The 72,089-nt window shown below is 43.6% G+C and overlaps 3 protein-coding genes and 1 non-coding gene across 4 annotated transcripts; 1 reads left to right on the top strand and 3 right to left on the bottom strand.

Moving 5' to 3' along the window:
- Positions 1–18,841: 18,841 nt before the first annotated feature.
- Positions 18,842–26,115, top strand: LOC136517005 (homeobox protein knotted-1-like 10). The gene is made up of 5 exons (XM_066510519.1): positions 18,842–19,587; positions 19,699–19,812; positions 19,915–20,044; positions 25,231–25,481; positions 25,600–26,115. The coding sequence occupies exons 1-5, from the start codon at positions 19,369–19,371 to the stop codon at positions 25,792–25,794; spliced, it is 909 nt and encodes a 302-aa protein (XP_066366616.1). The 5' UTR covers positions 18,842–19,368; the 3' UTR covers positions 25,795–26,115.
- A 688-nt stretch (positions 26,116–26,803) lies between these two features.
- On the bottom strand, positions 26,804–26,920 carry LOC136519317 (U5 spliceosomal RNA). Its single transcript, XR_010774866.1, has one exon. It is a non-coding gene; the product is annotated as a U5 spliceosomal RNA (small nuclear RNA).
- Positions 26,921–36,812: 9,892 nt separating this feature from the next.
- LOC136515298 (uncharacterized) lies at positions 36,813–37,136 on the bottom strand. The gene has a single exon (XM_066508935.1). The coding sequence runs from the start codon at positions 37,134–37,136 to the stop codon at positions 36,813–36,815; it is 324 nt and encodes a 107-aa protein (XP_066365032.1).
- Positions 37,137–39,228: 2,092 nt separating this feature from the next.
- On the bottom strand, positions 39,229–40,679 carry LOC136516397 (ocs element-binding factor 1-like). The gene has a single exon (XM_066509784.1). The coding sequence runs from the start codon at positions 40,062–40,064 to the stop codon at positions 39,627–39,629; it is 438 nt and encodes a 145-aa protein (XP_066365881.1). The 5' UTR covers positions 40,065–40,679; the 3' UTR covers positions 39,229–39,626.
- Positions 40,680–72,089: the final 31,410 nt, after the last annotated feature.

Below are 72,089 nucleotides of genomic sequence, written 5' to 3'. Positions count from 1 at the left end.
GCGGTTTGATGCATAGCATGCGGTGTTGATAGCCTTCGCCCATAGAGCTTTGGGGGTGTTTTACTCATCAAGCATTGTTCTTGCAAGAGTGATCAATGTCTGGTTCTTTCTCTCAACTACACCATTTTGTTGAGAAGTATATGTTGCGGAGACCTCATGCTTGATCTCAACTTTATCAGAATAGGCTTCTATGTTTGTGTTGTCAAATTCTTTCCCATTGTCACTTCTTATCTTCTTAAGCTTCACTTCAAATTCATTTTGTGCTCTCTTGGCAAACTTCTTGAAACAAGATGCAACTTCGGATTTGTCATGAAGGAAGAATACCCATGTATACCTTGAATAGTCATCAACAGTCATAAGACAATAAATATTTTCTCCTAAACTCTTGTATGTTGTTGGTCCAAATAAATCCATATGAAGGAGTTCTAGCACTCTTGTGGTTGACATGAAAGCTTTTGTTGGATGGGTATTTGCAACTTGCTTGTTGGCTTGATATGCACTACAAAGCTTGTCCTTCTCAAACTTCACATCCTTCAACCCTCTCACTAAATCATTCTTCATTAGCTTCTTGAGTGAGCTCATCCCAACATGAGCAAGTCTTCTATGCCATAGCTACCCAAGTGTTGTTTTGGTGAATAGGCATGTCTTCAAGTTTGCATCTTTAGAGGTGAAGTCCACTAGATATAGGTTATTGTATCTAAATCCTTTGAATATCACATGATCATCATCCTTCTTGGATACAACAACCTCCTTCTCGATAAACAAGCATTGGAAGCCAAGATCACACAATTGTCCAACGGATAGCAAGTTGAAACTCAATGAAGTAACATATAGCACATTGGAGATGGAATGATCATTTGATATAGCCACTTTGCCTAATCCTTTGACCTTGCCCTTTCAATTATCTCCAAATGTGATTCTTTCTTGTCCATCTACTTCTTCATCTAGTGAGGTGAACATACAAGGATCACCGGTCATATGTTGTGTGCAACCACTATCAATAACCTAATGACTTCCACCGGTCATGTAGTTCACCTACACACAAGAGATCAAGCTTTAGAAACCCAAACTTGTTGAGGGCCCTTCACCTTCTTAACAAGTGACTTAGCAACCCAAATTTTTTTAGGCCTATTCTTGTTGGGAGGTCCTAAGAACATCACTTTCATCTTTCCACTAGAATCCATTCTAAGCATGTAGTGAGTATTGAAGGCAAAAGGTCTAGCATGCTTGGGCAAGGGTTGTGGTGATGGAGTTTGGCACTCATGAGCAAAGTGGCCTTCTTGTCCATACTCAAAACATGTCTTTGGCTTTGGCTTGGACTTATGTTGTTGTTGAGCTTGAGCCTTCTTTTCTTAGTTTGCAAAGTACCCAATTCCACTTCTATCCATCTTTATGATGGTGTTCATTAGTAGCTCACTTTGAAGATGCTTGCCTCTAGTAAACTTGCTCAATCCAATCTTAAGATGCTCTTTCTCCAACTTGAGCTTCTTGTTTTCTTCCTTGAGAGCATCATTATTTTTCTCTTCCTTGAGCTTCTTGTTTTCATCTTTGAGCTTCTCATTCTCAAGAATCAAACCATCATCATGAACAAAGTTTCTAGCACAATAGACTTGGTGGTTTTGAGTTCTTCAAGATCTTTCTTGAGCTTTTCATTGTCATTCTTGAGCTTGACAAACTCATCATAATCATAGGCTTCAACCACTTGCTTGCTCTTGCTACTAGAACTTTGCTCAATGCTCTCAATAATCAAGTCATCACATGATGTGGCTATATCAATCTTAACAACATCGTTAGTAGCATCATGTGGCTCATTGGATAAGAATTCTTGAGCAATAACAAGATTATCATGATTAACCTTAAGAATAGTATATTCTTCTCTTAGCTTGTTGTGGCTAGTGATGAGCTCATTATGTGTCCTCTCAAGTTTATCATGTTTTTCTTTAAGCTCTTTCTTAGAAGATTTGAGATCCTTGAGTTTGGATGATATAGCATCATTTGCTTCTTTAAACTCAACACTAGCCTTTTCCACTATATCATATTTGGCTAAAAGAGAATCATTTTTAGCTTCTAGCTTTTCATTTTTAGCTCTAGTTTTTATAATGATCTTAGTGTATTGTTTTAGTAATATAGCAAGATCATCATAAGAAGGTGATTCATATTCATCATCATCACTATCACTATCATCATCACTAGCATGCTCATCATCACTACTATCATCATTATTAGATACCTTGCGGTCACCCTTGGCCACAAGGCATAGGTGTGTAGAGGATGATGGCGGTGGTGGCAGTGAAGATGATGAAGAGTCGATAACAATTGTGGCCACCTTCTTGTTGTCACTATCATCATCGGATGAGGCACTAGATGAATCAATGTCCGTGAGCCAATCACCGACAATGTATGCCTTTCCACTCTTCTTCTTTTTGTGGAAGTCCTTCTTTCCATCTCTCTTCTTGTATGGCTTATTCTTCTTCTTCTCTTCTTCTTCATTACTCGAGTCATCTTTCTTGCCCTTGTATTTGTTCTTGAACTTGTCTTTTTTGGGCTTAGTGCATTGGTGTGCTAGATGACCAAGTTCTCCACAATTGAAGCAATCCATCTCAGAGATTGGCTTCCTTCTAGAGCTAGTGAAGAACTTCTTCTTGCCATCAAACTTGATGCCACTCTTGTTGAGCTTCTTTAGCATCTTGGTGGTCTTCTTCACCATGAGAACAAGACTTTCATCATCAACTTCATTATCACTTGAGCTCTCATACTCAAGTCTTGCTTTCCCTTCTCTTGGCTAGCTTTGAATGCTAAGTCCTTATCTTTCTTCTTGGTAGAGGATGAGCCATCTTGTGGCATGATGTGCATATACCTCTCATGAGCATTGATCTTTCCCAAGATTTGAGTCGGTGTAGCGGTAGAAAGATCACCTTGATGAAGCACGGCCACAATATGCCCATATTTATCAATGGGGAGGACACTCAAAATCTTTCTTACAACATCAGATGGTTGCATTTGAGTGAGTCCAAGCCCATTGACTTCCTCTACAAGAACATTCAAACATGAATACATCTCATTAGCATATTCTTTAGGAAGCATTTCAAAAGAGTTGAGCTTTTTCATGACAAGATGATAGCGTTCCTCACGCTCACTCTTAGTTCCCTCATGGAGCGCACAAACGTCTGACCATAGTGCATGGGCGTCTTTGTGGTTCCTCACCCGATTGAACACATCTTTGTAAAGGCCTCTAAAGATAGTGTTTTGAGCCTTTGTATTCCACTTCTTGTAATTCACCTCATCACCTTGTAGGTGAGTAGCATCCTAAGGTTTTGGGAAGCCTTGTGAGACGGCTCTAAGAATACCAACATCTAGAGCTTCTAGATACGCCTTCATGCGAATTTTCTAATAAGGAAAATCATCTCCCTCAAAGATAGGAGGAGGTTCATCCCCATGAGACATCTTGCTCTAGGTGGTTAAGCCTAAATACGTGAGCATGAAGCTCTGATACCAATTGAAAAGATCAAGATGCCCAAGAGGGGGGTGAATTGGGCTAATTACAAATTTCTTTGCAATAATCAAATTCTATGGTTAGCCCAATTAACCCCTTATGCCTAGAAAGTGTTTCTATTGATCTAACACACAAAAGTTTAGCATCCTAAGTTCCAATTCTACTCTAGCATGGCAATTCTAGGAATGTAAATGACAAGTAATGAATTGCTCAAAGTAAATGCTTAAAGTAAAGAAAGGAGAAGGAACGCGGCAATGTTTTGCCGAGGTATCAGAGAGTCGCCACTCCCCACTAGTCCTTATTAGAGCACCCATGCAAGGGTGTAGCTCCCCCTTGATCCATGTAAGGATCAAGTGCTCTCTATGGGTTGATTCTTTGACACTCTATCGCGGTGAATCACCCACAACCGCTCACAACTTGAGTTGGGTCACCCACAAGCTCCATCGGATGATCACCAAACTCCCAATCACCACCAAGCCATCTAGGTGATGGTGATCACTAAGAGTAACAAGCACAAACTCTCACTTGACCACGATAACCCTAATGAGAAGGGTAGATGCACACTTTGCTACTCTTGATCTCACTAATAAGGGCTCTCTTTGGGATTCTCAAATCTCAATCACCTCACTAGGACCTTGCTCTTCTTAGCACTCTCAAACGTGTTTCTCAGCTGTTAGAATAAGCAAAAGTACCCCCACACATGAATGGAGGTGGTATTTATAACAAGGGCTAAAAAACGAACCGTTATGTGCCTCTATAGGATGACCGGATGCTCCAGTCATGTTGACCGGACGTGCCGGTCAATTCACCCCGAACTCTAGTGTTTACAGTGTGATCAGACACTAGCCAATGTCCATTCAGCACTGACCAGACATGTCCAGTCGAGATTTTTCCTCTCTAGAACCTTACTAGAGTCGACCGAACACTGGACCTCAGTGTCCGGTCCTCTCAGCGTCCGGTCACTTCCAGACGACTTCACCATGATCAAATGAACTGACCGGACTCTGAGCCAGCGTCCGGTCACACCGAAGCCAGCGTCCGGTCAGTATTTGACCCTTCATTCACTTCCAACTCTCAATCATATGTGAATGAAGTTTGCTTCATTGGATCTAAGGACTATTTTGGAGCTACCTAGCGCTAGTTTTAGCAAGTGTGCACCACACCTAACCCACTAGACTCACCTAGGTCAAGCTACCCATCCATACCCCCCTTAATAATATGGTCAAAGGAAAAACAAAGTCCTAAACTACTCTAAGTGTCACTCCAACTTCAATTGACACTTAGAACTAGTCCATCCTTAACCTTGTCGTCCATCCTTTAAAAACCAAAACGATTTCCATCATAGGGGCATTACCATCATGATAGCCCAATCGATCTCCATTACCATGACCTGACTTAATTGCCTTTGCAAAATACACGTTAGTCACAGTAATCACGTATTGTCATTAATCACCGAAACCCAATAAGGGGCCTAGATGCTTTCACCTATTATGGTATGCAATGCGATGTAGAGGTGATACAACAGTTAATTAACAAGGCCACAACAACTCTTAAAACAGGGTACATACTACGAACTAACAAGCTAGTTCTAATGACTAACGTACTAATCTATGCATCAACATTGTCAAGAAATGTGTCATTTTCCAATAAGTGTTTTAGTTATAAAATTCCATGGTGTTTCGTTATTCCGCTGTATTGATTTAATCTTTATTTGAAATATGACATCATTATCTATCTAGCAAACTAATTATTCTAGAGCTACAAAAATTATAGTGAGCAGCTAATAATATTAGTAATTTACTGTAAAAATTTTAGGTTCAGCACTATCCCCATTTTCTCACAAAAATTCCTACAAGCTTAGGTCTTATTAAAACTAAGCAATTTAAATTAATCATGACAACCCTAAAAACAGTACCAACTAGATGAACCAATTATGCTAATAGATAGATCATGATTTTAGAAACTCAACGAAATTGATTTCATAATTTTTGGAAAACTACACAAATTTATATTGATTTCATAAGTTTCAGCCATTTTAAACAAAAACTAGAAAAAGAAAAGGGCACCTAGGCCGGCTTTGGCTAGCACAGCCCATGTGTGCGGCCAAGAGGCCCAGGCACACGTGGTCTAGCCAGCCAGGCGGGTGGCCCATCGGCGAGTACGCGGCAGCGGCCCACGTGGCCAAGGCCCAGAGGGGCATGGCACCAGGCACAGGCGAGGGGCCAAGTAGGCCACGGCCACGGAGGTGTAGGGCGAGCAGCCCAACAGGCCGTCCCACGCAGCATGGCCCAGACATGGGCGCACAATTATGCAAAAAGGACCCTATGCTTCTATCTATTAGTATGCTACCATTTCTACTATTCCTTTGAGTCAATATTAACGCACCTAGGCCCTTACTTTTATCTCTATTTACACTTGAGTCCACCTGCTACCTTGAAACAGAGCAGCCCAGGGCAGAGGAACTGGCCAGCGGCGATGAAGGTGGTGCACAGGGGCAGCGAGGCCGGCCATGGAGATGGAACGGTGCAGGGAGGGGCACGGACGACGCCTAAACCCAAACCTGGCCATGGCATAGACCGAGGCGGGGCACCGAACGGTGACCACATGTGACCACGATAGGGAAGGTGGCGTGCTGGAATCTGGCCAAGAAGGAGGGCTGACCAAGGCAGGGCTTGATGGCCTAGCCATGGACGATAGCGGGGCATCGCGTGGGATGTCGGTGGCTTTGGACGCATGCGTGGGTGGCAATGGCTTGACCGGCATGTGGGCATCGATGGCGCGGTCATGATGGAGACACAGTGTGGAACCCGAGCGCACTTGCGCGTGTGATGGCCGACAACGGGAATGGCCGACGACGGGAACTGCCACGGTGCTCTTGGGCTCAGTGGCTGCACAGCGCCGGAGGAGCATGGAGGGCAGCACTGTGGGCCATACGTGCGCTCACACGAGAGAAAGGGGAATGAGCCGGTGACGGCGAGCAGGAGCTAGGGCGCCTCCTCCTCGGCAGCAGAAAAAAGAGGGAGGGGAAAGCAACATGAGGGTTCGGCCAACTTTCATTAACGTAGGGGCAGTGCGGCAGCAACAAGGATGGCACATGTTCCATGCACTACGACACGACACATGGCGCCCCTACGCATGGCCTATGTGTGAAGCTGCAATGGCACAGCCCCTTCTCAACAACACGCGCCAAAGTACGTACGTGAGGGAGCATGCTGTGCGCCAGAGTACGTACGTGAGGGCGTCACGTGGCTCTGTTGGCTGTGTGCCCACGCAAGAGATGACGCGACGTGGATGTTAATAGCGACACTATGTCGGCAACTTAAAAGGATTTAAATCCTATTGACTTTCACCCATAAACATTTCACACGATAGCTCATACTCCATACCAAGCCATGGAATAAAACATTAGATGTTATGTTATTATTTTGCACAACACAAATTGCCACACAACGCTTTTAAATATAATTTTAGATTTCTACCATGGATGCGAGAAACTGGCTTTTAAATTTTTAAATTTGATTTTTGAGCTGGCAACAACCCTAGATAACACTATTTGTCCTCCAAAACCAAAGTTGCATTTTCCTCAACACAACATGTACTTAAATTTTTATTTAAGTAGCAATCACAAGTTATATTTTATTTTTATTTATAAATATTATTTTTCATGCTTAATCAAATAAACAAGCCATTCGCTATTTATTTGCCATCAGGCATTTTTAAGCACTAGTCCATACATCATACTGACTAGTAGAAACAAAACATCTAGGAACTAATTAACCTGTTGTTCAATATAATTCAAAAAAATGACACTTTTAAACATAAGTTAGATTTTAAAATCTGAGAAAAATCGTTTCGGTAAATCCTCTTATGTCTAAATCTCGGTGCTAAGCAAGCTCGTAATACTAGAGGTGTTACACCTGTTCCTATCAAGACTTTTTAGGGACACACCCACCCACATTCACACCGACTGCTGAACCTCTAGACGTAGAGCATTGGCTTTGTATTCTGGAGCAGAAGTTTCAGCTACTCAATGTGACTGACGAGCAAAAGGTATGTTTTGCCGCACAGCAGCTTATAGGATCTGCCAGTGCTTGGTGGGACACTTTAACGCCATGCAGCTTGTGAACAACCATGTGACTTGGCAGGAGTTTACCACTGCTTTCTATCAGTACTATGTTCTTGCTAGTTTGCTGAATAGGAAATTGTCTGAGTTTCTGGAGCTAAAGCAAGGAAATATGACTGTGATGGAGTATGTGAACAAGTTCAACCATCTTGCACAGTATGCAGGGACTCATGTGGATACTGATGAGAAGAAGATGGACCATTTCAATTGTGGTCTCTCTTGCATCTTGCAAGAGAAGTTATGTACAGGGGGCTATCAGACCTTTGATGCTTTGATGAATGTTGCCATTGCTATGGAGGGACTTCAACGTGACTCTCAGGCTAGGTAGAAGCGCAAGAGGGTGATCACTAGGTCTTCTAATCACTTGCAGTCTCAGAAGGTACAGGTTGTGAGGAGGGTGTCCTATCACTCTCCGGGTGGACAGTCATCTCACCAGACTCAGCAAACTCCCCAGGCACCTCCCACTTAGTACCGTGCACCTACTCAGTAGGTGCAGTAGCCTCAGGGACAGCAGGTTCTGCCTTGTTAGGGACAGCAGAACAAGCCGGGTGCTTGTTTCTAGTGTGGCAAGGAAGACCACTATGCTCGTGAGTGCCCTCAGAACCAGCTTGCTCAGTCTTCTCAGCCTTCAGCCAACTTCCATTTGGTCAAGAGGACTATCATCAGGAAGAAGGTGCCCATGAGCCGCTTGGGACAGGTTAACTTCACTGAGGCTGAGGAGATTCCACAAGGAGAGCCTATGATGGCTGATATGTTCAACATTGATTCCCACCTAGCATATGTATTATTTGATTCTGGTGCATCATATTCATTCATGAGTATAGGGTTTGCACAAAGGTATAATATATATACTATGGCTATTCCTATTGCCTATAAAATCAAAACCACAGGTGCGCAGTTGTGCGCTAAAACTCAGACGGACACAGTGAGACTAGTACTAGCAACTCATTCTTATCATCTCTAGTTCATGGTGTTGCCTAGGCAAGGCATAGATAAAATTCTAGGAATGAACTGGTTAAGAAACTATGGGGTAGTATTGAACCTTAGGCAAAGAATTGTTGAGTTGAAGCTTCCTTCTTCTAAGGATAGAATGTCTCTCCTTATGTCTTCAGTTTCCACCCTACCAGTTATTGCTCATACTGAATCCTCTCCTGACCTTGCCTCTATTCCTATGGTATGTGAGTTTTTTCTCGAAGATCTACCTAGGTTACCACCGGACTAGGATGTGGAGTTTGCCATTGAGTTAGAACCTAGTACTGATCCTATTTCGTGATGTCCTTACCACATGGCTCCAAAGGAATTGGTTGAGATGAAGAAACAGTTAGAGGAATTGTTGGAGAAGGGATTCATCCATCCAAGTTCTTCACCATGGGATTGTCCAGCTATTTTTGTGAAGAAGAAGGATGTCACTCTTCGGATGTGTGTGGATTATTTCCCTCTTAATGCGGTAACCATTAAGAACAAGTATCCTTTACCTCGTATTGATACTTTGTTCGATCAGTTCAATGGTGCCAAGGTGTTTTCAAAGATTGATCTTCATTCTAGGTATCACCAAATTAAGATCCGGCCACAAGATATACTAAAGATAGCTTTCTCTACTAGGTATGGGCTCTATGAATACCCAGTCATGTCTTTTGGCCTTACCAATGCTCCTGCATTCTTCATATATCTCATGAATTTAGTCTTCATGCCGGAGTTAGACAAGTTTGTAGTGGTGTTCATTGATGACATATTGATATATTCTAAGAACAATGAGGAGCATGAACAACATCTTCGCATAATCCTGACCTGATTGCGGGAACACAAGTTGTATGCCAAATTCAACAAGTATGAGTTTTGGTTGGATCGAGTGTAGTTTTTGGGACATGTCCTAACACCTAAAGGCATCTCTGTGGATCCTAGCAAGGTGCTGGATGTGTTAAATTAGAAATCTCCAAAGTCAGTGCATCAGATTCATCAGTTCCTTGGTCTTGCAGGTTATTATCGACGCTTCATCCATGAGTTCTCCAAAATAGCTCAACCGATGACCAATTTGGTCCAGAAGGATGTTAAGTTTGCATGGAGTCCGGCTTGTGAAGAAGGTTTCTAAGCCTTGAAGAAGTTTCTTACCTCTGCTCCTGCTCTTGCTCAACTAGATATTGATAGGCTGTTTGATGTGTATTGTGATGCCTCTAGGATGAGACTAGGATGTGTGCTTATGCAAGGCGGACGTGTGATCGCTTATGCTCCATGTTAGCTAAAAAAGCATGAGTTGAATTATTCCACCCATGATTTAGAGCTGGCTACAGTTGTGCGGCTCTAAAAATTTGGAGACATTACCTATTGGGAAATAAAGTATACATTTTTATGGATAACAAGGCCTCAAATATATTTTTACTCAATCTGAGTTGAATATGAGGCAATGGAGGTGGTTTGAGTTAATCAAAGAATATAACTTATAAGTTCATTATCACTCTAGAAAAGCTAATGTGGTGGCTGATGCCTTAAGTCGGAAGTCGCATCAAGTTGAAGAAGAATCTTTGTCTCTCAACCATTCTGAGGTGTTAGCCCATATTGCTCTAGACTTGGATTTACTTGAGCAAATTATTATAGAGCAAAGGCAAGATACTTTGGAAATTCCACATATCAAGAAGTTAATTGTCGAAGGGTGTGGTCCTCATTTTAGTATTGATGATCGAGGTGTGGTGAAGTTTAAGAACCAATTGGTGGTTCCCTCAAGTGATGAGCTTAGGAGAAAAAATTTGGATGAAGCCCACAACTCCAAATTATCCATTCATCTAGGAAGTAATAAGATGTATCATGATTTGCGTCACTTGTATTGGTGGCCAAATATAAAACAAGATATTACCAAATACATCTTAGAATGTGACATTTGTGAAAGGGTTAAGGCGAACCATATGCGTATGTCTAGATTTCTACAACCCTTGCCTATCCCTGTTTGAAAATAGGAAGATATTTCCATGGACTTTGTTATGGGTTGGCCCCGTATGGCAAAGGGGTATGACTCTATTTGAGTCATTGTGGATTGCCTTACCAAGTCTACTCATTTCTTTCCGGTGGATACAAGGTATTCAGCCAAGAAGTATGCCAAGTTGTATTTTGATCGGGTTATGAACCTACATGGAGTTCCTCTTACCATTATTTCCGATAGAGGGTCAGCCTTTGTCTCTCGCTTCTGGGAGCAACTCCAAAAATGTTTTGGTACTCGTCTCCTCAGAAGTTTGGCTTATCACCCACAAACTGATGGTCCGATAGAAAGGGTCAATCCAGTACTTGAAGACATGTTGAGAGCTTATGCCATTTCTTATCTAGAAAAATGGGATAAATGCTTGACTTTAGCTAAGTTTTTCTATAACAATAGCTATCAAGAGAGCATTCGAATGGCACCGTTCGAGGCCCTATATGGTAAGAAATGTAGAACACCTCTTAACTGGGTTGAAATGGGTGACCATGGGTACTTTGGACCTGATTTTATCAAAGAGGCAAGAGAACATGTTAGTGTTATTCAGAGTCATTTGAAAGTGGCTCAGAACCGTCAGAAAGCTTATGCGGACAAGAGAAGGCCCTTTCAATTTGAAGTTGGTGACCATGTGTACCTAAAGGTATCCCTGATGAGATGTGTGCATCGGTTTGGAGTCCGTGGAAAGTTAGCTCCTCGTTATGTTGGACCTTATAAAATTTTGGAGTGGTGTAGTTCTGTTTCTTATTGTCTCCAACTCCCGGATATTTTATCAACAGTCCATAATGCTTCCCATGTCTCCCAGTTGAAAAAGTGTTTACGAGTTCCTGATGAAGTGGTGGAAATTGAAGGACTCTCTCTCCAACCCAATTTTTCTTATATTGTGCATCCCATCAAAATCTTGGATGAAAAAGAGAGTCACTAGGAACAAAGTGGTAAAATTTTATAAAGTCCAATGGCAAAATCATTCAAAGGATGAAGCAACTTGGGAACATGAGAGTTATATTCTAGAGCATTATCCTCATCTTCTCCCCGAAGTATCGAAGTAATGGGTTAAGTAAAAAATTATTTCTTATCCCTTTTCCCACACTAGGCACACATGAATCTCGTGATGAGATTCTGTTTAAGGGGGGGAGCTGTAACACCCTCGGTGTTACGCCATAAACAAATTACCAAACCATGTCGTGAGCATCATGTTTATGTGATAATGCATATGGTGGAAGGTGTAGATAACATTTTTGTAACTTCAGATGATCAATAAAAATATTAAATGATAAGCTATTCCATAACTCATATGTATCAAGTAGGGTTTAAAACAAATTTTTATTGAACAAAAATACTATAGAATATATATATATGGCGCTTAAATAAAGTTTGGAATATGAACTTTGTAGATGACAATGAAAAACTTGCTGTAGAAAAATAACATTATCTAGAAATGCAACTTGGAATCAAATTCAGCTCATAGATTTAGAAGATTTTTAAGTATATAGACACCTAGACAATGCCATGTTTGGCAATTTATTTTGCGAAATCAGGTTAAGAATAGGTGTTATGTTTTAGCTCTGTTTGGTAGCCTCATATGCCATCTTGAGCATTGTGAAGATGGTTTAGGTCTAGAAGCAATCGTTTAGTTGTTATAGGTGCTTTAAAATGCGTGCACGACACATTCTTGGGTTGGCCAGGTGGACATGGTCACCATGCTCAGGCGCATGCTGTCGCCGCGCTGGTCGCTCGCGCATACGCGCGCTGCCGTGCGTGGCTGGCTGCTGCTGCCTCTAGCCTCTACCGCGTGGAGCTGCTGCTACTGCTTGCATGGTCGTGCGGTGCTATGGGCTATCCCACCACGCTGCCACACTATCGACCTGCCCCGCACCACGACACAGTCGATGGCGGTGCCATCGCCTCACCGTCACGTCCTGAGCAGCCACTGCTGACCATTGTCACCGATCCCTGGTAGCTAGAATCGACCAGCGCAGCCTCCCCCTCTCCTATGTTCCCCGACCCCTAGTAGCTCCTTCCCCTACACTAGCGTCCTCCTCCCCCACCCTGGCGGTGCTCCTCCCCCACACTGACATCCTCCCCTACCGAGAGCCCCCAATGCCCACAGATCCGGTAGCCATGGCGCTCCCCATGCTAAGCTCTCTCTCCTATGTTGCAATTATATGTTTCAATAGTTTTAGACATTTCAGAGGTATGTTGCAGTTGAATCATATAAATGTTGCAAAAGTAGATCAGGGATGTTGCACATGTTGCATATGTTGTAATTGTTTTTAGAGGCATGTTGCAATAGTATGTTTTGAGTGTTTCATATGTTTTTAGAGGTATGTTTCATCTGTGTTTTCTGAATGCATGTTGCAATTGTGTTTATCTGGATGTTTCATATGTTTCACACATATGTTGCATGTATTTTATTCGGATGTTGCGTATGGTTGCAATGGTTTTTAAGTGTGTTTCATATGTTTCACACATATGTGGCCGTGCTCGCCATCGCCATACCATTTATGGCGCTACGCCGCGCGGGCCATGGTCGATCGAGGACACGCATGCTTGTCCTTTGTGTCTGCGTGCATGCCTTCCCGGTCGCGCTGAGCACGTCCCGCCAAGGCGAGGCCATGCTATGCCACCTACCGACCTCTCTCTCTCTTTGTTGCCACCGTCGGAGTTGTGCCCCATGCAATTGATCAGCGAGTGGTCATCTCCTTTCAATTTCACGCACCCATGTCTCTACCATCAAGTCCTCTGGCTGCCCGACCCCACCCCACCTTGAATGACGCCCAGTCGAGCTCTAATTTGGCATTTTAACTACCACCGTGCTAATAAGGCCATGTCCGGGCATGGACGAGGGCAGCCCTCCTACAGTCCCTCCTGAGCTAATTCACTTGCACCACTAGTTTTGCCTTGCCTCTATCTCCACCTTGCCCACGCTAGTGGAACCACTACCGCCTCCCCATCACCGCTAACACTACAGCGCCATCGCGGTGCGTCGCCGCCCGGCTCGACCGCACGTGGCCACACCTCCTTCACCATCCACCACCCTAACCGTCACCTTGGCTAGGTCCACGATAGTCTACTAATGCTTCCTCACTAGCCAGTTAGGTTCTTAGGTGCTCTGGATCATCAGGGTAGTTACGTGAACGCTGCGGACGGCCACGCATCGCTACAGCTCGCTCCAGCGCGTCCCACCGCCCCGCTTTGCTGCTTCGTGTAGGCGGTTGGACTATAGTTGAAGGTTGGCCCGATCGACAGGCCAGTGCGAGCCTCTAGTGGCCGGCACGGTAGCGCTGTGTCATCGTCGCCGCTCGCCGTGCGTTGAGTCACTAAGGGTGCGCGTAGGCGAATTAGGGAAAAGTCAAGGGGTTAAGTGAGAAGGTCTGAGAGAGGAGAAAATAGTGTTAGTACTTAGTTGTAAATTGAGAGGAGTTGAAAGTCTTTACAAAATCGCCAAGGCGTGTGGGACTCCCACGCCATGGGCCGCGCCAGCGGGCCGCTAAGCGCGCTATGTCGCGCGGGCCGCACGTGTGGGCTACGCGACAGATTTAGTTTTCTTTTTTTCATAAGGAATTAGCAATGGTTTTCTAATTTAACTTTTTAACCGATCTTTGGTAAATCATATAAAATCATTTAGGTGTTCAAAAATTGTGAAGCAAATTTTCCTAGGTTCCTAAAATTGTGCTATATCAGTTGGTGTATTTAGTTCATGTTTATACTTATTGACATTAGGAGCTATTAAATCATTTGAGAATGCTTAATAATATTAAGTTAATCATTGTAGGATTTTTTGTGGTAAATTGGTGATAGCTTTAGTCCTAAAAATTTTATAATAGCTTCATTGTATTATTATGTGCTCACTGTAATTTTTGTAGCTTTAGAATAGACTAAGCATTAGGGTAGTTAAATGCTCTTTGTTTCAATATACATTAAATCATTAGTAAAAATAAAGATGTACCCTTAAATTACAAAACTGAGTGTTTGTTAGTTGAATCCAACACCTTGCTTGATGAAGATGATAGTTAGCTTAGTATCTTAGTCATTAGAGCTAGTTTAGTAGCTTGGTATGCGCATTCTTAGTTTATGAGTTGTTGCCTGAATGCTAAGTGTTCTTAGTTTATGAGTTGGTATGCGCATTCTTAGTTAAACTTGATCTTAAGGACGTACTTCTAGTAATGTTTTTCGCAAATAAAAAGAAAATAGCAAACCCATATTGCCTATCATATCCTTGAGAGTCGAAAAACTATTCCCACTAGTTGGGTAAGTCTTGCGAGTACATTGTGTACTCAGGGTTTATTTTACCCCTGTTGCAGGTGCGGCTTGAGGAGTAACTCTTGTGTGGAGGAATCTTCTGGTGGGCACAGACGGATCCTTGTATCGTTTTCGCTAGATGTTTATTTTTATTCTGCTATTTAATTATTGCACTCTAAACTCTGGTATTGTAATAAATAATTTTCAAAAACTCTCATTGTATGAAATGGACTAAGTATTGTAAGCTCGTACTCATTATTAGATTTTGGATGTAAAACGTGGATTGTTTTGAGTTCTCTCTTTGGGTGTGCTCGACGAAACTGTCCGATGTAGCTCACTTTCGAGGTGCTTAGTGTCTAGTGGAAGACGAGCGCCTCTAAAAACGTGTTATTTTAGACAGTTCTGCCACAGCTGTTGATAACCAAGAGCTTGAAGAAGCGTTCAAGAATTTGTATCTCGATGAAGATGAAGGTGGAGTTGCTACTGCTGGTGACTGAGAGTGAGACTAAGGTTGAGAGTGGACTTGTGCTTTTGTGTGAGTTAAGAGTGGACTTGTCACTCACTGACTGTGTAACATTTGCATTTGAATAATGGTCTGTAATAACTTAATACAATCTGATGAGCTGGTTGTACTCTTTTTTCTTTTCTAGGGTTTCTCACAAAGGTGAGTTTTACCTATAAAGATTTTTAATGAGGCAGCATTGCACAAAACAACTCATTTTGTTATCTAAGTCTTTATGTGATCTAAGTCATTCTATAATCTGTTCTTACTACTTAGTTGACGAATGAAAATATGGCTGTGAATGTTGATTGAAACTGTGAGTGTTATTCTGTGAATGTTGATTAAAATTTAAAACTTTGACGGTGAGATGAGTTTTTGAGGTGTTACATGTGAACTGGGATGTGGGCTTGCACGGCCCACAAATATTGCCGTGCTTGACGGGCCGGCATGACACGAAAACCGACTCATAGTGTCATGCCTGGGCTGAAGCCCAGGCCCACGTGCCTGAGAGGCACGGCCCGCAGGGCACGGCGTGCCTTGTCGGCCCGACCCCCATTGGGCCGTGCCGGCCCATTGCCCATCTATGTCGCTACTGACCCAAGTCACTTGTAACATTTTCGTATCAGGTGCCTGCACAACTAGGTATTCGCATGTGTCACTTGTAAACAAAAAGATGCATTCTTGAGCTGCCTCATATCATACAACAAGTCCATATAGGAGTGAAAAGGTAGAGATAAGCCCTTTGGATCCTAGGAAAAAACTAGGATTCCATTCATACGGACTGGGTTAATTACTTTCTCATCTTTTGGTTAGCATAATAAGAATGTCTTGTATGAAAACATAGGAAAATTTTTTATAGGTTCAATTCTATAGGAAAAAATCATGAGAAAAAAAACATCCACTCGAACTCAAACATCATTGTTTCTTGTTTCCTGTATTTTTCCAACAATTCACCAAATACTCATTCCTCAAATTTTCATGTTTTTCATTCCTCTATTTTGCATATACATATCTATTGTTAATTCTTATATTCATTCAAACCTATGTTCCAACAGAGACCAAAAATCAAATCGAGATCGAAAAAATTGAAAGGCCACGTGCTTGGAGAGCTCATGGAGGATCATGTACTTGGAACTACGTGTAGTCCCAAGGTTTGGATAGTATGTATTCAAAACTTATATGGTAAACAATTTTTTTTGATAGTCTAAACTCGTCTTATTTGTTCTATGTATACTTTTCTTTGGTAGTATAAGAAAAGGGTACGGAGGAAGATAACGAGGAGATATTCTAGTCTTTATTGACACATGAATGCTTGAATAGCTTGTCTTCTGTTTCATTTTCCTTTCCTTAATACATTACATATACATAGTATATACTATATATAAATATCTATCTTATTATCTTTTATCAAAAATTTCCTTTCCTTAATACATTACATATACATAGTATATACTACATATAAATATCTATCTTATTATCTTTTATCAAAAAATATTAAGTCATAAATTGATTTGCCCCTATGTGGAACCCCATTGCCCATTTATGTATTCCATTTGGGTAAACAAGCATTTCTATGTGACATTTCTTTCATCTTCCCTACAAATTCCTAGGGTCTCTCATACGACTTTACTTTTTCAATAGAAGAGGCTGATACAAATAATACAATTTATATGTATATCAACTACATGTGAAAACCGATTATTATGAAACTTAGGGAATCTTCAATGATTGGTTCTAAACTAGTATTATTAGCTATACCATGTGGAGGAGAGAGACAAAAAAAAAAACTTTAAGCTAGCGTAAAGAGAAGAGCTAAGCTCTTTGCACGTCTCACCTCACGACAGACATAACCCCTTTATCTTTGAAAGGAAATATGTAAACGAAGAACACTTTACAATTTACATGTAAGACACATAGGCCTAAAAGTTGATATTAAAACTTTTACTGTTAGAACTTCCCTTATATGGACGTGTGAAATCCATTTTCCATTCCCCTAGCTCCAAAACCAAAAGAACCATGCAATATGATCATGCCTAGCATAGCAAGGGCATCTTTTGAAGTCTTATCCATTCATCAAGGTCTCCCGTGCAAAAAAGAACGACACACCTTCTCCCTCCTCACACTGGTACAGCTTCACTGAATAAAAAAAAATCAATGAAAATGGAAACATTAAAGAAAAAACTACCACCATACAAAGGGGATTTTTTACTTTTCGCTATCCTTACGGATAACACTCCTTCGTTTACCATTTTTATACGCGCTCTTACACAATTATCATCGCAAACAGTGAACCTCCTACGTTTTTGTCATTTTTGCTGACATGGCACGCCAAGTGGGCACGCCAGCATGGTAGTGAGCCTGAGAAGGCCTACAGAGCATGCGAAATGACCTATTTACCCTTGTTGCTTCTCTCCCTCTACTCGCTGACACGTGGGCCCCACACGTCGGCTTTGTCTTCAACCTCCGGGCACAGATGGGAGACAGGCACCTCCAGCTTCATCTCACACCTCCAGCACCTGGATGGGAGCCAGGCACCTCTAGCTTCTGTCATTCCTCCATGGCTGTCGCGCGCAAAGTCGATGGAGGAGTTCTTGCGGCAAAGATGGGCTGGTGGCAGCCAGCCATGGGTAGAAGCAAGGCTCTCCGACGGAGTGCTTCGGTTGAGGTGGAAGACGCCACTGCGGCCATGGATTGGCGATGAGATGTGGATAGGTGGCCGTGGCGGGTCTTTGCGGCGCCAACGAAGGAGACGGGGAGGCGAGAGTTGCTGTGTATGCGGAGATCGGTGAGCTCGACCTCGGGAAGGCAATGGCGGCGACGACGGTGGTTCATGACGATGGGGCGGGGGTTGCCAAACGACGAGTAGCGGAGTGAAGTCGTCATGCCACTGCGAACTCGCAGAGCCCGTTGGGAGTAGCAGAGACGGCTGGATGGGGGAGATCGATGGTGACGATGGAGCTCCAGTCATGGGCGTAGCTCTATGCAAGCTCCAGTCTTCTACCCCGCCTCCGTGCAAGCTGCAAACAGGAGCAAGCGCATGGAGCTTTTATGAGGCATCAGCTCTGTAGCAGCACGGCCTAGGTGCCAATGCGCCGCTCCTCCTCCCTCCACCGCCAGAGCCCGTTCGCCGTCGGGTTGCTCGGCTTCGGGTGATGGCTAGAGGTTGAAGACAAAGCTGACGTGTGGGGCCCACGCGTCAGCGAGTAGAGGGAGAGAAGCAACAGGGGTAAATAGGTCATTTCAAATGCTCTGTAGGCCTTCTCAGGCTCACTACCACGCTGGCGTGCCTACCTACGTGTCATGTCAGTAAAAATGACAAAAATGTAAGAGGTTTACTGTTTATGACGTCAATTATATAGAAGCGTGTATAAAAATAGTAAATGAACGAGCGTCCTCTGTAAAGATGACAAAAAGTTTAAAAAAAAACCCCCTTAGAGAGAGTCCCCAACAAACCCATCCATGCACATTTCTTTATAAAATGTTTCTCCCATAGAAAAAACACCTACCTACCTCCCTAGCTCCTTGCCTCTTTCCCAATCTCACTGCAGGCACTGCCTCCATCATCCTCCCAGACCCAGAGAGAGAGAGAGAGCAGCCAGAGGCACGGCAGTTCACCCCCATGTATACCGCTGCTGCAGAGATCACGCCCAGCTTCTGCGCCTGCAGCTCCAGCAGTAGCAGCAGCAGGCGCTGCAGTGCAAACGGCCGCTGCTAGTTCCCCTTCCCCCCATGATCTCTGCCCCTTCCCCTACCTTTTCTTGTTCTTGCTTGCCCCTTTTTCTTCTGCGCTAGCTGCCGCTTCTTCTTCGTCTTCCTGGAGCTTCCCGCATCCACACATGCCCCAAGAACCAGACAAATAAACTACACGCAACAATCGGAGTCTTCTTCTACTACTATTTCCAGCGATTTTATTTATTATATGGATATATGGATGTGTGCACAGGTGCATGTAGATAGGTAGAAGGTAGATTAGGCAGCAGCTTGGTTGCTGGGGCACGCGATCGAGTCGAGCTCCAGCCAAGAAGATTGCAGGGAGGCGCGCCGCGGGCATGGAGGATCTGTACAGCATCCACCCGGGGATCTCGCGCGCCGGGGCGGCGGCCGCCAGCGAGGCGTCCGGGGTCGCCGGTGGACCGGGCTCACCCCCGCCCCCGCCGCCGCAGCCCCCTCCTCCGCCGGCGGCGGATCTGACAGAGCTGGTCAAGGCGCAGATCGCCGGGCACCCGCGCTACCCCTCCCTCCTCTCCGCCTACATCGAGTGCCGCAAGGTACCTCGCCGTCGCATCGTGCGGCCGGCTAGCGACAGCGCAAGCTCGCCTTGCGGAAAGATTGCGCCTTGATGACGCGCTCGCGTGGTTTCTTGATTTGGCGTGTGGCAGGTGGGCGCGCCGCCGGAGGTGGCCACGCTGCTGGAGGAGATCGGCCGGGAGAGGTGCGCCGCCGCCTCCGCCGGCGGGGAGGTCGGCCTGGACCCCGAGCTCGACGAGTTCATGGTACGCACGCCACGGCCACGCACGCCACTCGCGCGTCGCACGCTAAACCTGTTCTGATTCTTGCGTCGTTATTACATGTGACCGTGGCGGCGCGGCGCGCAGGAGGCGTACTGCCGGGTGCTGGAGCGGTACAAGGAGGAGCTGTCGCGGCCGTTCGACGAGGCGGCGTCCTTCCTCAGCAGCGTCCGGACGCAGCTCAGCTCCCTCTGCGGCGGCGCCGCCTCGCTCTCCGGTAACTACTACTACTACGCTCACATGCATCTCTCAGGCCTTGTACGACGACGACGACCTGGCCATGCCATCGCCATTGCGGACATGCATCTGTGCGGTGCATTATTGCTGCTCTTGCGTGAACTGTGAAGCGAAGAAACCTAGCGTGTGCGTGTGCGTGTGCGAATTTAGGGGCGAGGATGGCTACCAGCTACTTTGATGAATGCGTGCGCGTGTGCGTGTGCGTGTGCGTGTGCGTGTTCTTGTGTGGTCAAATCGTGTCCATGCAAATGGGGTGCAGGAGTGTCAGACACCGGGGTCTGATGAGTAAAAGTTCTGAGCGTGTGCTAGCTTGCTCGTGTGGGGTTTTGTCCAAGGTTCCTGGGCACCATGGCTGGCAGTGCTCACCTCCTCCTCTCTCATCTCTTTCTAGGAGTAGCAGTAGATGATAGAGAGAGAAGAGCACGGAGGGACTAGCTGCTGCTACTTGTAGACTTTTGTAGGCTGCCTCGATCTGACGACTGATGGAACTTGAGGGAGCTGGGCTCTGATGGGCAGTGACACTGCTTGGATGGCTTTGGGAAAAGAGAATCTTGCTCGTGCATGCTAGAGGATTGCTAGTTACTGGTGCCAGTGGCCAGTGGTGATTTTTTTTTTCTGTGGGGGCAGCTCTAGATATTGGGCTGGATTCTGGCTTGGCTTTCCTAAAAAAAAACATAGTGTGATTTTCTAGTGAGATATATGATCAACCTCTGCCATGATTTTGTTACGGTAACCAGTGATTAAGGACAGTTAAGCTTCTTTGTGTCTGGCGATCTTCCTTGTTTTTTTTTTTTATTTTCTGTGATTCAAGATAAGGCCTTATTTTCAGACACAATTAGTAAGATAAGGCCTTATTATCATAAGAACAAGTTTGGGTGCTAATGCAGCCTAAATAAACATATCATAAGAGCAAGTTTGGGTTCGCTTCCAGCTAAGCCGATGGGATGTAGATAGACAATTTTCTTTAGCAGTTTACATTTATAAGGTTGCTTTGTGTTAGCCATTCTCATCTGCGATTGCGATTTCCATGAATATTGTGACATTTCGCCATCATGAACAGGTGAATTTGCAGTGGTGAACGCTCATGGGCTTTTTGAAACTTCACATGTTTAATAAAGTCAAAAGGACGGCGATTGGGTAACTATGGAAGTATGTGAAACCTTTAATACAGCCTAACAAACAGTAGCACAGTTCTGGGCAGAACAGTTCATGTTTTGTTTTCTTGCCATTCTAATGTAGTTAGGCAATGCCAAGTATAGTCATGCAGGTTACTGCAAAGGGGTATGGAACATGGTCATACGGATGACCACAAATGTATCTCCTGTTTTACTCAGAGGGATTGTGATTTATACGTAAACTGTGACAATTCGATCAGACCAATAGAATTATGCTCCGCATGTTTATACAAAATGTGTGTAAGGAGAGTCCAGCAATGAGCAGCATGCATATAACTAATATTGAGTGACAAGCTACCGAGATAAATTGTTATAATGATCTTAAAAATATGTTATCACTGTTTTGTACAACAATGAAGGGCGGGTCTGGTGCAAGCGGTAGAATCTTACCACCTATGACCGGAAGGTCCCGGGTTCGAGTCGCAGTCTCCTCGCATTGCACAGGCGAGGGTAAAGCTTGCCACTGACACCTTTCCCCAGACCCTGCACAGAGCGGGAACTCTCGGCACTGGGTACGCCCCCTTTTTTACTGTTTTGTACAGCAATATATTAAACGACTACTAATCCCAAAATGACAAGGCCATTCAACATCACATTAGTCATTTGTAGCTTGGCATGTTGGCAAAACTAGCGAAAGATTGTTTGTGTAAACTTTTATAATCTTTGCTCAATGCCTCATTCAATTATATGCACATTTGTAATAGATTAATTTTTTTTGCTAAATGCAGGCACAAAGTAGCTGTTATGAATGCATGCATTCATTTCATTCATTTACTTTGCTAGATGTGTTCAACAATGTGTTAAGCAAACAAGATTAAGTGGCTTAATGGAATTCATCTCGATGATTACTCCAATATTAGATACTATAAGTTATTGTTACAGCAACGAGCTAGGATTTCTTGTGATGTTTGTATGGACTTCATTTTTTAATGTATGTGTTTAACATGTGTGCCTTTTTTTTGTTTTTTTCGCCATCTTTCATTGGAAATATCCTAACCTTTTATGTTTCAAGAACAAAACATTTTTCTTCATTAGGAAAAGAACCATAGGGTTTTCTCATATCTTTTAGTTTTATAATATTCTGTGATTCCTAAGGGGGTGAAAACATAAATAATTGTGGGCAAACTTATCCTAATAACTGGATTGGTCTATGTTGCTACAAAGCTTATATGATATTATTCTTTAGGTTATTTGTTAAGATCAATGATCAAACAAGTGCTGCCTTCATGTGCCAATTATGAAATTCTTCATGCATCCCTTCGCACACAATATCTCCGGTGAGCTCTGGATGATCCAGCAAGTAATGAGTGACCCTTTGTCAGCAAGGTTGCAGTGTATGATAATACAAATGAGACTAACTCCATACTAAGGTTTGGTTATCACTGTCCTCGTAACTAATGGAGTATTAAGTAAATGAGTGTATCACCTGCTTAGGCAGCATTGGACTGGTGACTGGTGAGGAACAGAATGATGGATGCTCTTGTATAGGCAAGGAGGAACAGACGTAGACTATATGTTCACAGTTCATAATAAAAATCCTGCCTTGGCTGTGTTGGAGATGTACACATGGTTATGGCTGTCATGATCAAATTGGTTTTTGTAGTACTTTTCTCTACTGGTGCTTTAAATCCATAATAACTCTTATAAGAGGTTAGTACTGAAGGAATACTCAAGTTTAAGCAACGGTATGCTTCTACAATATGAAATGGTAACAAACGTGCAATTTTCATGCACAGTAATGCAGATGAAGACAATTGTTTTTGTATTTTTATTAGCAGACAACAATAAAAATGCAATTTGCTCTCTAGCTCAGGAAAATAACTTTTTTGTGGTCCTGGATATGGTATTATTTATGTATTACTGGCACTTTAACTTACCATAAGCAAAACCATTATTAGAACAAACATAACTTTAAATTAAATAATTGATTAATTTTCGTCTTCAAGTATTGCATTGAGTGGTTCCATTCACGCAAATAGGTACTGAAACCCATTTGACTATGCACGATTTAGCGCAGAATGTCTGCAATAAATGCTGACATGGATATCCAGTTGTGTATAATCTTTCACTGGATCAATTAATCTGCTGTTTCAGCAAAATTGTATGGATGCTGTCCACTACTTAATTTGTTTTAACTTTGATCTTTTGTTAAATTGATTTATCTAGGGTCCTGCTACAAAAGATTACCTCATTATATCATTATATGCCATGGTGGACGTTGAGTGTTCCTTCAGAATTTACATGTGGTGTTTGGGCTGATGTTGTTGCATTGAACCTTATAATGATCTAGCATAGACCTGCAGGGGTAAGACATGATATAGCATCAAACAAGGTTAGTTTCCAGGCTTCAAAATATTGTATGAGCTGATGTTTTCACATTGAATTCTAATAATCTAGCATCGATGCTTGCATAAGAATTGAATGGGAAACTCATGTGTGCCTGGCAGATATCAAGGTAAAATTACAAATCCTACCAGTTAAAGTTAAGTCTAATAGAATAGGAAAACACAGCAAAAATATTTAACTTCTACACATTTTACAGAAACAGAGGTACCACACACAGTATTAGTTGTGAGGTCTAATAGAATAATTTACAATAATTTTCTACAGTCTGGTGTCATGGAAAGGGAAAACATATATGAAGGCAGGCAGACATTTATGTTATGCATCCTATGTTTTGTTTCCCCTGATATATTAAATATTTGTTTATACTATTTTTATAGTTTTTATATGGTGTCTACTAGACTTGCTTTTTTTCATAAACAAAACCATAGAGCTCTGGTACTAACATACAATAATCAACTTGTGTTTAAAAAAATGAGAAAGATTGCATTGTTGTTTACATCATAGTACTTTTTTTGGAGGCCTCAACCACTGGCTTGCTGCATATTTAGGCTACCTCCTAACAGGGTTTATGGTAGTGCTTACCTGGGGTCGTGCAAGCAAAACTTATTAAGGGAGAAAAAAATTAAGACACCAACACTGTTTTTAATGCTTGCTAGAAATATATGCTTTGCAATACAATATACTGGAAATGTTTTATCTGAAGACTAAACACCATCTGGAGTTTGCTTCCTGAGGGCATAAGGATTATTGGAGTACACATTGTTCTAGAACAGGTGAGCTTTAGCTCCGGTGGACAAATCAGCATTATTGCATTACATTCCATCACGAGCAGACTCAAGTGCTGATGTGGCATGGATGACAGTTTAGATTGCTTTAGGAACGTGCAGAATGGTTGCTAATGCTTCTTCCGTTTCCTGGAATGTCAATTCTAAAATTGCCAGTTTTGTCTTAGATTTAACTGCAATTCTTCCATGAAATGGGGAAAAAACATGAACTACGATGATTCTTTTGTTCGCTATTGGTTATGCGATCAAACTGGTATGCTTTTGCTGTATTGATGCACTGGATGTATTTAGTAAGAACGAAAATTTTGGAGACTATATAGACTTGACAGGATATTTGAAGATACTGATCAAACATCAAGCTCTGTTGTGTTTTTCTTCGAAGCCTGAATTACATCTTGTCCATATCTTTGTAAAGTTACATTTTGAATGTTCACTACTTTTCAGTGCTGCAGTTGTTGGCTTTGTGTCTGTAAGACACATTCAAAAAAAATCGGCTTTGTGTCTGTAAGACACATTCAAAAAAAATCTGAATGCGACTGTTTTTACTTACTACAGAAGGCTTGTTCTCAGTGTCCATCTGTTTGTTATGGATATGGTTCAATTTTATTGCTGTAAAAAGGGGCTTATGGTCAGTTTTAGAGTCTTTTCCCTGTGTGCCATTAAAAAGGTTTGCAATTCCATACTCCAGTTTTTACCAGCCTGTGGACGGCATCGTCTCACTGTTTTGCATTAGTCTCATGTAATCCAATCTGCTCTCGTACTGTCCTAAATTTTTTTTTATGATGCCCATTCCACCATATTCTGCCTAGCATGTCCATTATGTTGAAAACTGCAATCTGATTTGGAATTTTTGCATCAAGATGAAATAGTAGGGTCCTCTGAGGACGAACCATGCTCAGGAGACACGGACGCGACGGACCTGGGTCAGGAGCACAGCTCGCGGCTGGCTGACCGTGAGCTCAAGGAGATGCTGCTGAAGAAGTACAGTGGCTGTCTGAGCCGGCTGCGGTCCGAGTTCCTGAAGAAGAGGAAGAAAGGGAAGCTACCAAAGGACGCTCGGTCGGCCCTGATGGACTGGTGGAACACGCATTACCGCTGGCCGTACCCTACGGTAACATCCTGACAACACACATCTTTGATCTTTCCTTGCCCAAATGTCAAATCTGTGATCAGCGTTGCTCAGATGTCAATATCTTAGGGATGGTATTTGATACGATGGCGTTTTGCAGGAAGAGGATAAGGTAAGGCTGGCTGCGATGACTGGGCTGGACCCGAAGCAGATCAACAATTGGTTCATCAACCAGAGGAAGCGGCACTGGAAGCCTTCGGAGGACATGCGGTTCGCGCTCATGGAGGGCGTCACTGGAGGCGGATCCTCCTCCGGGACGATGCTCTACTTCGACACAGGCACGATCGGGCCGTGATTGCGAAGAGCATACAATTTACTGGCAAATATTGTTTGCATTGCAGTTGAACCGCACTGCACCGCCAATGGGGTAATTGTTGGTTGATATGGAGATTAGTCACATGAACCAATAACCGCTGTCATTTTGTCGGATTTATTGTGTATATGGGCGACAACGTGTCGGTACACTGCACACAGTATGTAGTACTACAAGGGAGTTGCTGTCCAGTCCAGATGGCCCTGTAAAGATTCTGTCTGAAAGTACCATAACGATTATAACATGAATTGTTTAATTGCCTGTATGCATTTTGATCACCCAGTTTTACATCTGAAAATTACTGAGAATAATTGGGAATCAGAAGTGATAGAATATATAATTAATATACTTGCAGCAATGGATTTGGTTGCTACTTCCTGTATGCATTGAGACAGTGACGAATGCAGTGTTTTCTGTGTGCATGTATCTGATGCTGTCGCTGTCGTGCTGTTCCCAACTTCGATGCAACTGTAAGCGTTGGTGAGAAAGAAATAGCATTGTCCTCTGGCACGCTGTATATGTATGAACCAATGCATGCTAATGTTCAGTGTTTCAGTCAAACAAGCTTTACATTTCTCAATTAGTGCTCGGTCTTTCCTCTATTAATATGTGAGCTGTTGTTTCGGCATTTCAAAAAGTGTTTCAATCCTTCCTGTTAATCTAGTCTCAAGGAGAGTAACATTTACTGAGCTGAGCACGACGCCACACATTCTGCATGTCTCCTTCCAAAACTAACAGAGCAAGGAAAAATAACAATAATAAAATATGAATTCATCAACTGATATTTTTTACTAAATATGAATATAATATTATTATAATAATAAATAAATAATAAAAAGATAATTATATTATAAAAAAATACAAAAATATAATTATAATTATAAACAGAGTAAATTAAATTGTTACCTATTCAAATTATATTATATATAAAATAACAAAGATAAATATTACAATTATAAAAAAATAATATATTTAACTTAGTTTGTTGGGCACCTCCTCAAAGAGGTGGGCCCTATAAAAATTGGCGTATGCTGCTTATTGTGGCGTGCACACGCTATTCTTTAGTAAAATGTGAAAGAATAGTTCGCTTTGTGCTCACCACGCAGCTACGTGTTTCCTTTGGCTGCACCTCGCCCTCATTGGTCCTGTTCGCTTCTCTTATAATCCATCTTTTTCAGCTTGTTTTTTTAGTCGGAACAATGTTTTTCTCTCACAACAAATCAGCTGGAACAGTGTTTTTTAGCTTATTTTTTATCACCATGTTCGGCTGGTTGGATCATGGTTGATTTTGGCTGGTTGTACAGTTCAAAATTAGGTTCAGCCAACAACCAGCTGTTCGGCTGATTGGTGGAAGAAATTTGAATTCAACAGGCTCATTCAAAACCTGGCATGAACAGCCCAGGTCTCAATACACATTTGGCGCCAATGAATAGTAAACTAAACCCGCCATTTACAAGGCATACATTTCATACAAATACAAAGCTGTCCATTAACAACTACCAGGCTCTCTACTGTTCATCAGCAAGACAGACACCTAGGTCTCAATACACAGTCCATTTGTGCAACACAGTACTCTAGTATATATGGATTACTGGAGCATTATACAACACATGTAGTTGTTCCAATGACCTTAGTGCAGCTACACAAAATTTGTACCCTCCTCAGGCACATAATCACCAGCAACAGCATGGTACAAACACAAAAGTCACTTACGCATGCACTACTCCGCTTGCCACCGTCTACTCGTCATGATAGCCATCAATCCCCTTCCACCCCAACGTCCACCTCCAGCCATCACATGCAAAGAGATAATTGTCAAATTTCTGTCCATTTGCACGAGTAATCATCAACTTACCACTGGCACCATTGGCTTACCTGTACCCCAAATGTGTCAGTCCATGGGTAATCCACATCCTCACATTGTCCATGGAATCATTTGCACTTGTAGCAAGCCACTGCATCGACAATGGGCTTAGTGGATGGAGTGGTTGAGTTACTTCATTTATTTTCAAGTAGTTATGTAGGGCAAAACCGGCCTTAAGAGGGGGACGCTATTTGCTGCCGGCATTTCTGCCATTCTTCCAGGTCCAGGTGATGTAAGTGAGACGATCTTCTCTGTCATCGATGTTCTTGTACTGTTTGCGGCACCCCCTCTTCTGGAAAAGGTCACATGCCATAAGGAACAACTCTGACTTTTGGGAGACATCGTCGTCACATAGCATTTGCATGACCTCAGCCATCTCATCTGCCTTAGTGGGCATTGCACTCCTAGCCCTGATGCTGTCAGATATGTGGGCCAAGTACTCTCCAACTTCCTTCGACCTCTTTGCTTTGTTTGGGCTGTTGACTTCATTGTCCGTCGTGGCCCTTTTGGAGGAGGCTCCGGCACTGGAATGGCCAAATGGTACGAAGGCCATCCTAGGGGGAGTGTGAAAGCTCTAGTTTGATTTTGGTGAATGGATGAAACCCTAAGTGCTAACCTAGTTTATCAAGTGATCATGACATAGGTAGCATATTCCAAGTGGTAAAGCAAATGAAGATCATGACATGATGATGGTGATGCCATGGTGATGATCAAGTGCTTGGACTTGAAAAGAAGAAAGAGAAAAACAAAAGGCTCAAGGCAAAGGTATAAATGGTAGGAGCTATTTTGTTTTGGTGATCTAGACACTTAGTGAGTGTGATCACATTTAGGTTCAAGAGCCATACTATTAAGAGGGGTGAAACTCGTATCAAAATGCGGTTATCAAAGTGCCACTAGATGCTCTAACTCATTGCATATGCATTTAGGATCTAGTAGAGTACTAACACCCTTGAAAATATTTGTGAAAATATGCTAACACATGTGCACAAGGTGATACACTTGGTGGTGGCACATTTGAGCAAGGGTTAGAAACTTCACCGGCGGAGTGTCCGCACGTAGAGTGTGGACAGTCCGACGGTGCCACCGGTGCCCTAAACTCAGGTGAACATGGTCACTGTAAGTGACCAGATGCTGGTCTCTGAAGGATTGGCGTGTCTGGTTAGTAGCAGTAGAAGAAGCGTAGCGTCGGTCGTCGACCGGACGCTGGCGCTTAGCCAGCGTCCGGTCACACTGACATGGTCATGCACAGGAGAAACACTAAGTGATCAGACACTGGATGAGTCCGGTCGAGCATGACCGGATGCGTCCGGTCGTGAAAAGTCGTCTCTGGATGCTTATTGGAAACGACCGAACGTTGGGGTTCAGCGTCCGATCACTTTGAGCTGCTACGTCCGGTCATCACTTGACCGTTGAGATCGGGCGATCAACATTTAAAGAGAGGGGACACGTGGCACACATCGTGTGACCGGACGCTAAGGTCATGCGTCCGGTCAATATGACCGGAGCGTTCGGTCACCCCGTGTTGTGCCTAGTGAAGGGGGTACAACGGCTCTATTTCGTAGGGGCTTCTATTTAAACCCCATGGTCGGCTCAAGCTCACTCTCTTGGCCATTTGCATTGACATAGCAACCTTGTGAGCTTAGCCAAAGCCTTGCCACTCATCTCCATCATTGATTCTTCATCTTTGTGAGATTGGGAGTGAATCCAAGTGCATTGCATGAGTGTTTGCATCTAGAGGCACTTGGTGTTCGTGTTTCACTGTAGGATTCGCTTGTTATTCTTGGTGGTTGCCGCCACCTAGACAGCTTGGAGCAGCAAGGATCGTCGAGTGGAGGGTGGTGATTGTCTCCGGCTCTGATCGTGGTGATTGTGAGGGGGTTCTTGACCTTTCCCCAGCGGAGAGCCAAAAGGTACTCTAGTGAATTGCTCGTAGCTTGTGTGATCCTTATCTTGTGTTGGTTGTACAGCACCCTATTGAGGGTTTGGCGTGTGATGCTAATTAGCGCGTGAACCTCCAAGTGAGTGAATCACACAATGAGGAGGAGCTTGCCGGCTAGCAAGTGAACCTCGGTAAAAATCATTATGTTCATCATTTGATTTGGAGGTGATTGGTCTTCATTGGTATTCATTCTTGTGATTGATTGGCTTCTTCCTCGACACTACGGTATAAACAAATTGCTCACTCTCTTTACTTTACCACAAACTAGTTGTCAAGCTCTTTAGTGTAGCTAGTTATGAGAGCTTGTTAGTTTGGTTAGTGTCTCTTTAGTTAGCCTTTGAGAGCACATTAACTTAGTGTAGTATCATAACTTTTGTGTGGATAGAAACTATATAAACTAGAATTGTGGTAGGTGGCTTGTTATTTTAGTAGGCTAGCGCAACACTTGCTTCGCCTTATAATTATCTAACCGGTTTGTTAAGTGTTGTTGTAGAAATTCTTAATAGACTATTCACCTCCCCCTCTAGCCATTAGAACCTTTCAAGTGGTATCGAAGCCGAGGTCAGCGTGATTTGAGGCTTAACAACCTTCGGTGTAAAAATGGCTCAAATCAACAACACCAAGAAGCCACCCTAATTTGATGGCACAAATTATCCGTATTGGAAATCAAAGATGACCACATATATCAAGTCAATCAATAGAATAGCATACTTGATAGCCTGGAAATCGAATTCCATGCGAAACCGATAAAGAACTTAGTCAATTTTTGTAAGTCGGAAAATGGTTCGACGAAGCTAAGTTCGACAATTTTTGTAGGAAATTTGGGTTAAGCAATGGTAGGATTTTAGGGCTTGTTTTAGTAGTTTAACATACCCTCTTGAGTGTAGAAAAAACTAGTTTAGCAATTGGATCATCGAGTTGGGTTTTAGTACCCCTTTAAAAAGCATGCACGACACAATTTCTTTGTCTGGTCGCGGTCACCGTGCTTGGCCCTTGGCGCTGCCGCGCCGGCCACCGATGCGCACGCGCTCGTATGCCATATGTGCGCCACCGTGCTGGCCAGGCCTGCTGCTGGCTCTACGCTGTGGGCCACTATCACCCGTTGCCACGCCCTGGCTCGCGCTCACGCTCGTGCATGCATGCACTCCGCGTGGACGGGTCTGGCCACTCGACCACCACTGCCTTGGCTAACCACTACCGTTGCTTCGCCATGTCGCTGACTCCGTGCATCGTGACACCCCGCTGCTGCTGGCCGTGGCCGCTTGTGCGGGGTCGCCTGCATGCACTCTGCCACCACCGTCGCATCCGCCTGGCTATGCTGCCGCCTCATGCTCGCCTGGCAGTACCGTGCGTTCATGGCCATGCTTGGTTCTACCCACACGTTGCCTTTCTGCCTGCCCTTACCATCACATCATGCTCGATGCGATGCGACGTTGACCAGTGTCATGCCACTACAGCGTAGGGCCAAGCTGCCATCGTCGGCTTGCGGTTTATAGCCATGCGGCCCACCATCCTATGCACGCTAGCCGTTTCCCCATCGCCCGTAGCCATATGTGTTTGTGCACCGATTATTCCCCTGCTCCGCTATCGCCATGGTCACCAATCCCACACCCCTTAATTCAGCCTAGTGGAGCCACCTCAATCCAATTAACCCCATCCTTGGCTCCGTTGAGTAGCTAGCCACCCACCCAACCCCACCTTGCAGTGAGCCTCGCCGTGCCGTGCTTCAATTTGGAGCTGTCGTTCCGCTAGGTCAATAAGACCATGTAGGTCTACGTCGAAGGCAAGCTCCCTATCCAGTGCAGCTCGTGTCAATTCCTTGCACTGCTAGCTTCGCCTCCACCTGCTAATCACCCTGCGCACCTTTGCCGAATCACTACCACCACCTAGCCTCCCCTGACATAGCCTTGCCACCGCCGTGCGCCACCGTACCATCCGTGCGCACATGGCCAGACTCACTCAGTCCGTCTCCGGTCAATCCACCACATCTGGTAGGTTTAGGGTGAGTTGTTGATGCCCATCCTTGAGTTCGCTCACATTGTCTGTGCCTTGGCTCACGAGAATGTGGCCGCCATTGTAGGGAGGAGTTCACCGTCGTGGAGGGAGCTCGGGACAACATCTCCATTTGTCGCATCGCCACCCATCACTTTGGGTTTACGCCTAGGTGAGCATCGGCTCGCATTTGGGGGTGGGGAGGGACCGGTCTGGCCGGCCTAATCGCCCTGTGCCAGCGCCGCTGCATCGGTGCACGCGCGGGGGTGCCGAGGGTGTCGCCGTTGCAAAGACAGCTTATTCTGAGGGTTTATCTATGAAGTAGCTGATTGTAGGAATAGTTTCATGGGTCTTAGGGTGATTCATCGGTAGGTTAGGGTCGTTTTCGTAAAACGGCCGAAGCACGCGGGCCTCCTCGTCGCGGGCCGCGCTGGTGCATCGCGTGCGCGCACGCGTTTGCGCCGGACTGGGTCGAGCCATCGTGCTCTGGGCTACGCTGTGGAATTTAGTTTTCCATTTTCCAATGAATTAATAAATGTTTATTCAATTTAGTTTTGAGCTAAACTTTGATAAATTGTAGTAAATCTTATAGATGTCTAAAAATAGTGAAACAAAATTTGTTAGGTTCACAAAAATGCTATCTATCTGTTGGTGTAGTTAGTTTGCTATTAGCTGTGATACTGATAGGTTCATAAATTTAAATTAGAGAGCTTATTATTATATAGATTAATATTTGTAGAAATTATTGTGGCAAATGGATGATAGATTTAGTTATGAAGTTTTTACAGTAGGTTCATTAGATTATTATGTACTCACTGTAAATTTTATAGCACTAGAGTTTTATTATATATAGAGTAAATCGGCATTAAGAGTAAGAATATCTTTAGTTGCTAAGATAATATATGTCATGTTTCATACTTGTTAGTGGTAACAGTAGGTAACTTAGCACCTTAGTTGGTAGGACTAGCTTAGTAACTTGATAGATGTATTTTTATTTTAAGAGTTGTTGTTGCCGTATTACTAAGTGTTGCATCATCATTTCATACATGTAGATCACGAGTTGATAGAGTTCATGCCCATGGACGAATAGGATTATGAAGAGGTCATTGAGGAGTACGAGAAGGAGATTCTCGTGCAGGAGGGAGCCCCGAAGCCTTTTGGTGCTGACTTTGCTGACCCACCGCCTGCCCAAGGCAAGCCCCGGTGCATAACCCATATTTTTACTGATCACTGAATATATATATGATGTGCATTTATGTTACAAATATTTTATGAAAACTACATGCATAAATACATCTATCTATGAGTGCTACTAGTATAGGTCGAGTAGCTGCTATGCTTAGGTTTTCGATAGCGCGAGTAACCTGTCGTTACTCGCAATAGGTGATAATTATGAGCACTCATGATAAAATGGTGAAAAAGAAAAATGGTGATCGGGTAGGGATATGATTTGGGTATGGTGGGTGTAAGAGGTTGTGTCCTGTGGCCAACAGGGCATAGCATGGTTACACTTTTTCCGTGTCTGTGTCGGTTAAGGACCCGCCGTTGCATAAGGCTTTAGGCAAGTCACAGATTTATTATCCTGAGCACATACTTAGGTATGGACATAGGGAAGACTTGTTGCTCTCTTGTCATGGGTTCCGTCTCTTTCTGGATCGACTGATTAGAGGCAGGGATGGTGGAGGTCCTTGCACCGCACTAAGTCCAGAACTTAGAAGCGGGGGCTTGGAGTCAAAGTTTGGGCGGGGACCTGGACCCCATGACAGGAGGGTAATAGGTTGGTCCTGCTTGTGCTTGGGGTACAAGCAGAGCATGTGTTTTTGGGGTACACAACTGGGGGCATTGATTCACGAATCATCGGCGTTCTGGTATTCTAGTACGGCTTGTCTACGGTTTAGCATTGTAGTAAGAACTGAAAGCTGGAAGATGATGAAATGGATTTGATTGCTCAACTCTTGCTTGAAAGTAGAACATGTGCTTACATAGAATGGCTAGATAATAAATTAATCATGGCTACTAATAATAATATAAATAAGGACTCACTATTAGTATTACTTTCTGCAAAGAGAAAACCAGCAAACCATAAAGTCTTGCATATCCCTTAGAGTCGGGAAACTATTCCCAATAATCGGATAAGTCTTGCGAGTACGTTGTGCACTCAGGGTTTATTTACCCCTGTTGCATGTAATGCTTGAGGAGTACCATTATGTGAAGGATTCTTCTGGTGGGCACAGATGGATTCTTGTTTCTTGTTGATAGATGTTATTTATATTTCACTGTTTAATATTCCGCACTCTGACATTTGGCAATGTAATAATGAATTTCTAAGAACTCTAGATGTATGAAATGTATTAAGTATTATACCTCGTTCTCATTATTAGATCCTTGGGGAAAAATGTGAATCTTTTGGGTTCTTCATACAGAGCAGGGGTTACCGGCCGCTGTGCTTAGCACTATGCCCATGAATGGCACCCGGACACAATGCTGCCTAACTCCAATTGCTCCGAGGACAACGCGGCACGAGGAGTTAAGCTCGGGTCCCTGTAGCTTCAGAATCAGTATACGGGACCAACTGCTCCCTCCGGCCTCGGCAAACCACTTCAGGATCTCAGCAGCCTTGGGATTCATGCCCGCCAAGCCCCCCACGATGGCTCAGCCTCGGCACCAACTGAGCCTCGGCTCTTCACGTGGTCAACACACAGTGACCAGCACGTCACCCGCCAGGCCCTGCGTCAAGCTATCACTGGAGCTCCCACATCGCACAGGATCGGATGAGATCGGTGCGCTGCCCCAGCACTTCAAGGATAGGACCACTCCATCGACCACGCCGCCACAGTAACAGGCTACAGGGCTCGGACATGCCGCCTCTGTTCACACGACGCCACGTAGCTAAACCATGTATAACCTCTGTCTCCCCCCTTCAACTATAAAAGAGGGACCGGGGCCGTTTCTAGGGGGGATCCGAGCACACGAGATAGACGAACACGTATAGGAGGGCAGCCTCACTCTCACGCTCGCACACACCCAGGCATAGACGGGTTCATGAGGTAGACGAACACACGCTTGACACTCTGTAATGCGCACGCTTCCCCACTGCCTGGGATCAACATCTCAAGCAATCCACGTCGCTCCGCGCAGAGATCTGGGACTAGCTCCCTCTCTCGCCTTGCTTGTAACCCCCTACTACGAGCATTTCGGTGCAAGGAATACAAGATCGATCTCTCAGACTAGATGTAGGGCACCCATTGTCCGAACCAGTATAAACCTTATGTCTCTTTGCATCACCATCCGGGATTAGGGGCACGCAGTACATTTTTACTAGTTGGTTGAGGGCCCGCCGGTCTAAAACACCGACACGTCTGAAGGCAGATGAAACACTTGAAACATGTATCTGAAACACTTGAAAAACACTTGAAAATCATGTAAAACATACACAACATAAGACACTTGCAATATATGTGTGAAACATATATGCGACATTCAATTAAACACACCTGCAACCTACGTCTGGAAAAAATAGCTGAAATAATAGGAACAAAAGCTTGCAACATACGTGTACAACCATTGCAACATATGCAATATCCCGATCGACCTTTGCAACATCCACATGAAACACTTGCAACATTCAGATGAAACATCTAAAACACTTGAAACATACTCTTGCAACATGCGTTTTTAGCAACGCAATGTTACCTTGCTGTTTAGACGAATCACGGAGCTCGATGCTCGTGGCAGCGCATGGAACTCACCGGTGCGCCCCTAGGCGAGGACATGCTCGGTGGCCTGGGTGAGCACCTGCTCGTCGCCTTGGGCCAGTGCACCCTTGGCGAGCACGTGCTCGGTGGCTAAGCGGGCAGCGGAGGTGGCCACGGTGCAGGCAAGCGCGCGTGGTGGAGCGTGGAGTGGCGGGTGGCGCGGTGGAGTCGAACGCAAAGGTCCGATGGAGCGGTGGATAAGGCCACGACAGTGGAGGCGGCCGCAGTGCAGGCGAGCGGCGTGGTGGAGCGCGGAGTGGCGGGTGGCGCGGTGGAGTCGAACGCGGAGGTCCGATGGAGCGGTGGATAAGGGCGCGACAGTGGAGGCCAAGCCCATAGAGAGATTTTTTGAAGGGGTTGGAACGGAACGCGCGAAGAGATAAGGCAGCCAATGAAAAAGCCACGGCCATCCGTCCAAACGCACGCAAGAGAGCATTACCGTTAAAAAAACAGACACGGACTTGAAAATAACTTGCTCTCAAAGAGCAACACCAAAAACAATAGCGTCCAACCGTACACGACATGCCCATATTATTGTTACGCAGCCATGGGCGTGTTGTTTATCTTACCCTAACCTGAAATCCATGACTAAATAGAGACCGCATCATCCAATCAACACTTGAACAGAGGACGAAACTTTTCTTGCATCCCCTGGTTTAATTTAATTTGTGGTGTATACTTCTTAGAGATCAGGCCGATATCGTGGTCTACCTATATTATTATTATTTTCTTATAATGATTTAATTGTGTATGCTTCTACAGATCATTTTGCGTTACCAGCTGAAATTGACAGGATAATGACGAAGACGAAGAGTGTACAGCTGACGATGAGTTTGAGCTTGTTCGGCTCAGCAGCAAGCCGGATTGTTCGGCTTATTTTTTCAGCCGGACAGTGTTTTTCTCTTACAATAAACCAGTATAAAACAGTGTTTTTCAACTTGCATAGTTTTTTTTTTCTCGGGATACGGTTGGTAACGGTGGTGGTGGTGGTGTGCGGTGTGCGTGCGTGGAACTCTGGCTGCTGACAAACCAGAGGAGAGGAACTAAACGGTGCCGTCTGAACAGTTCTGAATTTGTTTTTTTTTTTCTTTATGCTAATGACTGTTGCGTCAGATTGGTAGCATTTGCGTGCGAGAGAAGACATGATTACTGATTCCTGGTAAACTCTTGAATGGCCGTGTGCCCCTTCCGGCTTCGTCATCACTTGAACGTTTTCCACGTGGAAAAAGTCTAACCTTTGGTACCGTGGCTACTTCACCCCTCAAATTTAAAATCAGATAACAAACACACTAAAGTTTCACAAACAGTTTAATTTACACCCTACAGTCGTTTTGGCTCCTGATTTTGTCAACGTGGCGGTCCAAGCTAGACCTTAGGGACACGCTGGACCCTGGCCCTACCTGTAAGACCTTTCGTCCCCAGATACCAGAACCGGCCGGTCCCCTCGTTCTCAGACGGCGGTGACTGGCGCAAGGAGGGCGGAGGCCTCGAAGGCCGCGCGGCACGGTGCTAACCTGGAGGACCGAGTAGCAGTCGGCGCACAGAGGTGGCGGCACGGGAGCAGCACGACGGAGGCCGAACGCAGCCGGCATGTCCGGCGCGGCCTGGCCACCGCCAGCGGTGGCTGGGCGATCTCCACTACCGTACCGGGTTTGGTGAAGCAAGATTCGGCGTCGTATGACGCGGCGGCCTCGTTTCCTTCCTCCTCGGCCTTTCCCCTCACGTGCGCTGTGGCCGCGGCCTGCTGCAGATGCGCGTGGAGAGCTGCGATCATCCATGGTCCGTAAGCGCCTTGGCCTCCAGTGCAACTCGTTCTTGTGCTCATCCCGCTACGTGGCATGCTCATCTGAGAGGAGACACGAGGACCTGGACAAATCTGCTCCAAGGCCTCGTCAAGAAGCTAAGAAGAGCTCCACGACGTGCTTGATTTTGTTGCTGCAGCAACGAAGTATGAAGTCAGGGGAATGAAATCCTCTGCATCAGGTGCCTGTAAGTCGTTCCCTCTCCTGGAGGACGGAGGCCACGTCCACGAGAACGAGCAGGAGGAGGTCCCGTGCGGGGGCGAGCTGGAGCTCCCGACGGTGGACCTGGAGTTGCTGAGGGAGGCGCTGGCGGCGGCGTGCGGGGTGCTCGGCGTGTTCTGCCTCGCCAAACACGACGTCCGAGATGTCAATTGGGTCGAGGGCTTCCACATTGCCCTCGGTGGCCATGGCCAGGGCCACCAGCAGCCCGCGCCCCCGCCGCTGCCGCCGATAGGCGACCTGTTCGACCTCGCGAGGGCGAAGTACGGGGCGCACATGGCGCGGACGCTCTTCGATGCGCTCGCTGCGCCGCTAGGCCTCGGTGCGGGCCAGGTCCAGGGGCTGGCCTACGTCGTGGCGACTCGGCTTCCTGCGGGTGTCCACCTACCTCTACTTCCACATCTTCCACGACGTCCCGCTATGCACTTCTAGCAACATCCACGAAGTTTCGGTGATCGTCGTCACCGCCGCCGCAAACGTCCAGCCACTCGTCGAGCGTCTCAAACGTCCACCTGATCTTCCCCTCTAGCCCAGTGATGGCGTCCACCCAGCCCAGCCACGGCAGCAGCTCCCTGACTGGCGCCGTCTCGATGAGCTTCTCTGGAAGTCGGCCGTGAACACCTTTCCTCTTCCGATGGCCGGAGTCGCCATCGTCAAATAGCCTGCGCGTGCTCTTGTCGCCAGGTGTGGCGCGCGACACGACAGCGTTGGCATACTCGATTGAGGAGCTGGCTGAGGTCCACGGTCGCGCCTCTGCCGCCACGGCCGGTGGCCCAGACGATGTGGCCGCCCGGCACAACGGCCTCCTGGTCCCGTACGCGGACACACCACGGTGGGCACACGGCCCAGGCGGAGCAGCAGGACCTGGCTGTGCGCGCGCTCCAGGGACCCCAACAAGCGGTGCGGCAGCGCGTCCGCATCACCTTCCCTTACTACAACACGTGGGCCCAAGCGCCAGTATGTCAATATGAGCCAGCTTGACTGCCACGTCGCCAAAACCCGAAGCCAAAACCACAAGTGGAAAAATGCCTGGTTTGGAGAAGTTTAGAGTGCTAAATACACGGGTTTATAGTTTATGGGTGAAGTAGACACAGGGAGCATAGATCAGAGGGCTACGTAGACTTTTTTTTTTCTTTTCCATGTCCTTCCCGTCGTGAGAGGATAAATCTCCGATCCCCAATTCCACCTAGGTCTGTTGTCGCCTCGCCTCCTAAAATTCATTGATTGAGCCCTTTCTATCCTGCTCTAGGACCTCCATCTCTTCGGCGCGGCTCGCCTGGCTCTCTTCGGTCCACCATTGCTTCAGTTCCGTTCGTGACTCAATTCGAATTCGATGCCCATGCAAGGCGCAAGCTGTTCGGCTGATGGTTTATGTGGCTGATAAGACAGCTGATGCTGTTTTATTATGAGAAAAAAATACTTTACCATGATTGATAAGTTGAAGCGAACGGGTCAAGCTGCTGGATGGATTGGTGCCACCCGCCCGCCGGCGACGACCGCCGGATGTGAATGTGAATGAATGTTTGACTGCCCATGATGTGCTTGCTTCTTCTACATCCCTTGCTGCTAACAGAACTCCTAGATTGCTTTTCTTGTTGCAAATATCTGGGTTATGTTGGGTAAATCCGAGTATCGAGTGTTCCGTTTCCTCTGTTCCGACCGAGCTCGATTGCATTTCATTCACCAAGCCCTCGCTTCGCTGTCCAAAATCCAAATCGAGCTTCCTGTTCTTTACATCCGTTCATGTGTGCACATGCAGCAAAGAGGGAGCTCACACATTGGATTCATTATCACAGAATTCAATCAGTCACAGATGGATAACAAATCAACAGAAAAGGTCACAGATTTGGGATGTAAGCATTTCACATACTAATACAACATATATATAGGTTCATTCAGCTTCGCATGCCAAGATATTACAACCACAAACAATGATGTTCTCCGGCACACTTACACATCCTTGAAAATGTCTCACCACCGGAGCACCAATTGCTACATTCACCACAAGTTCATAACCACACGACAAACTGATCATTACTAATAGTCTAGATTAACACTACCAAGAAGCAAACCATGATGATTAAATAGAGAACAGGTACGCAGCAACAGGCTGTTGCAGAGACACGACGACACAAACTAGCACATGGGCATGTAGGAGTAGTAGATGGCAGCAGTAGGTGACCACTGACAATGGCAACACTGTATAGGCCACGGCCATGTCTTGCTCCCCCGCCGGCGCAGGCTCAGAACCCGATGGGCTGCATCGGAGGGAACGACGACTGCCAGGGGCGGAGCATGGGGTCGTCGGTGACCATCTCGGGGATGTCGACGGCGGCGCCGGCCATCTGCAGCACCTCCAGGACGCCGCCCAGCGACTGCAGCCGCCCGGACAGCTCCCCGTGGCGGGCGCGCAGCACGGAGTTCTCGCCGTCCACCTTGGCGAACAAGGGCTCGAAGGCCGCGATGCGGGACTGCGTCGCCGCGTTCTCCGCCTGCAGCCGGGCCACCTCCGCCACCAGCTCCTCCAGCCGCTGCTGCTTCCGCGCGCGCGACCGACGCGCCGACTCCCTGTTCGACAGCATCCGCTTCCGCTTCCGCTCGTCCGCGGCGATCTCGCCGCCGCCGCCGCTCACGTCCGTGTTGTTGCTGTCGGGGCTCGAGCTCCGGCGTGACGACGACATGGTCTCGTCGGATGATTGATTCTCCTTCCTTGTTCTTGTAGGACAGCTCAGCTCAAAAAGGAACTTTTTTTGGAAGGAAGGGGAAAAAAGCCGAAATATTCAATCGAGAAGAAGCTAAGAGAGAGATCTATCTATCTAACCAAAGAAAGAAAGAAACAAGGGATCAGCAGGTGGAGTTCTTGGGAAGGAGAGGGCGAGAAGTTCATGAGAAGACGTAGAACCAGTACAGGAAGGCGACGGAGAAGGAGTGGGAACGGCGGATGCGGAGCACGCTCAGCTTCATCGGAGGACGGCGTCCGTTAGAGAAACTGGTGGGTAAACATGGGAGACGGCGGCCGGTGCTCTGCTCCCCGGTGGATGGATCTACACGGGACAGGACTAAGGAAGGACCGGGGAACAAGAATTCGAGGAAGGCAAGGGGGCTGGCTGCAATAGTTCCTTACGGAGGACTCGACTCGCAGAAGGAGAAAAGGAGCTACGAGGACCTGAATGCAAGAAAAAGAGATGGGGCAGGGACTTAGCAGAGAGAAAGATGGCAAGGGCGACCCAGGGGCTCTATTGCATATAGATAGCACCAGGAAGCTTGTGGAAACGGGGAAGGTTTAGACCGTCCCACGGAGGGCGTATTTATAGCTGGAGCGAAGGGTAGTTTGGGGATTTCGGGGATGGGGGAAGGTGGTGCCTGCGACGGCATATTCTTTCCGGATGCCAGCTTGCCCACGGGACCGCCACATGTTTATCTGCACGTTTGCAGTTTGGTACCTGGTGGTGTTTGAAATTTGTGACGGTGGCCATGGGCCACTTTTGGAATTTACTTCGTGCTTTAAGTTATGGCCCTGTTTTTTACACTATTTCAGCAGTACTTTTCAGTGATCGAACAATATATTTTCTCTCATAATAAATTAGCACAAGCTAAATTTCAGCGAAACGAACAGGGCCTATGTATTTAGCTATATAACAGTACCGTCATTGAGCCACTAAAAAAGTTTTCCTTTACTCAAAAAATAATTTAGTCCCGTGGTTATAAACTTTGGCCGGTTCATTGGAGCTTCAAGTGTTTGCAACTACAGCGTTTTTCGTTTAAATTACAGTGGTTGGCTGCGGATGAAAAGCTCGGTACCTTGAAGCTATAGTGAACGCTCCTCTTGTATCAAGTCTCTATGAACGATATTATCAGGCCTGTTTGGCAAGCTAGCTATAGTTACAGGAACAACAGCTAATCAACAAATGCAGCAACAACAAGCTAGTAGTAGATGCAGCTGCTTAAACGTGAAGCGAAGAGGCCATTAAGTATTAACATAATGAGTTAGATTTTTTTAGAGTTAGATCTCATTTTTTTAGTAGTGAGTTCACTAAATACTTTTCCAAGAGAACACAACGTCTGTATTCCAAGAGAGCAACTCCATGGGAGACAACGTTTGTATTCCATGGAAAAACGGCGTGAGTGAATAAATACGTAGCGAGGAAATTACATGTTCACGGAGGACCGAACGAGAAGAATGCAGATGAGGCGGCCCGCTGACCGAACGACGCTGACGGGGCGACGGTGACCCGCTGGCTCCCTTCAAAGCGCGGTTTCCCAGCTGGTCCAGGTCATTAAATTTTCTTTCCAAAAGTGCCCCTTTTTCTTTTCTATCGTACCGAATTTGCCCACCGTTTACATGTTTCGAATGCAAACCGTGTCTATCCACCGGATTAGTAGAAGCCGGTAGGAAGGCGCTCTCTCCCCCACAAAAACAAGAGCGGATTTATTTAAGCAGAAGCCGTGTCGCGCTTGCCAACCGCTGATTAACAAATTTTATTTGGTTTTGATTTGCCCACTGATGCTGCTGCACAAAGCAAAGGGCTCCTTTCTCTTGTCTTGTTGGGGAAAAATGATGGTGGATCAAAAAAAATTTTTGGACCAAACTAACCTCTGGTGCTCCTACTGTGGGAGCTTATCAAATCAGCTCCAAGGAAAGAAAAATAACAGCGACTTGGTTGGTGGAAGTTTGGAGAGAAATATGTTGATGGAGGTGTTGACATGGCCCTGTTTGGCTTACCCCATATTCAATTTGTTCGGTTTGTTTTTTCAGACGGAATAGTATTTTTCTTCCCAACAATTCAGGCAGAACAGTATTTTTCAGCTAGTTTCAGCCAAGATTCAGCAAGCCGAACGGGGCTATTAATATTAATTTGACTGGCGGGAGCCGGACAGAACGGTGTGATACTGATACCTTTTTGATAATATCTACTACTACGAGGATTAGGGATATTCTTCTTCTAGGTAAACTTCTCCTCTCGTGGATATCTCCTTTCCGATAAGGAAAGAAAGAAAAACTTGCCGCTGATTTATTTTTCTGGTTCCCAGAATACCATCAGGTCGGTGCCCTTGCCATGAGGGTGGAAATGGAACCCCTTGTAATAAACTACTTCATAGACTTAACATTTTGTTTGTTAACCTTCCAATTAAAGGTGGGTTCGTGAGGACCCAGGCGTAGCTCGGCGAAATCAATATACTTGAATAATAATCTCAGGACTTTCCATGTATGCTGCTTGTATATGCGGCTCATTACTTTTTAAGTGGTAGATGACATATTTAATATATTTATTATAATATAAAATATGTTTGGAAGTCCTCATAGTACTAGAATGTGTATGAATATACTCCCTCCATGTTCCCAAGAAAATTGTTTTTAGGTTGTCTTAAGTCAAATATTTTAAACTTTGACTATAAATAATTTTTTATGTTAGAGTTTGAAAATATGAAAGTGGTGTGAGTATATTCATCTCAAAATGTAGTTTTACAAAAGTATGTATTGACTATATTTTATAAATATTATATTGCAAAAAGTACCGGTTAAAGTTGTTTTTAAAACCATGTCGATGTTCAAAACGACTTTCTTTAGGGACATGGAGGGAGTACAAAGATAAATAGGATTTTTTTTTATGAAGTGGAAGAAAGTCTATTAATAGGGTACCATAAACATCCATGTTTCAAAGTCGCTGAACGCAAAGAAATACAGTATATGCTAGAATATACCCAGAGCCCTTTAATAACAATCTTCACCTTTAAACCATGCTAATGATTATCTAATTGTAACTTGTCTAAACTCAGTAACACTTAGGATAGCAAACAAAAACACATAGCCCTCCAATCATCCATAACGACATGTATCAAAACTTGAAAACACCGCATGGTCCAACGTCATGAGGGCTTCCCAACACAAATTTAACATGTTGAAAGAACATCGTCTGCCTCGTCATCAAACATGTTAAAGAGACAATAGTCTTGGCACTGAAAGTACCAGCACTGCTAGAGCTAGAAGCCCGGATACCAGCTCGGTTGTCGTGAGATCAGAATCCAGCGAGCCGGTAACACATAGATGCAAGCGGGAAACTCAGCCTGTTCGGTTGGCTGGTTTGTATCGTTGCTGGTTCGTGAAGAAGTACTGCTGGCTGATTTGTGTGAGAGAAAAAGACTATTCCGATTGAAAATTTACGATCGTTTACGACAAGCCATAGCCAAACGAGCGAGCTGTCTATTATCCCCTAGCCGCATCGACCCTGCAAAAACAAAAGTAAAATGAAGACCAGCGTATTGGATGCCTAGAGCGATAGGCACACCAAAGATCTCTTGGACAAATAAGGTATGGCGAGCAACCGACCGCCAGCCCATGGAACATATTTTATTCAATGTAATGTTAAATCCTAAAAAAACTATTAAACTTGAACGACGAAAGGAGGTCTTCACCCATCTTTATCGTGGCTCCAGAAGCCGTTTTTCGTGGCTCCACTAGGCTTCTAGTTTATATTTTAGAAAAAAAAAAAGAAAAAATCTCTATAGTGTGCCAAATTCCTAAGAAAGTTTATACCGGTACTAGTATATTTTCGAAGGACAAGCCACGCCGTACCGCTATTGGATTTTTGGAGAAGAGAAGCGTCTTTATTTTGAGTTTATTCAGATCGTCGTGAAATAATATTTTTCTCTCGTAACATTTTAGTATAAAAATCAACTTAAGCTAAATTTCAACGTGAGCAAACAGGCGAGGTATATTTTCCGCCTCTCTCTCTATTGGGTGGCAGAGTCACGAGAATCCACACAGGAGTACAGTTTGGCACTAGCTGTACCCGTGGTTTTTGTTGGTGCTACGACTGTTGGCCACAGACAGATCTGCCGTATCGCAGCTGCAGCAGTAGCATAACGTGGGCTGAGGGCGTCCTCAACAGCGTTTACAAAACGCTAGCTGACGTGGAGGCTGAATATAATTTAAAACTAAAAGATTAGATAGTGGCATGTATTGTCAGAGACTTGGAAAATTTCGGTAATCGTGCGAGCTAGGCTCTTGTGCAAGCGCTAGCTCGGTGGATTTCTGAACCCTCATTCCTTCTCATTGGCCAGACGCTGCTCCTAGCTAGTGAACAGGACACCGTTGGGGACGCCCTGAAGGATTGGGGTCCCCGCCGGCAAAAAGTCAGCAGAAACAGCCGTGGTGATTCGCATGTTGGTATGGTAGGTAGTGCAGGCGTACAGCGGCCACCGACGGGTGACGAGGCTCCGGCCGCTGGTATTGGACGACACGGCGGATGGGCCCCTCCTCAGTCCTCACTGCTCACTGCCGCGACCGAAACAGCTAGCCGCACCAACGGACCACACAAAAGCCACATGCCGTCTTGTCATGTCCTATCCTTATACGTCCAAAAAAATGAATATATACTTGCTCCATGAAAAAAAAATACAATTCTAGATTTTGGATTAAGTTAAACTTTTCTAAATTTGATCAAGTTCATAGAAAAAAATATCATCATTTATACGTCTCTAATTAGATTTACTATGAAAATACTATGTCGTATAATAAATCTAAATGTTACTTATTTGATATCATAAATGTTAGTAAATTTTTGTATAGATTTAGTTAAACTTAAGACCGTTCAACTTGCCCGAAAATCAGAATTATATATATATTTTTGGAACGGAGGGGTGATCTATGTGTCTAAATAGGTGTACTATGAAAATACTAACCTTTTAAAAAGATAGCATTAATATTTATGTACGCTACATGAAAATATATTCTATAGCTAATCTATTGATACTTACTCTCTCCTTTTCCAAGTGTAAGATGTTTTGATTTTTATAGACATATTTTTTTACTATGCATTTAGACATAGTGCATATCTAAGTCCATAACAAAAGCTACAAACCTAGAAATGTCAAGACGTCTCATAATTTAAAACCGACGAAGTATTTGGTATCATAAAATTCAGTTTTTTATAGATTTAACTAAACTTAAATTTTGTATCATAAAAGTCAGTTTTTATGAACTTAATTAAATTTAAATTTGTTTGACTTATCGAAATTAAGTTATTTCTGGGATTGAGGGAGTACGGTAGGAACTTTTGTAGCCTGTGTAGCATGCAGCAGCGAATATTGTTTTCAAATTTCCATTGCATTTTTTTGTTAGAATAGTTTCTTTTCTACGATGCTCCTTCCTTCTTTTTCTTTTTCTTTTTCTTTTCCTACGCTACTTTTCCTTGTGCAGCCTGTAGCAGCCATTTCTCCTTTTTTAACTTCAAGTCTAAAGGGTGAGCTATACCATTTTGTTACCTTTTAACAACTTATTCTAGGTCAAATATTTTTAATTAATTTTAACCCTGTTTGTTTCGCTGAAATTTAGCTGATGTTGATTTCTTGTGAGAGAAAAACACTGTGCTGAAAAGTACTGCTGAAGCAGGAGGTTTATATAGGTTCCGTTTATGTATTGCTAGCCAAAGTTACAAAGCTTGACTCGTGAACTTACATTTGTGACCAGAAGATGCACTTCTCTTCCCTGCAAATGAAATATGTATCCTCTCATCTTCCACTGTGCAAAATACCAGAAAAATGTTAGGATTGTCTCTGTTGGAGTTTCATGAGAGTTTCATCTGCATTAAATAAGTTGCCATATAGGTATTTTTAACGACATGACAACGTATTTAAGAAGAGAGAAGAAATGAGTTTCATCTCTTGGCACGATTACCAACACTTTATGAGCCACGGAATTAAATGTCTATGAAACTATAGAATAAAATTTTTATATTGACAATAGCCGTTTCATCCAAGTTTCATTTCATTGTATATGAAATGACAGTATTAGAAATAACGTCATGAAACTTCCACTGAGACTGCCCTTAGCAGCATCTATCACTTCTCCCATCACCTAACTCATCATTTATCCTCAGTATCTATAAATGCATTTGAAAAAGGAAGGAGAAATATGTCCGGTCCCTACACTCTTAGCTCTAGTATTCCCTACATTTATTTTTCAGGCAACGCACCTTTTCAATTCCGGCCTCAATTATGCTTTAAAGTAACAAGTGGGTGAGAACAAGCTTCGACCTTAAGGCACCATCATCCATAGCCCTTAAGCTACCTCAATTTCTCCATTACTTAATTTGTTTAACCTAAATCTACACCTCCCACTTGCATTTTAAAAGTGCATTTGCCCCATATGTGGATTTTGGTGTATTGATGCCATCCAAATTAGGGACTAATGTGATCTTAATGAGATATGTCGCAGCAATTAGTTCCACGAAAGATTTAAAGAGTTGATAAAGGTGAAATAGTGTCCCTCAATTCTTGAAGTTGAAAAAGACGTCGAACTCAAAGCGAACCTTCAAGTTTACATTTTTTTGCTTTTGAGTTTAGGTATGCTGTACAATAAAGAGGGATGCAAACTTAATTGATCTGAAGAAGATAGAGTACTCAAGTATAAAATTAAAATCAAAGAAAGACACTCTAGCACTTCATGAGCATGTAGAATAGTTTTTTTGTGACTTTTGGTGTCGAAAGTCCCGACATAAGCCAGAACTCCCGACCATCGGAAGTCACGACTCACGCCGGAAGTCCTAACGCCTAGTCACTTAGCCTGCATAGTGACTACGGCCGTCGGAAGTCCCGACGTGAGTCGAAACTCTTGACAGTCGAAAGTCCCGACACCTGGACTTAGCTGGTTGGCTGACTGCGCCCGTCGAAAGTCCCATGTACGTCAAGAGTCCCAACCGTCGGAAGTCCCGATTCAGGTCAAGAATCCCGACATCTGGCCACCTGGTTGCCCTGCAGACCGTGCGCGTCGGAAGTCTCAACGTACGGCGGGAGTTGTGACGTTGACGTGTTCGTAATGACTTTGACCTTGCATGAACAGTGTTCTTTATGGGTCGGAAGTCCTGAGATCTACGTCAGAACTTCTGACGTAGATCTGAACAGTTGGATTTCTCCCTTAAGTATAAATAGTTGTCTCCTCTCTTCTAACCGTTACTAACTCATTCATTGTGACCTACTCACGTCCAAAACAACTCTCAAGCATTCAAGACTCCCCTCTCCTCTCCCTTTGCTCCAATCTTCGACCCCCCTAGGGTTTTGAGTGAAAGGAGAGTGGATTGAGTGAAAGCATCACTTTGGCAAGCTTGAGCACTTAATTTCTTCATCAAGCCATTTGGATTTGCGTCTATTACTCTTGGGGCTTTGCCCATAACCAGCTAGGCGTCGCCCAAGAGGCTCCATCTTGTGGAAGAGCCTTGGGAAGTTTGTATTACCATTGACTTCCAAGTGGAAACCTCGAGTGACCTTTGTGGTTGCTTTGAGATAGGCGAGGAGGTGAAAAAGACTTCAACCTTTGTGGTCACCTCAACAACGAGGACGTAGGAGCTCCTTTGTGGGGTTGCTAAACCTCAGAATAAATCCTTGTGTCTCATGTGCTTATTGTTGTTGAGATTTGTGCTATCACTTTTATTCTTGTGTCTCTTCCTCCCTAAAGATTTTCTTAGGGTTTGGACTCGATCTATGGTGTGGTGATCTTTTGGCGTTAAAGGAGCAACCCCAACGCGTTACCTTACCACTAGGAAGTGGGGTTGTAAGTTATCAAAGTCACAAAATTCATTTTTGCACTTATAGTACATTTCTCATAGGCATCGAGACTTCTGATAGTTTGTGCCGGAACTTCTGACGACGTCGAGAGTTTTGACCCAAACTGTTGGGACTTCCGACAGTTGCTAACAAGTGACTTTGAGTTTTGTGTAGAATTTTTTAGATACGCTTATTCACCCCCCCCCTCTAAGCATTGTTTAGATCCTTTCAATTGGTACCAAAGTAAGGTCTTCTTTTAGCGCTTCACTGTGTGAGAAGAAATAATGTCAGAGTCCGACACGATGCAAGATGATGCCGCCGAGATGGCCAAGAAGATAGCTGAAGAGTTGATGGCTACTGAAAGGTCCTAATGGCTAGAGGGGGGGGGTGAATAGCCTAATAAAAATTTCTACAACAACACTTAACAAAATGGTTAGACAATTATGAGGCAAAGCAAGTATTGCGCTAGCCTACTCAAGATGCAAGCCACCTACCACAATTCTAGTTTAGATAGTGTATATTCACACAAAAGCTATGCCACTACCCTATGTTAGTGTGCTCTCAAAGGCTAACTAAAGAGCCACACCAACCAAGCAAGCAAGCTCTCACAACTAGCTACACTAAAGAGCTTGTCAACTAGTTTGCGGTAAAGTAAAAAGAGTGATCAAGAAGGTTATACCACCGTGTAGATGAAGGTACCAATCAATCACAAGGAAGAATAACAACAAAGACCAATTACTTTGAAATCAAATGATAAACACAATGATTTTTTTACTGAGGTTCACTTGCTTGCCGGCAAGCTACTCCTCGTTGTGGTGATTCACTCACTTGGAGGTTCACGCGCTAATTGGCTTCACACGCCAAACCCTCAATAGGGTGCTGCACAACCAACATAAGATGAGGATCACACAAGCCACAAGCAATCCACTAGAGTACCTTTTGGCGCTCCATCGGGGAAAGGTCAAGAACCCCTCACAATCACCACGATCAGAGCCAGAGATAATCACCACCCTCCGCTCAATGATCCTCGTTGCTCCAAGCCATCTAGGTGGCGGCAACCACCAAGAGTAACAAGCGAAATCCACAGTGAAACACAAACACCAAGTGCCTCTAGATGCAATCACTCAAGCAATGCACTTGGATCACTCCCAATCTCACTATGATGATAAATCAATGATGGAGATGAGTGGGAGAACTTTGGCTAAGCTCACAAGGTTGCTATGTTAAAGAAAATGGCCAAAGATAGTGAGCTACAGCCGGCCATGGGGCTTAAATAGAAGCCCCCACGAAATAGAGCCATTATACCCCTTCACTGGGCATATCACGGGCTGACTGGACGCTCCAGTCCAACTGACCGGACACTACTCCTCAGCGTCCGATCACCCGATGGCGGCCACATGTCTCTTGCGTTCAACTATGAACGATTGATCTCAACGGTCGAAATGTTGACCGAACGCTCCGACAGAGCTGACCGGACGCTGGACCCTCAGCTTCCGGTCGTTTACAGTTAGGGTCCAAAACATGTTTTTGCCGACCGAACATGTCCGGTCATGCTTGACCGGACACAGCTCAGCGTCCGATGCTTAACCCTAATTACTGTGCCGACCGACAACACGACCGGACACAGCCTTTTAGCGTCTGGTCGTAGAGCGACCCAACGTCCGGTCAGTTGACCGACGCCAGTGTCATTGCGACCAACTCTATTTCACCTCTAACTTCTTCACCCTTGCTCAAATGTGCCAACCACCAAGTGTATCACCTTGAGCACATGTGTTAGCATATTTTCACAAACATTTTCAAGGGTGTTAGCACTCCACTAGATCCTAAATGCATATGCAATGAGTTAGAGCATCTAGTGGCACTTTGATAACCGCATTCCGATACGAGTTTCACCCCTCTTAATAGTATGGCTATCAAACCTAAATGTGATCACACTCTTTAAGTGTCTTGATCACCAAAACAAAATAGCTCCTACAAGTTATACCTTTGCCTTGAGCTTTTTGTTTTTCTCTTTCTTCTTTTCAAGTTTAAGCCCTTGATCATCGCCATGCCATGATCTTCATTAGCTTCTCCACTTGAAGTGTGCTACCTATCTCATGATCACTTGATAAACTAGGTTAGCACTTAGGGTTTCATCAATTCACCAAAACCAAACTAGAGCTTTCAATCTCCCCCTTTTTGGTAATTGATGACAACCCTTATACAAAGATATGAAATAAAATTTAATTGAATCCATGTTGCTTGCCCAAGCATATTTACCATGTGTAAAAGGATATGGACAAGTTTCATGAACCCCAAATGGTAGCAATTGCTCCCCCTACATATGTGCTAAGAGTTTGGATTGAAGCTTGCACATATGCTTAGATAGGAAATATATGAGTTAATGTCTACCAAATGATGCTAAGGTATAAAAGATAGACCTTTGAAGCGTGATACTAATCGGAGTGCACCAATATACCATCCTTAGCACCATGGTTAGCTCAATATCACTTGGAAACATACTTTGGAAAGATACCACTTGTAAAGACTTACTTGGAAATGAAAGTTATCTAGTGATTTCATTTCATCATTCATTCTTACAACTAACATATATCACACAAGCATGGATATTTTGAATTTTAGAACTTATGCCATGCAAGCAAATATATGAAATGCACATTCAAATGCATCATATAAGTTCATGAGCTTGCTCCCCCTACTTATGTGCTCAAAATTTTAATTGATCCCTTTTCTTTTTCTCTTTTCTCCCCCTATGTCATATATCAAGTATACCTTTATGTTTCTCTCCCTTTATGATATTTCTCCCCCTTTTTCACTATTTTTACTACTATCTTTGTTTCTCTCCCCCTTTGTCATCAATAACCACAAAGGTTTTAAATATAGATAGTATTACTTATAGGGTCGAGATTATCAATGTCAATCAATGGGGTGAGGATCATTTTTCCAAATTTGGTCTAGTCTATATTATTTGCCAAAGATATTTAACTCGGTTTGATCCAAGGACAAGCTTCTTCACACCTCCAAATAAGGGTTATCTTATACCATGTTGAGTTAAACACTTATAGCTCATTTTCTAGATTAAACACTAGGTTTACAAGCCCATAAATATGTCATATGCTATCACTAGATCAAGTCAAGCATAGAAGCAATAGTGATACCATATAGACATCAAAATCATTTGATTTTCATGAATGAGCCTAATAACATAGAACCACTTGAAAGGTTCTAATAAAATTGAAAATGTGACTAGATGCACTAATCATGTCCTTAGCAAAGATGTATGTCATGCCAATCAACTTTTACCTTGGATTGCTCGAAGGAGAGGCATGTCATATGAGTGGGGGTGCATCAATACATATTTGAGAAATCCAATATATTCAACTCATTCCTTAGCTTGCAAAACCTTTTCTCATCCAATGGCTTGGTGAATATGTCGGCAAGTTAATCTTCGGTGCCTACACTCTCAATGCAAATGTTCCTTTTTTGTTGGTGATCTCTTATAAAATGGTGGCGGACATCAATGTGCTTTGTTCTTGCATGTTGAACCGGATTATTGGTTAGCTTGATTGCACTCTCATTATCACATAGCAATGGCACTTTCTTGAACTTGATTCCAAAGTCACTCAAAGTGGCCTTCATCCAAAGTATTTGTGCACAACAACTACTGGTGGATATGTATTTGGCTTCGGCGGTTGATAATACAACACTATTTTGCTTCTTTGATGACCATGAAATAAGTGATCTTCCCAACAATTGACATGTGCCCGAGGTGCTCTTCCTTTCAATCTTGCATCCCGCATAATCCGAGTCGGAGTAACCAACTAGCTCAAACTTTGCTCCTTTGGGATACCACAAACCAATATTTGGTGTATGCTTCAAGTACCTCAATATCCTCTTTGTAGCCTTCAAATGACTTTCTCTTGGTGAGGCTTGAAATCTTGCACACATGCATACACTAATCATGACATCCGGCCTTGATGCAGTCACATAGAGTAGGCTTCCAATCATAGACCGATACAATTTTTAATCCAGCATATTTACACTTGCATCACTATCCAAGTTGCCATTGGTTCCCATTGGTGTGCTAATGACTTTGCTATCAATCATACCAAACTTCTTGATCATGTCCTTGATATACTTGCCTTGACTCACAAAAGTACCATTCTTCAATTACTTGATTTGAAGACCAAGGAAGTAACTCAATTCTCCAATAATGGACATCTCAAACTCATTAGCCATCATCTTTCCAAACTCATCACAAAATTCTTGATTTGTTGATCCAAATATGATGTCATCAACATAGATTTGCAATACAAATAGATCTTTTCCAATCTTCTTGATGAAAAGAATGGTGTCAATCTTGCCCATTGTGAACCCTTTAGAGAGTAGGAAATCCCTCAATCTCTCATACCATGCTCTAGGTGCTTGCTTCAAGCCATACAATGCTTTCTTCAACTTGTATACATGGTTGGGTTTCTTATTATCTTCAAAACCAGGAGGTTGCTCAACATATACTTCTTCATTGATGTAGCCATTGAGAAATGCACTCTTAACATCCATTTGATAGAGCTTAATGTTGTGGGCACAAGCATAGGCTAGCAAAATTCTAATTGCTTCTAATCTAGCAACCGGGGCATATGTTTCTCCAAAATCAAGACCTTCAACTTGTGTATAGCCTTGTGCTACTAATCTTGCTTTGTTCCTTACTACTATCCCATCTTGATCTTGCTTGTTTCTAAAGACCTATTTGGTTCCAATCACATTGTATCCCTTTAGTCTTTCTACCAATTCTCATACTTGATTTCTTATGAAGTTATTCAATTCTTCATGCATAGCATTCACCCAATCAACATCCTTTAAAGCTTCATCTATCTTCTTTGGTTCAATGGATGACATAAATGAGAAATGCTCACAAAATGATGCCAATCTTGATCTTGTTTGTACACCTCTTGAAATATCACCAATGATAGTATCCAATGGATGATCTCTTGCAACATTGGTCGGTTGGAGGATTAAAACTTGATTGCTTGCACTTGCTTGATCATTGGGTTGAGATGATGTACTAGCCACTTGATCTTGTTCATTGTCATGAGATCCACTTGTACTATCTTGATTTGTATCATCTTGCACATTTGAGTTGGAGAGCACTTGCACTTGATCATCTTCATCATCATTCACTTGTCTAGGCCTCAATTCACCAATGTCGATGTTCTTCATGGCATTTGAAAGTTGAATGCCTCTAACATCTTTCAAGTTCTCATTCTCTACTTGTGAACCCTTAGTTTCATCAAATTCAACATCATGAACTTCCTCAAGAGTACCACTATCTAAATTCCAAACTCTATATGCTTTGCTTGTAGTGGAATAACCAAGTAGGAATCCTTCATCACATTTCTTGTCAAACTTGCCCAATCTTATGCCTTTCTTCAAGATATAGCATTTGCAACCAAAGACCCAAAAATATGCAATGTTGGACTTTCTACCATTCAAGAGCTCATATGGTGTCTTCTCTTTCAATCGGTGACAATAGAGGCGGTTGCTATAATAGCAAGTCGTGTTGATAGCTTCGGCCTAAAAGGATTGACTCACATTGTACTCACTAAGCATAGACCTTGCCATATCAATGAGTGTTCTATTTTTCCTCTCAACAAGGCCGTTTGATTGAGGTGTGTACTTGGCCGAGAATTGATGTCTAATTCCAAATTCATCACATAACTCATCAATTCTAGTATTCTTGAACTCACTACCATTGTCACTTCTAACTCTCTTGATGGTTGTTTCAAACTCATTGTGAATGCCCTTGATAAATGATTTGAATGTTGCAAATACATCACTTTTGTCCACTAGAAAGAATACCCATGTGTATCTAGTGTAGTCATCCACTATCACAAAGCCATATTTGTTTTCACCGATACTAGTGTATTCTGTTGGCCCAAATAAATTCATGTGCAATAACTCAAATGCTTTACTAGTGCTCATCATATTTTTCTTAGGATGGGTGTTTCCAACTTGTTTGTCGGCTTGACAAGAGCTACAAAGCTTATCCTTTTCAAACACAACATCTTTCAAGCCTCTAACCAAGTCATGCTTAACCAATCTATTCAATTGTTTCATTCCAACATGACCAAGCCTTCTATGCCATAACCAACCCATGCTAGACTTAGTGAACAAGCATGTAGATAATTTAGCTTCACTAGCATTGAAATCAACCAAGTATAGATTTTCATATCTAAAACCTTTGAAGATCAAGTTAGAGCCATCTACACTTATGATCTCTACATCATCTACTCCAAATATACATTTGAATCCAAGATTACACAATTGAGCCACGGATAGCAAATTAAAGTTCAAGCTCTCTACTAGCAACACATTGGATATGCTCATGTCATTGGATATTGCAATCTTACCAAGCCCTTTGACCTTGCCTTTACCATTATCACCAAATGTGATACTATCATAACCATCATTGCCATTGGTGTTGATTGAGTTGAACATTCTTGCATCACCGATCATGTGTTGAGTGCACCCACTATCAAGAACCCAATGCCTTCCTCCAGCTTTGTAATTGACCTATAAAAGAAGATCAATTCTTTTTAGGTACCCAAACTTGCTTAGGTCCTTGAAGGTTAGTCACTAGGCTCTTTGGTACCCAAATGATTTTCTTCTTTGAGCCCATCCATGGTTTACCAATGAACTTAGCCTTTACACCATGTGTACCCCTAGTAAGCATATAACATGAATCAAGCTTAATAGAGGATACATTAGCATTTTTGCTCTTATTTTTGCATTCTTGCTCTTTGTGACCAACTTGCTTGCAACTAGTGCAAAACTGACCATTGTTCTTTATAAAACTAGTCTTGTGAGGAGCAAAGGTCACCTTGCCTTTCTTGGGGGTATAGCCCAATCCCTCTTTGTAGAGAGAAGCTTTTTGGTTACCCAAGCACATAAGCAAGTGGTCCTCACCACCATAAGCCTTAGCTAAGGTGTGAGTGAGCTTAGTGACCTCCTTCTTGAGGTTCTCATTCTCAACCACTAGTGAGGTATCACAAGTGAGACCATCACTACTAGATGAGATAGAAGTAGAAGTGCTACAAGAAGGGTTAGTAGGAGCAACAATGATAGGTATGAATAGTGATTCATCAATTATATCATAAGTTAAACCTACATTGCAAGTTTCAACATGCTTCTTTTTATTTTGCTCATCAAGCAAAGAGGAATAAGCCTTTTCAAGCTTTTTGTGAGCTTTGCCAAGCTTCTCATTGGCTTCCTCTGGCCTCTCATGAGATGCATTAAGCTCATCAAAGCTTGCTTAAGGGTTTTTAGTTCCTTACGCAAGCTTTTGCATTCCCTTCTCTTGATGTCAAAGTGTTCTCTAGCATCTTCTAGCATATCAAATAATTCATCCTTAGTAGGTTCATCATTATTACTATCACTATCATTTTCATTTTTATTTTCATTTTCATTGTCATCATTATGTTCTTTATCACTTTCATCATCACAAGTTTATACCTTAGTGGCCTTAGCCATGAAGCATGATGAAGATTCGAAGAGAGAAGGCTTCTCATTGATGGCAATGCTTGCAGGAACCTTCTTCTTGGTGGTCTTGTGATCATCACTATCATTATCATCATCACTTGAGGAAGTATCACTATCCCAAGTGACTACATATGAACCACCCTTCTTCTTATTGAAGGCTATCTTGTCCTTCTTCTCTTTCTTTTCCTTCTTGTCCTTCTTCTTGTTCTTCTTATTGTCATCATCATTGTCGCTATTGTATGGGCATTGAGCAACAAGATGATCTTTGCTTCCACACTTGAAGCACCTTCTTGACTCTTCTTTGTTCTTGGATGAAGACTTCTTTCTTCTAGCATGGTAGCCCTTCTTCACCATGAACTTGCTAAATCTTTTGACAAATAGAGCCATCTTCTCATCATCATCATCATCCCATGATTCATCTTCTTCATTTGATGTTTCTTGCTTTGCTTTGCCCTTGGATAATGTGGCTTTGAATGCCACGCTCTTCTTCTTCTCATCCTTCTTCTCATCTTTCTTCTCCTTCCTTTCTTCCTTCTCATCATCATCTCTATAAGTATCATCGGTCATTATATCTCTCAATACTTAGTTTGGTGTCATGGTGTCCAAACTACTCCTCACTAGAATAGTGACCAATGTACCAAATCTTGAGGGTAAGCATCTCAAGAACCTATGGGAGAAGTCCTTATCCTTCACTTCTTCTCCAAGTGCTTTGAGATCATTGATAAGCACTTAAAGCCTATGGAACATCTCCGGCACACTCTCATCATCCTTCATCTTGAAGCTTGCAAACTTTTTTTTGAGAATGTAAGCCTTTGCACCCTTCATGGCTTGAGTGCCCTCAAGTGACTCTTCTAGCTTCTTCCATGCCTCATGAGCCATCTCAATATTTTTGACTTGCTCAAATGTTCTTTCATCAATTGCATCATGAATAGCACTTAGAGCAATGTCATTGTTTTGGAGAAGTACTTCTTCGGCCGTGGTGGGATTCTCCGGATCTTCAATCTCAACTTTTGTTTCTACCACCTTCCAAACCTTCCTATTGATTGACTTGATATAAGTTGTCATCTTAGCCTTCCAATAGGGATAGTTGGAGCTATCAAATTGGGGTGTCTTCTTGGTGTTGTTGATTTGAGCCATTTTAACACCAAAGGTTATTAAGCCTTGAATAACGATGACCTTGGCTCTGATACCACTTGAAAGGTCCTAATGGCTAGAGGGGGTGAATAGCCTAATAAAAATTTCTACAACAACACTTAACAAAATGGTTAGACAATTATAAGGCAAAGCAAGTATTGCGCTAGCCTACTCAAGATGCAAGCCACCTACCACAATTCTAGTTTAGATAGTGTATATTCACACAAAAGCTATGACACTACCCTATGTTAGTGTGCTCTCAAAGGCTAACTAAAGAGCCACACCAACCAAGCAAGCAAGCTCTCACAACTAGCTACACTAAAGAGCTTATCAACTAGTTTGCGGTAAAGTAAAAAGAGTGATCAAGAAGGTTATACCGCCGGGTAGATAAAGGTACCAATCAATCATAAGAAAAAATAACAATGAAGACCAATCACCTCGGAATCAAATGATGAACACAATGATTTTTTATCGAGGTTCACTTGCTTGCCGGCAAGCTACTCCTCGTTGTGGCGATTCACTCACTTGGAGGTTCACGCGCTAATTGGCTTCACACGCCAAACCCTCAATAGGGTGCTGCACAACCAACACAAGATGAGGATCACATAAGCCACGAGCAATCCACTAGAGTACCTTTTGGTGCTCCGCCGGAAAAAGGTCAAGAACCCCTCATAATCACCATGATCGAAGCCGGAGACAATCACCACCCTCCGCTCAATGATCCTCGCTGCTCCAAGCCATTTAGGTGGCGGCAACCACCAAGTGTAACAAGCAAAATCCGCAGCGAAACACGAACACCAAGTGTCTCTAGATGCAATCACTCAAGCAATGCACTTGGATCACTCCCAATCTCACTATGATGATGAATCAATGATGGAGATGAGTGGGAGAACTTTGGCTAAGCTAACAAGATTGCTATGTCAAAGAAAATGGCCAAAGATAGTGAGCTACAGCCGGCCATGGGGCTTAAATAGAAGCCCCCATGAAATAGAGCCGTTATACCCCTTCTCTGGGCATATCATGGGCTGACCAGACGCTCCGGTCCAACTGACCGGATGCTGCTCCTCAGCGTCCAGTCATCCGATGGTGGCCACGTGTCTCTTGCGTTCAACTATGAACGATTGATCTCAACGGTCGAAATGTTGACCGGACGCTCCGACAGAGCTAACCGGATGCTGGACCCTCAGGGTCCGGTCGTTTACAGTAAGGGTCCAAAACATGTTTTTGCCGACCAGACGTGTCCGGTCATGCTTGACCGGACATAGCCCAGCGTCCAATGCTTAACCCTAATTACTGTGCCAACCGACAACACGACCGGATGTAGCCCTTTAGCGTTCGGTCATAGAGCGACCCAGCGTCTGGTCAGTTGACCGACGCCAGCGTCATTGCGACCAACTCCATTTCACCTCTAACTTCTTCACCCTTGCTCAAATATGCCAACCACCAAGTGTATCACCTTGTGCACATGTGTTAGCGTATTTTCACAAACATTTTCAAGGGTGTTAGCACTCCACTAGATCCTAAATGCATATGCAATGAGTTAGAGCATCTAGTGGCACTTTGATAACCGCATTCCGATACGAGTTTCACCCCTCTTAATAGTACGACTATCAAACCTAAATATGATCACACTCTCTAAGTATCTTGATCACCAAAACAAAATAGCTCCTATAAGTTATACCTTTGCCTTGAGCTTTTTGTTTTTCTCTTTCTTCTTTTCAAGTTTAAGCCCTTGATCATTGCCATGCCATGATCTTCATTAGCTTCTCCACTTGAAGTGTGCTACCTATCTCATGATCACTTGATAAACTAGGTTAGCACTTAGGGTTTCATCAATTCACCAAAACCAAACTAGAGCTTTTAGCTGCTCAAGTCAAGTTTTTCGAAGATGAAATGAATAGGATGCAAGATGAAGGAAGAATAAAGCAAGAAGGTTGATGATGCAATAAGTGGCAAGAATGATGCAACAAGTGGCAAGAATGAAGCAAACAAAGATGTTGCTAGTGATGTTGGAGCCGGTGAGCATGCTCATAGAAAGGGAATATATTCAAACGTGAACTTCAACTATAGACAACTCATCAAAGGTTCACCTCTACATACTTCTTCCGTCAACATTGGCAAGCCACCTCACTTTGATGGAACAAGATACACCAATTGATCCTACAAGACAAAGATGCATCTCATTGTCGTAAGACTTTGGGAAGTTATAGATGTCGGTGTGATGATTCCTACCGATGAAGATAGAGAGATAACTCTGAAAGAAGTGCACAATCTCCATCAAAATGCACAAGCCATAGCATTGCTTGTGTCAAGCCTAGGTCCAGATGAGTTTAGAAAGGTGAATGGAATGGAAAGTGCAAAGCAAATTTGGAATACTTTGAAAGTATCATTTGAAGGAGATAAGAGTGTGAGAAAAGGCAATATTGAGTTACTTCATGGTGAATTGGAAAGATTTGTGTTCTTGTAAAATGAAACAACATAATCCATGTTTGATAGGCTTATAGCATTGGTCAACTGCATAAGACCTTTTGGAAGCACTGAATGGGATGACAACAAGGTTGGTAGAAAGATGTTTAGAACCTATAGAACCAAGAATAATATGCTAGTATCCATGATCATGGAAAGGTCCGGTTATGATGAAATGACACCCTAAGAAGATCTTTCAAAGCTCATGCATCATGAGTGTCTAGATGAAGATGCAATCAATGCTCACAATCAAAATCCTAATGCAATGGGGTACAACAAGAGTATGTTGGTGCCCAAAAGAGGAAGAAGATTATGAGGAGTATTTGGGTGCCCAAGTTTTATGTGACTAACCCCCTAGACCCAAATCCTTTTGGGTACCTAAAACAAAAGCTTGAATTGTCATGTAGGAATATTCCTCTGGTGGAACATGTTGGGTGGTGGATAGTGGATGCACTAATCATATGACTAGAGAAAAGGACATGTTCACATCATTTAAACCTAGTCATGACCAAAGTGGAAACATTGTGTTTGGTGACAATGGAAAGGAGAAGTTCTCAGTTTGGGTAAAATTGCTATCTCAAATGATAATTCCATTTCTAATGTTTTACTTATGAATTCATTGAGATATAATTTGTTGCTTGTTTCACAACTTTGTGAGATGGGCTACAATTATCTCTTTACGGATAAGGGTGTGGAAGTCTATAGAAGGGAGAATTCCTCAATTGCATTTATGGGTCATTTAAAAGGGAAACTCTATCTAGTTGATTTCACATCAAATAGAGTAAATTCTGAGACTTGTTTAATGGCAAAATTTAGCATAGGTTGGTTATGGCATCGTTGACTTGCCCATATTGAGATGAGGAACTTGGCCAAACTTTAAAAAGGCGAACACATCCTTGGACTAACAAATGTTTCTTTTAAGAAAGATATGATTTGTAGCGCATGGCAAGTGAGAAAGCAAGTTAGAGCTAAACATCCTGTCAAGAATGTTGTGACAACTGAAATGCCATTGGAATTGCCTCATATGGACATATTTGGACCCGTCACTTATATAAGCCTTGGTGGTAACAAATATGGTTTCATAATTGTTGATGATTATTCTCGTTTCACTTAGGTATTCTTTTTGCATGACAAGAGTGAAGTACATGGCATCTTCAAGAAGTTTGTAAAAAGAGCCCAAAATGAGTTTGATGTCAAGATCAAGAGTGTTAGAAGTGACAATAGGATGGAGTTTAAGAACACCAACTTTGAAGAGTTCCTTGATGAAGAAGGCATCAAGTATGAGTTTTTAGTTCCATACACTCCACAACAAAATAGTGTTGTAGAGAGGAAGAACCAAACGCTCATAGAAGCCGCAAGAGCAATGTTGGATGAATACAATACTCCAACCAACTATTGGGCAGAAATGGTCAACACGGCATGTCATGCCATCAACCGCTTATATCTCCGCAAGAAAAGAGAAAAGATCACCTATGAACTTCTAACCGGTAAAAAGCCTAAGGTGCACTACTTTAGAGTTTTGGATCCAAGTGTTTCATACTTAACAAGAAATCCAAAAGCTCAAAGTTTGCACCAAAGGTTGATGAAGATTTCATGCTTGGTTATGGTACTAATGAACATGGATATGGTGTTTTCAATAAAATCACTGGTTTGATTGAAATCACGGTAGACATGACTTTTGATAAAACCAACAGCTCTCAAAAGGAGCAAGTCAGTGTTGATATTGTAGGTAATGAAGAAGCTCCACACAAAGCAATCAAGAAGCTTGCCATTGGTGAAGTAAAGCCCATCAAAGACAAAGACGAAGAACATGTTGTGCATGTTGATCTTGATCCAACCATTCATCATGTTTCATCCAATGAACATAGTGAAGCTTCTACAACAAGAAATAATCAAGATGGGAGATCAAATGAAGCATAAGGTCATTCTCATGAAGATAGTGTCAATAATGAGCAAGCTCAACCTCAACGCAATAATGAAGAAAGAAGTGAAGTCAACCCTTCACAAGCTCATGGTTGTGATCCTCCAATCGGTCATGATCATGATGATGACAATGATGGCCCCATCCAAAGATTAACTCAAGTGCCACATCCTAGAGTGCATCAATCCATTCAATGGGATCATCCCGTTGATAGCATATTGGGGAGCATTCGACGAGGGGTAACTGCACATTCCCATTTAGCAAGTTTTTATGAACATTACTCGTTTGTTTATCCTTTGAAACCTCGTAGGGTGGAAGAGGCACTTGATGATCCAGATTGGACAATAGCCATGCAAGAGGAGTTGAACAACTTCACTCAGAATGAAATTTGGTCCTTAGTGGAAAGGTCCAAGCAAAATGTGATTGGAATTAAGTGGGTCTTCCATAACAAGCAAGATGAGCATGGTATGGTGACAAAGAACAAGGCAAGGTTGGTGGCTCAAGGATTCACTCAAGTTGAAAGCTTGAATTTTGGGGAGACCTATGCACCGATGGCAAGGCTAGAATCAATTTGTATTCTACTTGCTTATGCCGCACATCATGATTTCAAGCTATATCAAATGGATGTGAAAAGTACATTTCTCAACGCCCCCCTATCCGAGTTGGTGTATGTAGAGCAACCACCGGGCTTTGAAGACCCCAAGTACCCCAACCACGTCTACAAGCTCGATAAGAAACTCTATGGGCTCAAACAAGCCCCTAGAGCTTGGTATGATTGCTTGAAGGATTTCCTACTCAAACACGGGTTTGAGATAGGAAAGATTGATGCTACTTTATTTTCTCGTAAAGTTAATAATGATATCTTTGTTTGCCAAATATATGTCGATGACATAATATTTGGTAGTACTAATGTGGCTTTTTGTGAGAAATTTAGTAGGATTATGACGAATAGGTTCGAGATATCCATGATGGGAGAGTTGAAGTTCTTTCTTGGATTTCAAATCAAGCAACTCAAGGATGGCACGTTCATAAGTCAAACCAAGTACACCAAAGACATGTTGAAGAAGTTTGACATAGACAAGGCCAAGCCCATCAAGACACCCATGCCAACCAATGGACATCTTGATCTTGATGAAAAAGGAAAGGACATCGATCAAAAGGTATATCGCTCCATGATTGGATCCATCCTTTACCTTTGTGCATCTAGGCCCGATATTATACTTAGTGTATGCATGTGTGCAAGATTTCAAGGTAATCCGAAAGAATGTCATTTGATGGTTGTTAAGAGATTTTTTGGTATTTAGTGCACATTCCTAATCTTAGAATGTGGTATCCTAAGGGCTCCACTTTTGAGTTACTTGGCTACTCCGATTCGGATTATACCGGTTGCAAAGTAAATCGAAAGAGTACTACCGGGACTTGCCAATTTATTGGCTGGTCTTTGGTATCTTGGAGCTCTAAGAAGCAAAACTCTGTTTCTTTGTCCACCGCCCAAGCCAAGTTTGTGGCGGCTAGTGCATGTTGTGCCCAACTACTTTGGATGAAGCAAACTCTTAAAGACTTTGGTTGTGAGCTAACCATGATTCCCCTTTTGTGTGACAACGAGAGTGCCATTAAGTTGGCAAACAACCCCATAAACCACTCTCGAACAAAGCACATAAACATCCAACATCACTTTTTGAGAGACCACAAAGCAAAAGGAGATATCGCAATTCACCATGTGAGCACCAAAAAATAACTAGTCGATATCTTCATAAGGCCCCTAGATGAGTTATGATTTTGTGCTTTGAGGAGTGAGCTAAATATCATTGATTCTCGTAACATAGCTTGATGTCTTGCACATACTTTGTTTGATCTAATTAGGAGAAAAGAATTGAGAAAATATTGTGTGACACTTTCAAAATCTATTTTATAATTTTCATGAGTGACTATTGCTTTATGATGGTTGAATGAAATATAGTCACTTGTTAAAATGTTAGTGTCCATCATATTTTTTCCCCACATGGTGTAGTGCGTTCAAGTTTGGGAGTTTTCTAGTTTCCCTACGTTGGAAGTCCTGATGTTGGTCGGAACTCCCGACGATCGGAAGTCCAGGCCCAACGTCGGGAGTCCCGACGTAGATCTGAGCTGTTTATTTTGACTACGCCACGTCTTTAACCTAGGGTTAAAATCTCGTTACCTAGCCCAACCAATTTTACCATAGTCATTTCTCCCTCCCTCCCCGTACTCTCATCACCCCACAGCCGCCCCCTTGCGCCGCCTCCTCACGCCACCCTCGATCCTCCTCGCGCCACCACATCACGCCCCGCTAGGAGCTTTGGCCCCCATCTTTTTTGACTTTGCACCACCGGGGGTCCTGTTGGCACTCCTGACCTCTCCACCCCCTCTCCACCACCCGTGCACTGCTCTTCTTCCTCGGCTCGATGGTGGGGATTCCATTCATGGAGATGCTCGTGCTCAAAGATTTGTTCGTGGCCTGCGGATTTCATTTTCCTCCGTCTTCTTCCCCTCTCTCAAGCTACAACCTCTATGGTGCCCTAACTTCCAATGTACCTTGGATACTGCCTCTATTGTTTTTCCCTTTCTCCTCCTCTACCTTCCTTGTGCGGATGCATGTCTTGATGTGGCATATCGTGAATGGATTCATGACCTCGCGCGTCGGGAGTCTCGGTCCCTATCGAAAGTCCAGACCGTTGGGACTTTTAGCTTCGGCCAGGAGTTCAGACTCCAAGGTCACCCATCCATTCATGCTACTCCATGTCTAGATGTTTGTTCTCTTCTTTTTGCCTTGATTCTTAGTTTTGCTTCATGTTTCTCACAGCCATGGACGGCGGCAAACCCTCTCGCCGTAAGGAGAAGCAGTCTAAGCACAATCAAGATCATGCCGCTGCACCCAAGTCGATTGACCACACCAAGGCGTCTTATCCCCGTGATGGTGCTGGTGGTTCTCATGCCCAAGCCAAGCATGCACGTGGTTGTGGTGCTCAAGGCTTGACTGCCGTTCCTCCACCTCCTCCGGCTCGTGCCTTTACTAGAGATGATCTGATAGTGGATGCTGAAGAAGAAGCTCTCGAGCGAGCAGAGCGAGCAGGCTACACTATCATCGCTGAGGTTACGAGTACACCATCTTGAGGCCCTATTTTTTAGTGAGCTTGTTATTTTTATGGTCCTCTGCCAGTCATATGGGAGCCCCAGCTCGCTCCTGATCCTGCTGATGATTTGACACCTCTTCTGCTAGTTGACTACCGTCATAGGGTCCAGGACATCAGGTCCATGAGAGACAGAAATTTGTATGCTGAAGAAGAGAAGGATCTCTGCCTTGAGTATCATTTCTGGCATCCTTTTCACTTTGATTACTATGAGTCCATTCTCTACAACAAGTTTCTGAAGAAGAGGGAGCCACCGGCCCTTCAGAGAAGGTTATTGATACTTATTCCCTTGGTCTATTCAAGGAGCCTGAGCTGGAGTAGATGGTTCATGATATTCACTCAATGGGGCTATCCTACCTGATGGTGTTTCGGAAGCATTGGAACAATGAGATCATCTGTCAGTTTTATGCTTCCTATCACCATGAGAAAGACCCTAGCAGTGCCATTGATATTATTCATTGGACCATAGAAGGCAAGCACTACAAGGTGGATTTCATTACCTTTTCTCGCCTTCTTGGTTTGGGTCACACCGATCGTACTACACCTAAGCTTACTGAGTATGAGGATGTGGCTTTGCAGGAGTATCAGCACATGTACCTTGATGGACATCCAGCTAATGGACAAACCATGTATCTGAAGCCCTACTACTATGTTCTGAACAACATCCTATGACAGATTTTGTATCCAAAGCGTGGTGACTCCACTTTCCTTCGTGATGACTCTTAGAAGGTGCTTTAGCACTTTGGTGATGATTTTTAGCAGTTTTCCATTAGCCGATACATTTGGAACAAGATACATGATGCTAGTGAGGATCCTGTGAGGCACCTTCTGTATGCCCCCAACATTATGCATGTGATTGAGCAAGTATCAGGCATGTGATTCCTAGCACACGCTCCTCAAGATTTCTAACAAGACTTCTATCACAGCTGCAAGGGACTTGAAGATGAAAGCTGATGTAGCCAAAGGCAAAGGCAAAGGTCCTTCAGGCTCTCGCTCTCATTGTGGTGCTTCTCCTCCTACTGATTCTTACTCTTCTAGTGCCGAGCCACTCTCTTCTTCCTCCTCTAGTAAGAAGCCCAATGAGTTTAAGTTCCTCATGACCTACATGTGTTGTATAGTGTTGTGCTAGTGCTCAACGTGAGCATGACATGCAAGAGAGGTTCTATCATTTGGAGCAGCAGGCTAGTATTGAATCTTCTCCTTTGTCGCCATTTGTGCCTCCCCGTGATCCTTTGGCTCTTTATGATGAGGCGTGTGCAGCGTATGAGGACGATGTTGCTTCTCTCCCTCATGGCAAGAGCAAGGCCACTGCAGAGGACAAGACTACATCGAGGAAGATGATGATGACAACGATGACGATGGTGGTGATGATGGTGGCCATGATGATGAGGAGGACTATGAGGACGAGTAGTCATTTCTTTCACGCGGCCTACCTCTTTTGGCACTTGTTGACAAAGGGGGAGTGTTAGGCTTTGATCTATCATGTAATAAGTTAGTTGGTCACTTAGTTTTAAGACTTTAAAACTTTTAGCTTGTATGAACTATATCATGTGGTGGCTAGTATGTGATAGACAACTATATGTGTTTGTGATGGATGATTGTAGAACAAGTAATGGTTATCTATCTATCTAATTAGCTTGTGCTTGTCTCTACTTGTGATGATGAATGTTTTATTTTGGATGGCCATGTATTGCTTCAAGTTTCTACTTTGAACAAATGCTTCAAGTTGATTGAGTGAGAGCATCACTTTGGCAAGCTTGAGCACTCGATTTCTTCATCAAGCCGGTTGGATTTGCGTCTATTACTCTTGAGGCTTTGCCCCTAGCCGGCTAGGCATCGCCCAAGAGCCTCCATCTTGTGGAAGAGTCTCGGGAAGTTTGTATTATCCTCGATTTCTTAATGGAAACCTCGAGTGACCTTTGTGGTTGCTTTGAGAGAGACAGGGAGGTGAAAGAGACTTCGACCTTTGTGGTCACCTCAACAATGAGGACATAGGAGTTCCTTTATGGGATTGCTGAACCTCGGGATAAATCCTTGTGTTCCGCGTGCTTGTTGTTGTTGAGACTTGTGCTATCACTTTTATTCTTGTGTGTCTCTTCCTCCCCAAAGATTTTCTTAGGGTTTGGAATTATCTCTTGAGTGGTGATCTTTCGGCGTCAAAGGAGCAACCCCAATGCGTTACCTTACCACTAGGAAGCGGGACTGTAAGTTATCGAAGTCAGAAAATTTCATTTTAGCACTTGTAGTACATTTTCGTTGGCATCGGGACTTCTGACAGTTTGCGTCGGAACTTCTGACGACGTCGGGTGTTCCGACCCAAACTATCGGGACTTCCGACAGTTGGTGACAAGTGACTTTAAGTTTTGTGTAGAATTTTTTAGATATGTCTATTCACCCCCCTCTAGGCATTGTTTAGATCCTTTCACATTTCCACCTCTATTTTCTATTTTTATTTTTTGTACATACTCCCTTCATCTAAAAAGAGTGTAATTCTAGCTTCCTCCCCATTCAATCAATCAAAAGGTTGACTAACTCTATAAAAAATTACTAATATTTATGATATCAAACAAGTAGCATCAGATTAATCATAAAATATATTTTTATAGTAAACAAAATTTGAGAAACATTAATGTCGATGTTATTTTCTATAAATTTAATCAAACTTAAGATGCGTCCATCAGGCATGGCCCTTAATAAGTTGTTTCATTTCTGTCGGTAGTCTATCTTTTTATCTTTAACATCTACTTACTACTATAATAATAATAATAATCATTTGAGTGCCTACAACATGTTTGTTTCGTGTTCCACAAAGATGTGTCCTAATCTTGTACTCCCTCTGTCCCAAAGTAGAAGATGTTCTCGCTTCCCGGGAAGTCAACTTTTTTTACTTTGACCAATTATATATAAAAGAATATTAATATTTATAATACATAATTAGTATCATTAGATAGATCGTTGAATATACTTTCATAATTAACTTATTTGGAGATATAAATGGTGCACGCATTCTCTACAAACCTAGTCAAAATTGCGAAAATTTGAACTTCACGCATTTCATAACGTCATCTTTTTTTTGGGACGAAGGGAGTAGTCAATTGTATTTAATGATTTTTCATTAAAAAACTGTATTTAATGGCCAACAAACAATCCTTGTGAACACTGATGAATGCATTTTATAGTAGTGTCCAAATTAGTGAGTCCATGATATAAAACATTATATTAGCTTGGCGTTTTCTTAAGAAAAAAAATCAGTTTGCGAGCGGCATGATCTGCATGTGCTCGAACATGTTTGAGTTGTTAATACACTTGATCATTACCTAAAACATGTTGAAACATTACGCCAAACTTTCCCAACAGGTAGCTTTCATGCAACTAAAACGTGCTAACGCAGCACTATGCGACGTTCTAGTGTGAGCTCTGTTTCCAACTTTGATACTTCTCAGAAGCTAGATAGCTTGTACATAAACTCTCGATCTAGATGATATATACGTACTACCTTCAGTAGCAAACACATGTTGTTCATTTGTTCTAATCGGTAGGTTTTGCTTAGCAACAACCGAAGCCTCTGGTGAGACGTACGGTTTATTAGGAGAATTATGCAAAATCAACATGTAACAATATAAAATGACCATATATACTGGCTCTATCAAACTCGTGCTTGTGTACTTTATAATACGGTTTTGGGGTGCACATAGCGAATTTCTTGGTAAGTATAGTTTGCTATGAAAGCGCCAAGTTCACAACTGATGGATAGCTTTTAATTTTCCCAATGTTAATCCCACTAGCCTAGCCCAAGCACAACCTGACCCAGCAAATTGCCCAGTTCGCTTGGCTGTCTGAAAGTACTGTTGGCTGATTTGTTGTGAGAGAAAAATACTATTTGTTGACTGAATTGTTGTGAGAGAAAAATACTGTTCGTTGGCTGAAAAAAAGTATGACTTATAAACCAAGCGAACATTGCCAAGCCCTTGTTTAGTTCCACCCCAACTTCCAAAAAGTTGCTACAGTACCTGTCATATCGAATGTTTGCGGCCCGTGCATGAAGCATTAAATGTAGACGAAAAGAAAAACTAATTGCACAGTTTGGTGGGAAATTGCGAGACGAACGTTTTGAGCCTAATTAGTCAATGTTTGAACACTATTTGCCAAATAAAAACGAACGTGCTACAGTAGCCCCAAAATCCAAATTCCTACGACTAAACACAGCCCAATTTGCAGTGTCTGGGTTCATCATCAACTGCGTATTTCAAACCAGCTACCTAGAAAACAGCTCGCCTCTCAACACCACCATGGGAATGGGAGTCCTTCCAAGGCAAACAAACAGCGGCATAAACAACTAACAATTCTACTCTATTATATATATATATATAAATTTATTTACAATTGCTAGGAGGAGCGTTACGTCATCGCTGATGAAAGCTATGGCCTAACTGCGCGCGCAGAATAAGAAATTGTGGAATAATGCTTGGCGAGCACGAGAGGACGATCAGCTGCTTTTGTCCCCACTTTGCGGAAAATAGAATGGTCATTTTCTTGATTAGGATTCTGCAGAGTTGCTTGTATACTTTAGCTTAAATTGTCATGTGCATTCATGTTGGGATGATGAGAATTGAAGATATTCTGCATTCAGGTTTTGCAATGCAAGATTCGTGCGCGTGCGTCGCAAGTTAAGCTACACGTCTTTATTATCACCGACTTCCAATGGGCGTCAAAGAAGCAACAGGATTGTAAATTTACCTAATAATAAAAAGGAAAAAATGGGACGCATCGAGTGGCAGAGCCACCGCTCGGTCACTCTGAGAGGCCACCTAAGCTTGTCCGTGAAGTATAAAGGAAAATTTTGAATAAAAGACCTTTTTTTAGAGAAATATTTTGTATAATGAGAATTGTTAGAGATTATTTATTTTTTTAGCTGTACCACTGGTCGGACCTACGGAGCAAGCGAGGGCACGTACCAGCACTCGGATTTCATTATGTTTTTATTTAATGGCCATAATCCTTATTTAGTGAAATTATTAAGAAACTATATACTATCGATAATGATAGGACGAGGTTGCCCATCCGTTCGGACACACTCACTCCAAAAAAAAAAACTTCCCACATGTGGCCATCCGCTCGTTCCACTCTGCCTATTGTCACGCATCCCATTCTGCGCCGCGCTGCGCTCACTCCGCCACGCCACTGCCACCATCCCCTACGACGCCTCCATCCCACGCCGTGCCCCACTCCGGCGTGCCGCAGCCGCCCTCCCCCCCCCCCCCCCCCCCCCCCCCCCCCCCGCGGCACCATGCCGTGCCCCATCCTTCGTCTCGTACAGGCTAGGTGGCTAGGAGACGGGGCCATCGTTGGCCGGGCCCAGGCCAGGCGCAGGCGCTGCCGGCTGGCCGAAACTGGCCGTTCCCCCGCTCTGCGCTGCGTCGTACGAAAGAATGGTGAAAAATGCATGTTGCAAACCTATGTTTCAAGTGTTTCAGATGTTTCATAGGTATGTTGCAATTGTTTCGTATTAATGTTGCAAAAGTAGATCAGGATGTTGCATATATTGTAATTGTTGTATACGTATGTTGTAAGTTTCCGTTCTCAATGTTTCATTTGTTTTTTTCAGACATATGTTGCAAGCGTATTTATTTAGATGTTGCATATGTTACGCACATATGTTGCAAGTATTTTATCTGGATGTTGCGTATGTTTTACAATGTTTCTCAGGTGGTTTTGCAAGTGTTTCAGATGCATGTTTGAAGTGTTTCATATGTATGTTGCAAGTGTTGTATCTGGATATTTCAAATGTAGATTGGTTGTTGCATCCCCCTCCTCACCTTCTGCAGACTCTTGTCTCCTCCTTCTCCCAGCGTCGGTTGGGCATCTGAACAGGAGGCGCAAGCGGGCACCGTCTTCTCCCTTTTTTCGATGCTGATGACGTTTGGGGCGACACGGGCCCCGCGTGGGACGCGCGAAATGGAGGGTAGACGTGGTCATCCGAACACGGGCGTCCGAACGTCCGGACGCTATCACCGCCAATATACTATGGCCCTGTTCGCTTCTTTTATAATCCGTCTTTTTCAGCTTGTTTTTTAACCAGATCAATGTTTTTCTCTCACAACAAATCAGCCGAAACAGTGTTTCGACTTATTTTTTCAACGAAGCGAACGCCACCTCCCCTATTTCGATGCTGGTGACGTTTGGGACGGCACGTGCCCCACGTGGAACGCGCGAAATGGAAGGTAAGCGTGGCCGTCCGAACACGGGCGTCGGTCTGAACGTGCGGACGCTATCACCGCCCATATACTATAGGTCCACCCGACCACCCGTGATAGTGGTTAGTTCGGTGGCCGGTTTAATTTCCACAGCCACTTCAGCTGCTGCTGCAGCAGCCGGCTCTCACAAAAGTTCTGTGCTGGCTGTCAGATGCGTTACAAGCAGCCGAACGGACAGCTGCGTCCACCACAACTTTGGAGTGTTGTCGTGTGTTTCTACAGTGCAGTGGTGAACGGATGCAATGCAAAATCTATTTGGTCAATGCCGACCATATGATTGCTAAATTTACGTAAAGCATATATAGCAACCACACCTACAGGAACTCAGGAACTGTGTGAACAAAATGGACGCCAGCTCTTAGCCTGTTCGTTTAGAGGAATCTAGAGAAATACGTGAGAGGAATCAGTCAGCGACAGTAAATTTCAGCTGGCTACAGTGCTTTTTTAGCACCAGCCGAAGGAGGCCAGTGTCTGAGGGTGGGGACAGACAGAGGACCCACGGCAAAATTGCAACTGTCGTAGTGAACTGAACTAAGTAGGACCACTAATAAGGTTTATTTCAGACCATAACCATATGACACAGAAAACATTGGTTGAAGATAGATCGATCTCTACAAATAAAAACTAAAAAGAGAGCACATAACTAATGTGACTTAGGGCGCGTTTAGTTGGCTCCAAAGTTGGCGCCGACTAAAATCCGGAGGCACTGTAGCGCACTGTAGTATTTCGTTTGTATTTGGTAATAATTGTCCAATCGTTGACTAATTAGGCTCAAAATGTTCGTCTCGCAAAGTACAACCAAACTGTGCAATTAGTTTTTGATTTCGTCAACATCTAGTACTCCATGCATGTACCGCAAGTTTGATGTGACAGGGAATCTTCTTTTTACATAGTGAGAGAAAAACAGCGTTCTGGCTGAAAAAACAAGCTGAAAAGTACGGATTATAAGAGAAGCGAACAGGGCCTTTAAATTTAATGGTACTAATTAATCTTATTGTGGGTTTGTAAGATGTCTTACACGCGATCTTACGTTCCTGCCGTTCAAACCTATGTCCGCCACCCTCCCCACGGTGTTTTTTTTTTCACCAGCGATTTGTTTATCCGCGCATGCGTACCCACGAGCCACGGTCCATGGTGCGATTACGATGCCTCCCTTCCTTCCGCAACCGTGGAATCAGCGCCTCGCTCCCTTCTGTGGGTGTTGTCCTTTGGTGTGTTGCTAACGCCGGCGTCGCCTCTCAACCCACCACCGCCGGCACCGCCCCATAATGAGCCAGCGCTGCCTGCTTCACTTCCTCCAGCAAGCGACTCTCTCCCTCCCAGGTGGCAGTGGAGGCGCATAGGTCTCTTCCTCCAGGCCGGCGGCACTCGCGCGCCCCATCCCTGCCCTCGCCCCTCAGCTACACATCATCCTTATCTCCGGCCACAGGTGCAAGCATACGCTGCAACAGGGGACCTGATCTCTTCCGTCTTGTTATCTACTGGTAGGTGTCGGCTTCTCCCCATGCTTCATCCCCATGTGCTCTCTCAGATCCATTAATTTGATAATGTGACTATAATTTCATGGAAGGAGTTCACTAAGATTGATAACCATAGACATATTTACATTGGTATAGGAATCTAAGTAGATTTTGAGTGTTGCAGCAGCAGTAGTGGGATTTAAGCCATTCTGTTTGCTTTGTAATCAGGCAATAATTCGTCGGT

The sequence above is a fragment of the Miscanthus floridulus genome, chromosome 17 (genome assembly GCF_019320115.1).
Source record: "Miscanthus floridulus cultivar M001 chromosome 17, ASM1932011v1, whole genome shotgun sequence".
NCBI lineage: Eukaryota > Viridiplantae > Streptophyta > Magnoliopsida > Poales > Poaceae > Miscanthus > Miscanthus floridulus.
The sequence above is the reverse complement of the archived record's forward strand: the minus strand, read 5'-3'. Positions and strand labels throughout refer to the sequence as shown.

What these genes read in the sequence shown, in the direction of transcription:
- LOC136517005 (XM_066510519.1), top strand. Translation starts at nt 19,369, where the DNA reads ATGGAGGATCTGTACAGCATCCACCCGGGGATCTCGCGCGCCGGGGCG. An exon ending in CCTACATCGAGTGCCGCAAG is followed by an intron (nt 19,588 to 19,698) that starts GTACCTCGCCGT and finishes GGCGTGTGGCAG; the next exon opens with GTGGGCGCGCCGCCGGAGGT. An exon ending in CCGAGCTCGACGAGTTCATG is followed by an intron (nt 19,813 to 19,914) that starts GTACGCACGCCA and finishes CGCGGCGCGCAG; the next exon opens with GAGGCGTACTGCCGGGTGCT.
- LOC136515298 (XM_066508935.1), bottom strand. Translation starts at nt 37,136, where the DNA reads ATGATCGCAGCTCTCCACGCGCATCTGCAGCAGGCCGCGGCCACAGCG.
- LOC136516397 (XM_066509784.1), bottom strand. Translation starts at nt 40,064, where the DNA reads ATGTCGTCGTCACGCCGGAGCTCGAGCCCCGACAGCAACAACACGGAC.